The sequence below is a fragment of the Humulus lupulus genome, chromosome 9 (genome assembly GCF_963169125.1).
Source record: "Humulus lupulus chromosome 9, drHumLupu1.1, whole genome shotgun sequence".
Taxonomy (NCBI): Eukaryota; Viridiplantae; Streptophyta; class Magnoliopsida; order Rosales; family Cannabaceae; genus Humulus; species Humulus lupulus.
This window is the reverse complement of record NC_084801.1, coordinates 18,333,499-18,405,587: the sequence shown is the minus strand read 5'-3', so window position 1 is coordinate 18,405,587 and position 72,089 is coordinate 18,333,499. Positions and strand designations below refer to the sequence as shown.

The 72,089-nt window shown below is 37.3% G+C and overlaps 2 protein-coding genes across 3 annotated transcripts; both read left to right on the top strand.

The window, feature by feature from the left end:
* Nucleotides 1-19,675: 19,675 nt before the first annotated feature.
* Nucleotides 19,676-45,217, top strand: LOC133802357 (ABC transporter C family member 12-like). 2 transcript variants are annotated; one of them, XM_062240658.1, is made up of 26 exons: nt 19,676-20,447; nt 20,882-21,060; nt 21,612-21,651; nt 22,197-22,353; nt 22,876-22,990; nt 23,071-23,151; nt 28,221-28,245; nt 28,803-28,838; nt 29,567-29,632; nt 30,543-30,617; nt 30,718-30,825; nt 31,836-31,970; nt 32,451-32,557; nt 32,672-32,765; nt 33,309-33,476; nt 33,730-33,870; nt 34,172-34,372; nt 34,453-34,551; nt 34,653-34,805; nt 40,327-40,700; nt 41,585-41,765; nt 41,862-42,185; nt 42,842-43,598; nt 43,910-44,031; nt 44,372-44,617; nt 44,743-45,217. In XM_062240658.1, the coding sequence occupies exons 1-26, from the start codon at nt 20,112-20,114 to the stop codon at nt 44,872-44,874; spliced, it is 4,452 nt and encodes a 1,483-aa protein (XP_062096642.1). In that variant the 5' UTR covers nt 19,676-20,111; the 3' UTR covers nt 44,875-45,217. The 2 variants fall into 2 exon arrangements, with proteins under 2 accessions (XP_062096642.1, XP_062096641.1); XM_062240657.1 differs by having other exon boundaries at nt 19,677-20,447; nt 28,782-28,838.
* LOC133802358 (uncharacterized) lies at nt 23,443-28,211 on the top strand. Its single transcript, XM_062240659.1, has 2 exons — nt 23,443-27,187; nt 27,319-28,211. The coding sequence occupies exon 1, from the start codon at nt 23,807-23,809 to the stop codon at nt 24,539-24,541; it is 735 nt and encodes a 244-aa protein (XP_062096643.1). The 5' UTR covers nt 23,443-23,806; the 3' UTR covers nt 24,542-27,187; nt 27,319-28,211.
* Nucleotides 45,218-72,089: the final 26,872 nt, after the last annotated feature.

Here is a 72,089-nt window from a genome sequence, read left to right as displayed (position 1 = left end):
ATAGAAATAGCAAATAATCAAAATTGTAATGTAAAGAGTTGAAGGTTAAGAAATCGCAAACTCTCGAATTTTACAAGGTTCGGTAGAACTAAGCCACCTACGTCCTTGGTCTTCAAAGCTATGGACCTAGCTTTGAGTTCAACTATCGAGCCAAGTTAGCGGGCTTGACTAACCCTTACAACCGGGAATTTTTCACCAAGGTATTTCCAAACCTCTTACAATAGTTTTCCACCACCAAGGACTATCAACCTCTTTTTCGGATTGTTGAAGTGCCAATCTCACTCTAACCGGGTTGTTTACAAAACCGGTGCCAACCTCACCTCAATCTCAATATGGGAATGTGTTTGATATTACAAGCAAAAATCACTCTAGAAGTATGATAATACAATGAGAAACCTAGAGTGATTAGCAAGCACACTTAGAAGGAATAAATACAAATTTTGGCTCAAGTGTGTGAATATGTGTTTGGATGAGTTAAACTTTGAGAGCTCCTTGAAATCAATGGATTTGGTTTGGTATATGTAATAAATGCTCAGCCAACCACTAACTTTGAGTGAAAAACGAGTTTATATAGAGTTTGGGAAAAAACTAGCCGTTTATAGCCGTTAGGGATTAATTTTCGAAGCTGTCTGCCGCGAACCGGAAGTCCGGATGGGGAACCGGAATTCCGGTTTGTAAGCAACCGGAATTCCGGATGGCAAACAGAGAGCAAAATCCGAATTATGCCTATTTTCCCGTTTTTCAATTCTCTATAACTTTTAGCTCGTTTATCCGATTTCAAAAATTCCAATTGCGTTACGACCATATCAGGATGTATTTTCTTAAAAGTGAATTTAGGATATTTATTTCTCATTTTAAAAAATCACCATTTTTTAGTACGTGAGTGAGCCAAATTTTATACTTATGACTTAAAGTATACTTGCAATCACTTTACAAGACTAAGAAATGAAATTAAACCTTTATCTTGAGTTTCTTGAGTCTTGAAGTCCATTTCGGGTCATTTCCGGAAAATTTGGTAAAATGACCATTTTGCCCTTGGTCATAAGTTTGACTTTGAAGTGCTAATTCACTTTGGTTTTTGCTACAAAATCAACAAATCATTAGTAACAAATAATAATCAAATATTTGTTAATCATCAAAACAAGGAGACTTAAGAGTTTGGGTCAACAATAATGTTATGTTTTCTTGCTGGGCTTTGGCTCATGGGTGCTATGTGGTGCAGGTAAAGGAAAAAAAAAGCTCACCTAGCCTTGAGTGGAGAGCTTAGGTGGTGATGTGTAAATGTGCGGCCGCTTGACCACCACGGCCAAGGAGTTCTCAGAGGAACTAGGGGGTTTACCCTATTTTTGCCGCTTAGGTCGGCGGGGTTTGAAATTTTGGAACAGTAATGACCTTTTTGAGTTGTAAATGTTCTTGTGGGCCCATGAATAGTTTTATGTATCAATAAAACATATCCTTTCCTTTTTATTGGTTTTCACCTTAACATGTTAATAACACTTAGATCACGTTTTTAACCAAAGGACTTAGGCAATGAGCCAAATTTTCGGTTCACCGTTCACCGTAACTGTTCTGGGGTAACTAGGGCGTTACATTATTGTTTCTAACGGTCAGATCACTATTCACCAACGATCATAGCGGCTAGTTTTTTTCCTATAAATACTTGTTCCTTCAACCATTTACTTACACAACTTCTTCATCTCCTACCCTTCTAGATAAAATTCATCATCAAATCATGAATTTCTTTTGATTGTTCATAACTTTAGTGATTGTTTGCTTGTATTTTGCATCATTCTATGGGTATTCTACTAATGAAATGCCCATGAATATTATGGTTGCGTATTTATTAGTTATTCTTCCACTTTTAGCTCTAGCCTTCGATTCCTTGTAATGCACTCAAAAGTATGAATAAAATATCTTCTCTTATTTTTCATAATTGATATAATGCATTTGTAGAAAGAAATGGGAGTTACAAAGTCACAGCTTTACAGTCAGTTTTGACACCATTGGCGATTCTGACTAGTAAGTCAGTACCACACACAAGTAAGCAATGCTACCAGGCATGTATCATATGTCAAATATTCGAATGTAGGGCATTCAGCATGCTTACTTAACAATTGCTAGCATAATTAGGATCATGCACAAACAGAGAGACTCAACCTCTGATCAATATCATATTCAACATTCATGGCATTCCCTAACCACATGTTTCTTGTGCATCACATACTGGGTGTAGTTTTCTTATCTCTGATTCGAGCGAGAAATAACAAATGAACAACCCTTGAGAACGATCGATCCTTTAATCCCTTAGCGGTCACCTAGTCATAACCAAATACAATCTCCAATTAATGAAATCAACAATAATAGGGTCTTGACCTAAACCTCACTCCCGGGACCCCTAATTGTACCAAAACGGTGAGCAGATTCGATCCCAAGCCTTAGTGTAATGCCCTGAAATCCCGAATGCGGTTTAATGGCTGGATTAGTAGGCCGGGAGGGCCATAATTGTTTTATTATGCCATTAAATGATTATATGTATGTTTATGTGAATTATATTATAATATGATGTTAAATGCATGCATGTGGGTCCACATTTCATTACAGGGGTGTTTTGGTAATTTGGCCCGTTGAGGGCGTAATTGTATATTTGTATGCATGTCGGTGATCTATTGTTGAGGCCACATTATAATGTGGATTTGTTTGAGCTATTCGGCATGAGACGATCTTTGTGTGAAAATTAGCGGTTTAGTCATAACGAGATTAAGTTCGGGGCTCGGGGCGAGTCTTGGGGTAATTTGGAGATTTGAGCGTTGCCGGGAATTGAAGGGTAACGGGATATGAATTATTGGTAATTGAGAATATCGAGAATAACGGGAATTGGAGAGTGTTAATTATGATTAACGAAATAGGTGGGAAATGATAGTTCTGTCCTTGCGAGCCTTTAGAAACTTTTATTTGACCTAGGGGTATTTTAGTCTTTTCACCCCTAGGATTGGTTTAAGCCATTGAAGGCTGTAGAAACCTGAAGAAAATAGAGCATAGAAAACTTCCTCTCGTACCTATTTTCTTCTCTTTTTCTCTTTGGATTTTTGAGCTTAATTTGAGGATTCAAGCTTGGGAAGTAAGTCTTGAGGGCTTGGGATTGTGTTCCTCCATTGAAGAGCATCATAATCTGAGCTTGAGGTAAGATTCTAGCCAATAAATCTCTGGTTTGCTCTGTTTTTGTCTTGGTTTTCAGCTGGGATTCCTAAGTAGGTTGAATGGGTTTGATTGGAGTTTTTGGCTACGGTTCTTGGGGTTGTGGTGCCTAGTTCATGTGGGGGTGATTTTTGGGTTCATTTGGCACTTAATTTGATGTTTGGAAGCATTAGAATCAAGTTGGAAATGGAGGAGTAGAAGGGGAAAAGTTCAGGGGCACTTCTGGCTGGGTGTAGCGCCATAGGGCCCACAAGGGGGCGCTACAGCGCTACTCAGGGGTGCTTGGGCAGTTTTGGTTCTGGAAATGGCGTTGGGGCGCTACCCTGTTCCATCAGATTCCCATTTTGGGCATTATACTAATTCTCGCTCGAACCAGAGATAAGAACAATGCACCCCATATGTGACATGCATGGTTATTCATGAGGCATGTTGAATGTTTAAATGTGGACATGGATTGAATATTGAATGCTTAGCAGACCTTGATCACTTGTGTATGGCACTGACTAAATAGTCAGAATTGGCAATGGTGTCAGTATCAACTGTGAAGCTGTGACTCATTAGTCAAGTTCGGCAGTGGTACTGAGCACTGGTCACATGGTATTGACTCATAAGTCAAGAACGACCTTAGCGTGTCTAACGCAAGCCAATAAAGATTAGATCTAATCAACACTACATTGAATGACTCGAATGAGCATTGATGCTGGATCGACCTCAAGTTCGATGATTATTATAAGCGCTTGTCTAGCCAAAGGCTAGTCATTTAGAGCCAGGGCCAGCGAGCCTCGGTGACTGTTTAGTCGCATGGCTATGAGTGCCGAGCCCCGTAGTGACTTACCCATCAGTCACTCATCTGCTTAAGCTAGTGACTTACCCATCAACCACTCATCTGTTAAGCTAGAGACTTACCCATCAGTCTCTCATTTGTTTAAGCTAGTGACTTGCTTGTCAATCACTCAGTATGGTTTACCAGAACCTCAAGTGTTAAATCACTCATCTGATTAGAGCTATAAGCTCCTTCATGGTTAATGTAACCACAAAGTGATATTCACTCATCTATTCAGAGTTTTAAGCTCTGTGTGATTATAATGATAATCGTTTGATAATATTTATATGCATTATTGTGTTTTCTTGCTGGGCTTTGGCTCATGGGTGCTATGTGGTGCAGGTAATTAGATCCAGTAGCCACTTTTAGGTAAGCCATTTCTTTTTTATCTACAATTTTTAAGTTTTAGTATAATACCCCCTATTTCAATCAATATACCTATTATACCCTTATAATTTGTGGATACTGTTTTTAGAAGAGAACCATGTGGTCAAGGGTAATTTTGGAATTGTCTATGATAAAAATGGGTAGAACTAAACTAAAAATATTTAGGAGGTAATTTTAGTTAAGAACTCATTAAACTGGCTAATTTTCAACTTATCACAAAGAAAAGCTCACCCAGCCTTGAGTGGAGATCTTAGGTGGTGATGTGTACATATGCGGCCGCTTGACCACCACGGCCAAGGAGTTCTCAGGAGTGTTGGGGTTTTATGCCCTAATTAAAACCCGAATTCTTTGTAATCTCATTTTATTATCAATAAAAGAATAGAAATCATTTTTTGACTTGGTCAATCACTTTGCTCACATGTTTTATTTTCATGATTATTTGTTTAATATAAACTTCTATTAAATCCCGAGCTTATAGCTAATCTTATTTATAGTGAGGTAATCACAGTGGAATATAAATATGATTATATGTTCAAAATAAGTTAGTCCTAAGATTAGTCAGTGCCCAGGATTTACACTGACTTGCCAATCTATGATATGATCTACTTACACATTATAGTGTTATTTTCTTTCCAGAACATTAGCAAAGTAGATAAGATCGGATGTATTTGTTACATCGGACTGGACCGATATTGACAGTTGATAAGATAAGTAAACATACCGTTATTATCTATTCTAGTCATATCATATAGTTGACCATAGGTCAATTCAATCTCAATTATGAGTGGTTAGTATTCTAACTGATTGTATTATTTGAGTTCTTTGACTTGTTCGTTACCAGCTTACCCTACGGACTAGCCCATACTTACATCTTGGGAACTCGGTAGTATAATTGAGTGGGAGTATTAATCATAGATATGAACATTTATAGCTTCTGATGAAGAAGTGAAATGATGGTTTCCTTTTAGTTTGGTTCAAGGTGTTAAATGATAGAGATCTCATTTCAGTAATTAAATTAGTTTACTGAAATATCATTTACAAGGAACTAAGGGTTTTAAGGATAAAATACAATGAGGGGTAAAATGGTATTTTAGTCCTATCTCATTGTATACCGTCTATATAAGATTGAGTGACAATTATGGTTGTAACAATGGATAATTAATAGCGTATCTATATTTTTTATAGAGCGTTCTATGAATTCAAGAGTGCAATTCCAAGTCTATAGTGGAGTCACGAGGAATTAATAAGTTAGTAAATTTATTTGTTAGATTTATGATAACTTATTGGAGCTTGATTTCATAGGCCCATGGTCCCCATTGTACCTTGGATAAAATCATCTAGATAGTCTCAATTAATTTATTTAATTATCAATTAGAATTATCAAAGTTGACCAGGTCAATTTTGGATAGTTTCACAGAGTTGTGTAATTTTGAGAAGAAAAGAGAAATTATGGCAGATTTATTAATTAAGATAAATTTGTATCTAAATTAATAAATAAATTTAAATCAAGGTTCAAATTATAAATAATTAATTTGATAAAGGATTTAAATAATTAAATCAATAGAAAATAATACAAGCATTGATTTTAAGTCCAATGGGCTTATAATCAAATGGGAAATTTCACGGGCCTATAGCCCAGGATAATTTCGACCTAGGGCTTCAAAATGACTATTATTTTATTAATTTTTTAATTAAATTAAATGACCTAATTGAGTCTATAAAAGGAGTGCTTAGAGAGAAGTCAAAACATAAGTTTGATAAGTCACAAGTCAGATTTTCTGATAGTTTTAGATTCTCTCTAAACACAAGTCTTTTTCTAAGCCACTTTGTTATTTTCTCTTCTTCTCTCTATATCTATCTCATGTGTTGAGAATTGCCCACACTAGTCTAGGTGGTTCTAAGGATACATTGGAAGATTGTGAAGAAAATAGAAGATCGGTTCAGTTTCTTGATAATATTCTGCAACAGAGAAGATACAAGAGTTAGAGAAACTGAAGGAAGAACTCTTTAATTCCGCTGTGTATACTGTAAGTATTCTATTCTTTGTTTCTCTTTGAATTCAATTTTAGAAACATGTTTTAGGCTACCTCATATTAATTTATTTAATATTAGATATACATGAAAATAAATAAAGATCCTGTATAAGCTAATCCAACAAGGAGAACTAGGGGGTTTACCCTATTTTTGCCGCTTAGATCGGCGAGTTGTAAATTTTATACTGTAGTGACCATTTTGCTTTGTAAATAACTTGTAAACGTTTTTATGGGCCCATGAACGGTTTTATGTTTTAAATAAAATATATCCTTTCCTTTTGATTGGTTTTCCACCTTAACCTATTAATAACACCTAGAAGCATGTTTTTAACCAAAGAACTCGGTTAGCGAGTTAAATTGACGGTTCAACGTTCACCGTAACGGTCTTGGGGTAACCAGGGTGTTACACTTAGGAATTGAAATTCCGGGCCAAAAACCCTTAAAAACACCCAAAATACGCATTTGAGAAAATAGGGTAGCGCTACAGTGCTGCCCCCCTAGCGCCCCAGCGCTACAACTAGGGGAATCTTGCCCTGGCTAGCGCTACCCTTTGGGCGCTATAGCGCTAGCACCAGGCAGATTCACCCTGGTTTTAGCCTCCTTCAAATCCTCCATTTTCAACCTAAAAATCAAGCTTCCAAACTCCATTTAAACCCCCAAATGAACCCAAATACCATATACATATGTCCTAGGCATCACAACCCAAGTAACCCTAGCCAAAACTTCCATCAAATTCTCAATTTTCCAACCAAAAACCCAACTGAAACTCAACGAGAAAACAGAGCAAGAACTAATGTTGTAATGGTCAGAAACTCACCTCAATCTCAGCTTAGCACCCTCTTCAATGATGGAACACAACCCTAGCTTATCAAAGCTTGGTTCCTCAAAAGAAGCTTCAAAAATCGAAGAGAAAATGGAAGAAGAAGATGATCGGGAGAGGAAGATGAAGCTATGCTCTGTTTTGAAAATTGCACAGCCTTCTAATGGCTAAATATAACCTTAGGGTGAAAAGACCTAAATGCCCTCATGCTTAATTAAAACCCTTAACAACCACCAAGGGCAAAATCATCCTTTCCCACTTATCTCGTTAATTATAATTAACACCCTCCAATTCCCAATACTTCCAATATTCTCAAATGCCAATAAATCATATCCCATTACCCTTTAATTCCCGGCAATATTCTAATCACCAAATTACCCCGAGACTTGAAACTAATCCCGTTATGACCAGACCGAAAACTTGAATTCAAAGACCGTCTCACGCCGAATGGCTCGAACAAATTCACATATAATATGGTATTATTTGTAATTCACCCACATGCATGAAAATACACAATTACGCCCTCAACATGCCAAATTACCAAAATGCCCCTATACTTAAAAATGAACCCATATGCATGCATTTATCATCATATTATAATATAATTCACATAAACATGCATATAGTCATTTAATGGCATAATAAATCAATTATGGCCCTCCCGACCTCCTAATCAAGGTCCTAAACCTTATTAGGGATTTTGGGGCATTATAGTTCTCATTTTGTTTTTTTTTTATTTGCAATTTGTGATTTCAGGTATTCACATAGTTTATGCGATGACAGAGGTTTGAATCAAGGGTGCCTGTTGATCCTGAAATTGAGAAAACCTGCAAAAGAAATCGGAAACAAAAAAGGTTAGAAAGAATAGCTCAGAATAGAGGTAACAGAGGGGTTGACAACATTGCCCATGACAACGCTGAGAATATTAATGTTGGGATAGTAGCAGGTAATGTTGGAGGAGCAGGAGTTGCTAAACGAGTTGCACCAGTTCAATAACCAATGCAAAGAAGTTTGAGGGTAAATGGTAGGAACATTTGAGGAATTAGTGGGAACTGGGAAAAGACTATTTTACCCTTAGAATAAATTAGAGGGCTAAGTAATTAAAGGGGTAATTTGGTCTTTTTTAGTTAAGAGATTAACTCAGGGGTAAGTCTAGACTTAGCGAGAAACCACCCAAGTGTTCTGAATTCTCAGCCTACTCTCTCTCCCTCATACACGTACCCTCACTTCTTCTCTTTGTATCTTGAAGCTAAGGAAGAAATAACTGAAGGGAAACTCAAGACTAAGCTGGATTTGGGCTGGTTCAAGCTGGGGAAAATCAAAGTAAAGGTCTGATAAAGGTTCCTGAGGAATTTAGACTAGCAATTCAGGTAAAATTTAACCTCTGATTACTGAATTTTGTTGAAATAATATTGAGACTTAGAGCTTGCATGAACTTGGTTGTAGGGTGTGATTTCTAGGTGTTAGAGGGGAGTAAGAAATTGTTTGTGGATCGAATATGATGTTTAGGTTATAAGGATGAGTTTTTTGGGCTTGAATCTAAGTTTGGTATGGATTTGGGAGTGTGGCTAGAAGGATTTTTGAAGTTATGGCTGGGTATGATGCTGATAAAACCCAGAAAATTCTCGGTTCGCAGGGGTGCATCGCGACTCAGCTCATGGGCGCCACGACCCGCATGCCCAGAATGCCCTGGGAGGGCTTGTTGACTTGAGGGCGCGCCGCGACCTTAGGGGGTAAGTCGTGGCCCGCCTCCCCCCAGAAGTGTGAGGTTGCGCCTCTGACTTGAGGCGCACTGCGACCCTCAGGGCCAGGTCGCAGCCCGCCTAGGGAACTTTAGCCTAGGATAGTTTTTAGGTTTGGGGAGGCTCGGGGGTTCTAACCTAAGCACTCGGGATGAATTCTACTACCCGGTTAAGTAGAATTCCAGGCCCCGGGGGCTAGTTTTTATTTCCTAAACATTTATTTGGATTAGGAATTGATGGTTACCCATTGACATTGTGACTAGGTTTATCACTAAGGCTCAGGACTGAGGATCATGCTCGGGACCGTTCTTTATTCTCCGCTCAGGATTCGAGGTAAGAAAACTGCACCCTTGTGGTTGTGAACGGGACTTAGATTCCCAATATTTGAATATGTGTACTGTGTGATTGTATGATTATTATATAAAAGAGAATAAGCGGCCTAAGAGTGTCGGGGCTGATGATAAACGTACTGAACGCAGCTCGGCCTAAGCGAGCCAGGGTTAGCTAGATAAACAGGGGGCTCGGCCTGTAATGCCCCAAATTTTCTAATAAGGTTTAAGACCTTGATTAGGAGGCCGGGAGGGCCATAATTGATTTATTATAGTATTTAATGGTTATATGCATGTTTATGTGAATTATATTATTATATGATGGTGAATGCATGCATATAGGCTCATATGTTAACTATGAGGGTAATTTGGCCACTGTGGGCGTAATTGTATATTTTGGGTGCATGATTGAGATTAATTAATCTAGCCACATTATAAGGTGGATTGGTTCGGGCTATTCGACATGAGACGATCATGAGATGCAAGTGTTCGGTCTAGTCATAACGGGTTTAAGTTCGGGGCTCGGGGTGAGTCTCGGGGCGAATTTAATGATTAGAGCGTTACCGGGAATTAAAGGGTAACGGGATATGATTTATTGGTATTTGGGAATATTGAGAATAGTGGGAATTGGAGAGCGTTAATTATAATTAACGAGATAGGTGGTAAAGGACGATTTTACCCTTGGGAGTGCTTAGAAGCCTTTAAAAGACCTAGTGTAATGCCCCGGATTCCCTAATGTGGTTTAACGGCTGGATTTGTAGGCCGGGAGGGCCATAATTGTTTAATTATGCCATTAAACATGTTTATGTATGTTTATGAGAATTATATTATAATATAATGTTAATTGTATGCATGTCGGTGATATATGTTGAGACCACATTATGATGTGGGTTTGTTCGAGCTGTTCGACATGAGACGATCGTAGATTATTGATTAGCAGTTTAATCACAGCGGGTTTAAGTGTCGGGACTTGGTTTGAGTCTCGGGGTGATTTTGATGATTAGAGCGTTACCGGGAGATAAAGGGTAGCGGGATGTGAATTATTGGTGTTTGAGATTATTGAGAATAACGGGAATTTGAGAGCGTTAATTATGATTAACGAGTTAGGAGGAAAGTACCAAAAATGCCCTTGGGAGTCTTTAGAAACCATTAATTGACCTAGGGGTAAAATGGTCATTTCACCCCTAGGATAGATATAACCCTTGATAGCTGAGAAAATGAAGGAAAAACAGAGTATCTTTGAGAGTTCTCCCGTACCTTCTTTTTCTCTCTGTTCTTTGTGGTTTTTGAGCCAACTTTGAGGATTCTAGTGTGGGAAGCGAGCCTAGGGAGTTTGGGAGTGTGTTCCACTATTGAAGAGCTTCATAAGCCAAGCTTTGGGTAAGTTTCTAACCATAGTTTCTCTGGTTTGCTCTGTTTTGGTTTTGTTTTGCAGCTGAAATGTTTAGGGTGAATTCATGGGTTTTGTTGGGAGTTTTGGCTAGGGTTCCCATGCTTGTGATGTTTGGGATGTGTTGGGATGGTTTTTGGGTTCATTTGGCATCAAGAATAGGCTTTGGAAGCTTGGGAATCGAGTTAGAATCGAAGGAAATGAAGAAGGTCGGTTCAGGGAAGTTTTGGGCTGGAGGTAGCGCTACAGCGCCCACCCTAGGGCGCTATAGCGCTCCTCAGGAGGGTTTCTGGCACTTGGGCGGTTCTGTGTTTAGCGCTGTAGCGCTAGGGGTTGAGCGCTGTAGCGCTAGGGGTTGAGCGCTGTAGCGCTACCCTGTTCCTTCCAAACCCCGTTTTGAGTGTTTTTAAGGGTTTTTGACTTGGGGTTTCAATCCTTAAGGCCCGGGATCGATTCTACTCACCGTGTGGGCATGTTTCGAGGTCCCGAGGATGGTGCTTAGGTTAAGACCCTATTATTGTGGATTCTCATTAATGGAGGTTATAATTGGTTGTGATTAGGTAACCGCTAAGGAACTAAAAGGCCGATCGTTCTCAGGGGTTGTCTTTATCATACTTCTCGCTCGAACTTGAGGTAAGAAAACAGTGTATGGACACAGTTGCACCCTGTACAGGTATATGACATGCATGGTTTGATATTGAGGCATGTTGTTTGTTATATGCGAACGTGGATTGCATATCAAATGCTAATGATTGCTAATCACCTGTTTAAGACACTGACTAGTCAGGGACCGACTCTAAAGTCGATGATCACGCATTGAGTGGCTCTATGGCATTAATGCGGGACCGACCTAAGGTCGAAGAAACTTACAAGCGCTTGCCTGGTCTACGACCAGATGACTATAGCCAAGGTATATGACCCCGGTGACCGTTTGTCACGTGGCTAAGGGACGTTGTCCATAGTTTCGACTCTAGAGTCGTGAGGAAGGTTATGTTGGTGACCAATCACCATGCACCTGTCCTGAACAAACTTATGAATGAAACACTTATCGATTAAGCCCTGGTGACCCTATCGTCACATGGCTAGAGGGAGCGATGCTCATTACTGTGACTTTTGGCTATTGTCACCTATTTGTTGGACTGATAGTCCTGGATGATTATTATGATCGTTGTTGATATTATACCGTATCTTATTGTGTTTTCTTGTTGGGCCTTGGCTCATGGGTGCTACGTGGTGCAGGTAAAGGAAAGGAAAAGCTTGGCTAGCCTTAAGTGGAGAGCTTGGGCGATGTGATGTACATACAGGGCCGCTTGACCGCCACGGTCAAGGAGTTCTCAGAGGGACTAGGGGTTTACCCTATTTTTGCCGCTTAGGCCGGCGGAGTTTGTAAATCTGAAACTATAGCGACTCTTTTGTAATACGAACTACTTGTAAACATTTTAAAAGGCTCATGAGCAGTTTATTTACTTAATGAAATGTACCCTTTCCTTTTACTGGTTTTCCACCTTAACCTGATAATAACACTTAGATCACGTTTTTAGCCAAAGGACTCGGGTAGCGAGTCAAATTTCCGGTTCACCGTTCTCCGTAACTGTTCTGGGGTAGCCAGGGAGTTACACCTAGGGGCATTTAGGTCATTTGGCTTGGATATGCATGAGGTTTAGAAGACTGTAGAAGGCAGAGTAAAACAGAGTATATCTTCTCTTTCTTCCTTCCATCCCGTACAAGCTTTCTCTCTCACCTTTCTTTGAGTTTTGAGAGCCCAAATCAAGAAGTTAAGCTTGGAAATCAAAGGTGGAAGCTAGGGAACCCGTAACAACCATCAAATGGGATTCAAAGCTGTGTTTGAGGTGAGTTCTAGCCAATGAATTCAGGTGTGCTCTGTTTTTTTAAGCTTTGGTTTTTAGTTGTGAATCTATTGTAGAAAACTTGGATTTATGGAAGTTTAGTTGACGTTTAACTTGGGTTTTGATGTGGGTGAGTTGTTGATGATGTATGGAGGTTTAAATGGGTGTTTGGGAGAGGTTTTAGGTTGATTTGTAGGACTGGTTTGGGAGGAAAAACACAGGGGAAAAACTGAGTCGCGTGCTGGTTTTTGCCTGGACTGGGCTGGGTGCCGCGGCACAGCTTTTGCGTGCCGCGGCCCATGCGCGTCTGGCAGATGGGGTTTGGAGGCGTGCCGCGGCACAGCTTTTGGGGGCCGCGGCCCATAAGGCCAAATTTGCTAAAAAGTGGTTTTTAGCTTAGGGATTCTTACCATAGGCCTCGGGGTTGGGCCTAGTACCCGGTTGGGTAGTATTTGAGGTCTCGGGGGCTGGGATTTGGTTTGGGAACCCTCAGTTATCATTTTTATTAATGATACCTTATATTTGGTTATGACTAGGTGACCGCTAAAGGACTAAAAGTTGATCGTTCTCAAGGGTCGTACTTTTAATCGTTCTAGCTCGGCTTTGAGGTAAGAAAACTGCACCCTGTGTATATGTATGACATGCATGGCTGTTATTGATGCATGTTGGTTGATTATTATGTATGACATGCATGACTATTCTTGATGCATGTTGGTTGACTATTAAATGTGACATGCATGGCTGTTATTGGTGCATGTTGGATTGCTGGATATATGACGTATGATGCCTGAGAAACATGTGATTAGGACATGCTTTGTATACTGGGTATGATATTGTTCAGAGCTTGAGCCTCTGTGGTTGTGCATGGTCCTAACTGTACTGGTATCTGTTAGTAAGCATGCTAAATACCTTGTTTATGGATATTGAACATGTGATATATGATTGGTGGCATGTCTTACTTGTGATCGACACTGACTAGTCAGGGACCGACTCTAAAGTTGATGATCACGCATTGAATGGCTCTATGGCATTAATGCGGGACTGACCCTAAGGTCGAAGAACTATTAAGCGCTTGCCTGGTCTACGACCAGATGACTATAGCCAAGGTATATGACCCCGGTGACCGTTTGTCACATGGCTAAGGGACGTTGTCCATAGTTTCGACTCTAGAGTCGTGAGGAAGGTTATGTTGGTGACTAATCACCTTGCACCTGTCCTAATCAAGCTTAAGTCGAGAATCATGCATTGAATGGCTCTATGGCATTAATGCCAGACCGACCCTAAGGTCGAAGAACTATTAAGCGCTTGCCTGGTCTACGACCAGATGTTTATGGCCAAGGTATATGACCCCGGTGACTGTTTGTCACATGGCCAAGGGACGCTGTCCATTGCACGACTCTAGGGTCGGGAGGAAGGTTATGTTGGTGACCATTCACCATGCACCTGTCCTAATCAAACTTATGAAAGGATCACTTGTCAGTTAAGCCCTGGTGACCCTATCGTCACATGGCTAGAAGGAGCGATGCTCAGTATTGTGACTTTTGGCTATTGTCACCTATTTGTTTGGACTGATAGTCCTGAATGGTTATTATGATAGTCCTGAATGGTTATCATGCTTTATTGGGTTTTCTTGCTGGGCTTCGGCTCACGGGTGCTACGTGGTGCAGGTAAAGGCAAGAGGAAGCTGGACCTTCCTTGAGTTGGAGAGCTTAGGTGATGATGTGTACATATGCAGCTGCTCGTCCGCCACGGCCGAGGTTTAAAGTGGAACTAGGGTTGAACCCTGTTTTGCCGCTTAGAATGGCCTGTTGTAAATATTTTCTGTAATAGACTTTGAAATTATATTTTCGGGATCCCAATGTATAAATTAAACGTTCTAGTGAAACGTTACATCTTAACCAAAATGTTTAATCCTTAAACCGCTAATCATACTAAGTACACGATTTTGGTCAAATGACTCGATTAGCGAGTTTAGCACTGTTTACAAGGCACACCGTAACGGTCCCTGGAGTTTGGGGCGTTACACGGCCTAAGCGTGCCAACCCTGAATATTTGTGAAACTGGTTAAGATGTGAACTTGAGATTATATGTATACCATTGATTATTTTAATGCTTGTATCTTGTTATATAATTGAACTAGTTGTGTTAAGATTGATTGAATACTACTGTTGTTATGTGTGCTTGTTGTTTATGGTTTTCTTGCTGGGCCATGGCTCACAGGTGCTACGTGGTGCAGGTAAAGGCAAAGGGAAGCTGGACCAACCATGAGTTGGAGAACTCTGGGGGCGAAGTGTACATAGTCAGCTGCTCGTCCGCCACGACCGAGGGCAAGTATAGGGACAGAGCCCTAAAACTTGTATTTTGCCATTAGACTGGCTTTCGGTTGTGTTAACTTTTGGGGATTGTAAATTACCACTTATACCCTGTTTTTGGGATCTCATGTAACAAACATCTGTTTTAATGAAAATTAACCGTTTATGATAAAAACAAATTTTAACCCTAACCTAATGGTTGGCCTTAGGATCACATTTTTGTTCAAACGAGTTGATTAACAAGTCTTGCACAATTTCAAAATACACAGTGTAACGATCTTGATTATCCAGGGCGTTACATCTATATCCTCTTTGGTGAACATGGGAGCACTCTATGTTCTACGATCTTCACCTAAGTCCAATGGAGAACTCCATCTAAAACTTTCGTTGGTTCTACTTGGACCTAGACGACTACTGCTAGTCCCAGGTGTTTCCCGATTTTCTATTCCGCGCTCCTCAACTACCATAACATTTGAACTCTGTGTTGGCAAATCTTCCCTAATATTTGGCCCACCAAGATCTGCTGCATCAGCAACAGGATCGTCGTTGACATAAGGATCGTAGCCATAGGGATCGTACTCCGCTGTGTCATGAAATATGGCAAATCTCCAATAGGGATATCATCATGGACTATAATGTCTGGATTTGTCTTAGGAACAAATGTCCCAACCTCACTTTGAGTTCCTTTGAAACCATGACATGGGGGAGAAATGTTCTCTTCAAATTGAACTTCTTTATTAACGCTGGGAGAGACCGATGCATTTCTTATACCTCCCTTCTTAACTAATGTCATACATAGAGGAATCAGCTTCTCCACCGATTTCGATGCTAACCCAATGAATGCACGCACATGCCTATCATTTTTGATAACGATAGGTTTGATAGATTGTGAGAGGCATGTGTACGGGACCTCAATTTTCAAATCATACACACATTTATCCACTTCAAGCTCTTCTTACAGAATGTCAAGCAGTTGCTCATACGTCACACCCTAAACTCCAGGGACCGTTACGGTGCACATTGCAAACAGTGCTAAACTCGCTAATCGAGTCCTTTGGCCATACACGTGTAACTAAGTATGATTAGCGGTTTAGGGATTAAAAATTTTGGTTAAGATATAACGTTTCAGTATAACGTTTACTATATACATTGGGATACCAAAAATATAATTTAAAGGTCTATTACAAGAAAATATTTACAATGAGCCGATCTAAGCGGCAAAACAGGGTTTAGCCTTAGTTCCTCTCCTTTAAACCTCGGCCGTGGCGGTCAAGCAGCTGCATAAGTACACATCGTCACCTAAGCTATCCAACTCAAGGATGGTCCAACTTTCTTTTGCCTTTACCTGCACCACATATCACCCGTGAGCCGAAGCCCAGCAAGAAAACTCAATATGCTCAAGAACAATCATATCATGATATCAAATCATATCTGGCATGCCTAGCAAACATAGCTTTATTCAAGCATGCAAATAAATTCAAATAATGCTGGGTAAATTGAGGATAAGAAATCATTCCCTTCTGATTGGATGACTATAAAGTCAATCCTAATCAGATGAGTGATTTAATACTAGAGGTTCTGGTAAACCATATTAACCGACTGCAAAGCAGGTCACTACGGGGCTCAACACCCAAAGCCATGCAAATGATGATCATAATGATCATACAGAGCTTATAGCCCTGAACAGATGAGTGAATATCACTTTGAGGTTTTGTTAACCATACTGAATGACTGACAAGCAAGTCACTATGGGGCTCGGTGCCCATAGCCGTGTAACGAAACCGTTACCTGGGCTTTCCTGCAATGGCTCTATCAGATGAGTGACTGATGGGTAGTCACTAGCTTAAACAGATGAGTGACTGCTGGGTAAGTCACTAACTTAAACAGATGAGTGACTGTTGGGTAAGTCACTAGCTTAAACAGATGAGAGACTGATGGGTAAGTCTCTAACTTAACAGACGACTGACTGATGGGTAAATCACTAGCTTAATCAGATTAGTGACTGATGAGTAAGTCACTAGCTTAAATAGATGAGTGACTGATGGGTAAGTCACACATGCGCTTTTAGTTTTCATCGAACTTGAGGTCGGTCCGGCATTAATGATCTTGTTGAGTCATCTAATGCAGATGTCGATTAGATCTAATCTTTTATTGGCTCTGCGTTCATGACGCTTATGCCATTATTGGCTCCCAGGTCGGTAACACACGACCAATGCCAAATCTGAATGATCAGGGCCATGCACAAGTAAGCAATGCTACCAACATATATCATATGTCTAATATCCAAATACAGGGCATTCAGCATGCTTACTTAACAATTATTAGCGCAATCAAGATCATGCATAAACACAGAGGCTCAAGTTCTGATCAATCTCATAGTCAATATTCATGGCATGCCCTAATCACATGTTTCTCTTGCATCACATGCATAACACTTAATCATCCAGCATGCCTCAATAATAACCATATACAAATAATCAAGATTGCTAAGCATTCAATATGCTATCAATGTCCACATTTAAGCATCCAACATGTATCAAGAATAACCATGCATGTCACATATGGGGTGCAATTTTCTTACCTCGGGTTCGAGCAAGAATTAGTAAAAAAACGACCCTTGAGAATGATCAATCATTTGGTCCTTTAGCGGTCACCTAGTCATAACCAAATATGGATCCCATCAATAAAATAAATCATAAAAATGTTTATAATCTAAAACCTCACTCCCGGGATCCATCCCACACTCTCGGGACTCTCAATCACCCAAATGGGGTAGTAGAACCATCCCCCGAGCCCCCAAAATCATCCAAAATCCCAAAAATATGATTGCTGGAAATTACACTAGTGCTGGGGCGCTGCCCCAAAGTCAGAGAAGCCCAGAACCAGCCCTGCCTAGCGCTGGGGCGCCATCAGCAAACCAGAGAAAACTCTGGTCTTCTCCCCTGCGATCCCCCCTTGAAAACCAAGCATCCAAATCAATCCCAAACATCACCCAAACATCTAATTCAACCTCTAAACTTCATCTACAACACATCGTCTTCAAAACCCAAGCAACCAACCTCAAGAACTTCCATTAATTCCCAACTAACACATCAAAATCCTCAACTGAAAACTAACAGAGAAACATAGTATACACCAAAGATTTTCATGGCTGAATTTGTTACCTCAAGCTTGATTTGGATCCCCTTCAATGATTGAACCAAGGTCCTAAGCCCTCAAGCCTTGCTCTCCTAGCTTGGATCCTCAAATTGGCTCTCAAAAATTGAAAGGAAGAAGGAGGAGAAATGGTGTACGGGTGAGGGAGGGAGATGAGGATGATGATCTGTTTTCTCTAACATTCTACAACCCATGAGTTGATATATATCTTAGGGGTGAAAAGACCATTTTGCCCCTAGGTCAAATAAAGGATTCTAAAGACTCCCAAGGGTAAAATCGTCATTTCTCGTCTATCTCGTTAATTATAATTAACACCCTCCAATTCCCGCTATTCTCAATATTCTCAAACACCAATAATTCATATCCCGTTACCCTCTAATTCCCGGCAACGTTCTAATCACCAAATTACCTCGAGACTCACTCCGAGCCTCGAACTTAATCCCGTTATGACTATACCGAAAACTTGTATTCCATGATCATCTCATGCCGAATGGCTCGAATTGATCCACATATAATGTGGTATTATTTATAATTCACCCACATGCATGAAATATACACAATCACGCCCTCAACGGGCCAAATTACCAAAATGCCCTTATAATTAAAAATGAACCCATATGCATGCATTTATCATCATATAATAGTATATTTCACATAAACATGCATATAATCATTTAATAACATGATAAATCAATTATGGCCCTCCCGACCTCCTAATCAAGGTCCTAAACCTTATTAGGAAATTTGGGGCATTACACCCTTCTCCAAAGGCAGAATTTGATTTTCAGCATCCTTGAAAATCCAATCCATATTTTCCAATTCCCAAACATCATTGAATGCAACAAATACGAAAACAGTCGAATCTGTATAAAAAACAACAAAAAAATAGGTCAAAAATTAAAACTATAACATAAAACAACAAAAAATCGATTTCTATCAAGATATGCCGAGGCCTATCGAGGTCCTATAGAGGTCTATCGAGTACAATCGAGGCATAGTGCCCAAAAAAATTTCTTATGAACCCATTGAGGCACATACTACATACATTAAGTTCTATGCCTCTATCGAGGTAGCCAATTTCCCTAAACGTATGAGGGTTTTGTCGAGGATCATCGAGTCTCATCGAGGTATCTAATTGACATAAACATATGATGATTTTATCGAGGTCCATTGATGACCATCAAGTCTCATCGAGGCAGACAAAAAACCTAGAAAAAAACCAAAAAGGAACGAAATTCATTTCGATAGTGAAAAATTATAATAAAACACGAAGTCATACACATATCTGTTCGAAATAGCACAAGCAATGTAGATAAACAAGTTTCCTCGCTATATATAATAAATATATACTTATCCATACGATTTTTGCCCCTAGATCCGAAAGAGAAAATGATTTCTTGGCTTGAAAGGATTCACCACTTGCTCTTAGATCCGAAATACAAAATGATCTTGAAAATTAGTATAGATTAAGATAATTGTCTTTGTGTATGAGAGCTTAGAGAGAAATAAAGAGAGAAAATATGAGAGATAGAGAGGGAAAAACAATAGGAGAAAAAAAAAGAGAAATTTATGGCGGGAACAATTTGGGTATGAAAGGGGGCATTTTGAATATGAGATGGAATACTAACATAAAAATTTATTAATGTTTTAGCGAGGTACTATTTTGGCATATCACCCCATTATGCATCAAAAATCAAATTTCCCGTTAACAAATAAATCTCTATTCTCAAAATCATGGGCACATGCATCTTCCCGGTTCGCGTGTCTGGAATTCAAGTATAAACTATATTTTAAAGTTTTCCCGCTGACTGATGGGAAGTTGTCTACTTTTTTCCCTACCAAAGTCAACACCCTCATTTAAATCCAACAGTTCCTTTGCAGCCTAGTTAAGAGCACCACCTTTTTTTCCCCCTTAATCTTCTTACTATTTGGTTTCTCTCTTCCTTAAAATCTAAAAAGTGAACTGGGTCTGTGAGTTTAACTCCAAATTTATGTTGATCCTCTTGATTAAGACTTTGAATGCTAGAAAAATCTAACTAGTGTGTATTTTTAAGTTTTTTCTTTTGCAGTACCAAATATGAGTTTTAGGCTACTAAGTTGGTACTGTAAGCCTGCAGCTTATGGGCTTTGGGGAAAAGTAGTAAAGAATGCTTTTGGTTCTTACACACCTTGTGCAGTTGACTCCCTAGTGGTTTCTATTTCTCATTTGGTTCTTCTGGGCCTCTGTGTATATCGAATATGGCTAATCAAGAGCAAGAATTCGAAGGCACAGAGGTTTCTATTGAGCTCAAATTGCCACAATTATCTGTTGGGTTTTCTGGCTGCTTATTCTACTGCTGATCCATTACTGAGGTTGTTAAAGGGTATTTCACTCTTTAACCTGGCTGGCCACACTGGTTTTGCTCCCTTTGAGGTGGGTTTACTCTCATCTTGATTTTTCATGGGGTTTGTCTTTTCAAATGTGCTGTGTATGAATAAGAATGTACTTTGTTTGGACTAAGAATTGTTAGTTTTTAAGGAATTTTTGAAGTGTAAAACCATGTTATGATGCTACTTGTTCCAATTCCACCTAAGTAATTATATATACTGCATATGGAGATTGATGTGGTTTTCCAAACTTGAACTTTCATCTTGATTTGTCATGATTTTGTCTTTTCAAATGTGCTTCATATGAATAAGAATGTATTTTAAATTGACCAAGGGATGTTAGTCTTGCAATGACTTTTTGAAGTGTAATATAATCTTGTAATGCTGCTAGTTGTTCCAATTCTAGCTGAGTGAGAGTGATTATATACTGCATCGAGACTAATGGACTGCCAAAACTTGAAAATAAACTTTCTCTCACAGATAATATCTTTGATCGTTGAATTTCTTGCTTGGGGTTCCATTTTTGTAATGATTCGACTGGAAACTAAAGTTTACATCCGGGAATTTCGATGGTATGTGAGGTTTGGAGTCATTTACGTGTTGGTAGCAGATGCTGTGGTCCTCAATCTTGTCCTTTCAGTTAAGGACTACTACAGTGGGTTAGTCCATCTTTCATTCATGGAATAAATTAGTTTTTGCATCAGTAATTCTTATTTTATTTTTCATAAATGATATCTTAGCTTTTGTCTGAATAAAAAATCCTTTCTAGTTACAGCGAACAAAAAGGACAGTTTTTTCAGATTTTAATTTTCTTGATTTTCAGTAAGTTTATTGGGAAGGATGAACTTATAATTGGATAGAAATCATTCAAGATGAATTGATTGGTATGTTTTGTAGAAAATCTTTTGAAAGAGGAAGATTTATATATGTATATATATATATATATTTATATATTGTATTTACTGAATTGTCTACTGAGCTGTTCTTGCTCATTTTGCAAAGATTAGTTATGTAAATTTCACTATATGTGTGTTAGCAATAAGGCATCAAAATGACAATTTTTTTTCATATTATCTTGAAATCTTATGTGCTACCCAGATTGGAGCACCTCCTTTCTAATTACCTTGCTGTCTTATATAAGAAAAGACACATGCTTATAGTTGTTTTTTTTTGGTACTGTATGCTTACAGTTTAACCTTCACTCTTGCAGATATGCAATACATCTCTTCATAGGAAAGGTTGTTTTCCAGGTTTGTTACAACATCCCCAATATTTTCTTCTATAATGATCACGAACTTCGGCTGTTTCATGTAGATATTCATGTGTGGCTTCTTTACTTCTCAAAATGTTAATTGATCTTTGAACTGAATTGTCTTTTGTTGTGCTTTTGTGTTCTTTATATCTGATATCTGTCCGTGTCTAGGTAATCATATAGTAAATAAAGCAGTTTCTTAATCTAAGAGGTAAAATGTAAGTATGCCATAAGCTCACAATGATTTTTTTTTAAAGGACAGGCTTGTATGTTTCAAAATTACCGAGACAGTTATAAAAGTCATGAAAGTTGAATCTACTGTCTTTGGTTGCATGATTTTGTCTATCGAAACCATTAGTGTAAAATTTCTCATAAGACCTTTATAATGGATTATCATTGTCTTTAAATCTAGATCCTAACTTGACAGCCTTAACGGCGGTTAAAACCTATCCAATCTCAATTTAAAATTAAGGCTGTTACGAAACCTTGTTGTAATTTGAACTATGATCTAACAAGTATCTTTCCATTACCATTACCATATAGGTGCTATTTGGAGTTCTTCTGGCCATATATCTTCCCAACTTGGATCCTTATCCTGGTTATACTGTAATTCAACCCAAGTCTCTTGACAAAGAAGAATATGAAGAACTACCTGATGGAGAGCAAGTTTGTCCAGAGAGGCAGGTTAATGTAATTTCTAGTAAGTATTTTAAAGCTTGGCATCATTGGCACAACACAAGCTGTTTCGGGATCTTTACAAAATTATTAATTAAAAGAGATCATGCATACACTAGATATTGGCTATATGGAAAGGCTAGATATTGGCTGTACACAAAAATATTTGTGTGCTAGTTCATTACCAATTTTCTGCTCATGCAACATATCAGTAAAGTCTCACATAAAGCAGGGCAGAAATCAAATGAACAAACATTGAAGTAAGTCCAAAAAAAAAAGTCAATATCCAAATAGAATGAAATAGAATATTTTTGTTGATGATCAAATCATGTAATACTTTGTTGTTATCTAGTCCTTTCTCTTTTTAGATAATTAATATAACTGAACTTTACCTTGCACTTGGTCACTCATGTTCTGATTCCTTTTCTTTTTTTGGCTAGATGACTAAAGTCATAATTCAACAATAAATTTAAAGATTTTTTTTTCCAATATCAGGAAGATGATTTATTTAACATCCAATTTTACTAAAATTATGACACATTTTCAGACATATATTTTGGATGGTTGAGTCCACTCATGCAGAAAGGCTACAGAAAACCCCTCACTGAAAAGGATGTCTGGCAGTTAGACACATGGGATCAAACTGAGACTCTAATGAAAAAGTTGGCTTCATTTATCTCCTTATTTATTATGCCCCTACTTAATATATTCATACCGCTATATATGCTTGTGGCTTTTTCAGGTTCAATAGATGTTGGGCTGAAGAATCTCAGAGGTCCAAACCATGGCTTTTAAGAGCTCTTAATAATAGCATTGGAGGAAGGTATTTATTAAAGCCTAAGTTTGTTATGTTGATCGAGACTGTTAGTATTCTGTTTGTACATCTGTTAGATTCGTTACAAGATTAGTTATTCTGTTAGAGATTAGTTTACTTCTGTAATCAGCTATATATACTAGTCGTACCGTTCATTTATTCTAATGAGAATCAGTTTATTCATTCACACCTTTTTCACTTTCTTAAGATGGTATCAGTGCCATTCGATTCTCTCATCTGATTCTTGATCTTGTTTTCTCCTCAATCGTTCTGATTCTTCATCTTGTTTTCTTTTCAATCGTTTTCTTGATTGATTTTCCGTTCACCCAAACACTTTTCTCTACTGTGTTCTTCAATGGCGACTCAATCTTCGTCTTAGACCATTTCCGCAACAACTGCCACCGCTTCCGCCACTTCGTCGTTCGCTCCTGTTGTTTTCTCCCACAAGATTTCTGTGAAGCTTGATCATCACAATTTCCTTCTCTGGCGTCCTCAGATTCTTTTGGCAATCAAAGGTCACAAGCTTCAAAAGTTCATCTCCTCCGATTCCGTTCCTCCACCGAAGTACCTTATTGAAGCTGACTAAATCTCGAATACTCTTAGTGAGGCGTATATACAGTGGGAGCAGCAGGACCAACTTCTCTACTCTTGGCTCCTATCATCGATGACTGAGGGGATTCTCACCAAAGTTGTTGGATTTGAAACTTCTGCTCAGGTTTGGGCTGTTCTTGAGGTATACTTCACAACTCATACCTCGGCTAAAATTGATCAATTCACTACTCAGCTTCAAAATTTTAAGAAAGGATCTCTTGCTTTGACTAACTATCTGTTGAAAGTTAAATCCATTGTTGATAGACTTGGATCTATTGGTCTCAAAGTCTCTGCCAAAGAACACATTGCTGCTATTTTCAAAGGTTTACCACCTGAGTATGATACTTTTATCATCTTCGTGAACTCTCGTTCTCAGCCCTATACGGTTGCAGAGATTGAATCTCTTCTCTTCTCGCAAGAGCATAGAATGGAGCGCCAAACTCAAGAGCATAGAATGGAACGCCAAACTCAAGAGCTTGATTCTGTTAATCTTGCTCAGTATCGTGGTTACAAAGGAAGAGGTACTTACTCGAACAACTCTTCCAATTTCACTAATCGCTCTAATTCTTCTGCTTCAAATTTTTCTGGCAATAGCACTGTTGCTCCGAATCCTAGCACTGGTCGTGGCTTGTGGAATTCGTATGCTGCAAGTCCTTGTGGAGGCTTCTCCTCCAGTTCAACTACCACTAGCAGGGCAATAATACTCGGGGATATTCCTCATCTCGACCTATTTGTCAGCTTTGTTCAAGGCCAGGACATGTTTCTTCTTGCTGCTATCAACAATTTAATACGGAGTTTCCAGGAGTAGGTGCTGCCAATGTTGACAAACCATCTGCTAACATTGCTACTGCAGACTCTGTTAATGATATGGCTTGGTCTCCAGATTCGGGAGCTACTAGTCACTGTATAATAGATGAAAAGAATTTGATGCAGAAAGTTGACTACATTGGTTCAAACAAGATTCATATGGGTGATGGAGGTGGCTTGAACATTCAAAATGTTGGTAAGACAACTTTCTACACTCCCTTCACTTCTCTATCTCTAGTCTTAAATCGTTTATTGCATGTTCCCAAAATAACCAAAAACTTAATCAGTGTTTCTCAATTTTCTTGGGATAGCAATGTTTATTTCAAATTCTTTTTTGATTATTGTCTTGTGAAAGATTAGGATTCCAAGCAGGTGGTAATGCGAGGAACACTACATAAGGGGTTATATGTGTTTCATCCTTCCACTATGCATCTCGTTCCTCCTCCAGCTTCACATTCTTCTGTTTTTCTTTCTGAATTTGATTCTGTCAATAATACTCAGTTGAGTACTTGTAATAATACTTTATGTTCCACTTTTCGGTTATGGCATTATCGCCTTGGACACCCTTCCTCAAGGGTTGTCAAATCTATTCTCCCCAAGTGTAACATTGCTCATAGTAATAAAACTATTCATGATTTTTGTAATGCTTGCTGTAAAAGAAAGATTCATAAGTTTCCTTTTCCAAATTCTGATACACAATATCATTCCCCCTTACAGTTGATACACTTAGATTTATGGGGACCCTCACCCACACTCATTCAATGGCTACAAGTATTATATTCATTTTATTGATGCCTATTCTAGATACACTTGGGTATACCTTTTGAAAAACAAATCTGAAGCATTCCAAACATTCATCGACTTTAGGACTCAAGTGGAAAAACAATTTAGTTATCCTATTAAAGCCATTCAAGTTGTCCTATTAAAGCCATTCAATCCGATTTGGGGGGGGGGGAGTATCAAGCATTTAAAAATTATCTCATTCAAAATGGTATACAACATAGAGTTTCTTGCCCCATTGCACATGAACAAAATGGCTTGGCTGAGAGGAAACATAGACATCTTATTGAGACATCCTTGACCTTGTTAGCTAATGCTTCAATGCCTCTTAAGTTTTGGGATGAGGCTGTTAGAGCCTCTGCCTTTCTAATTAATAGAGTACCCTCTAAAACAATAGGTAATTCCACTCCTTTCCAAATACTTTTTCACAGATCCTGACTACTCACAAGTAAAAGATTTTGGCTGCTCTTGTTTTCCTAACACTCGCCCTTTTAATGCTAGCAAGCTTCAATTCAGATCTACCAAGTGCACCTTTCTTGGCTACATCTTAAATCACAAGGGCTACAAGTGCTTATCTTCCACGAGTAGAATATACATTTCTCGTGATGTTCTTTTTAATGAATTTTCTTTTCCTTATTCTACTATGTCATCATCTGTTCCAACTCCTATCTCCTCTCATTCCTCTTCTTCACATTGCACTACTTCTAATTTCATTCCCATTTTTTCCTCAACTCACGTCAACTAACATTTCTTCCCACCCTTCACTTCCATCTCCTATCACTTCTCCTCTGTTTCATCACCCATCTACTAATTCTGCACTCTCAGATTCTCTACCTTCTCATTCACCACCCATTATTCCTACACTCGCCCCCACTCCTTCTATATCTCAGCCATCCACTCCTCACGTTTCTTCACCTCTATCATGCCCTTCATCAACACAACCACCTATTTCTTTGATGGTCTTACCTGCATCATCTTTACCAAGTGCCTCTAACACTCATGCGATGACTACAAGGGCCAAAGCAGGTGTGTATAAACCTAAAGTCTTTATTGCTTCTAAGGAACCACTTACTGTGGCTGTGTGGCTGAAGCTCTTACTAATCAGGCTTGGAAAACTGCAATGCAAGAGGAATTTACTGTTCTTCAAAACAACCAGACCTGGACTTTAGTTTCTCTGTCTGGCAGAAAAGCAATAGGCTGCAAGTGGGTTTTTAAGTTGAAAGAAAATCGTGATGGGTCTTTCTGACTAGTTGCAAAGGGCTACAATCAAAGGTATGGTTTTTATTTTACTGAAACTTTTAGCTCGGTTACAAAGCCTACTACTATTCGCATCATTCTTACTATTGCCTTGTCTGAATAGTGGTTATTGAAGCAATTAGATGTGAATAATGCTTTCCTAAATGGTGAGCTGCAAGAAGAGGTTCACATGACTCAACCCTAGGGTTTGAAGATCCTAAGGCTACTGGTTTGGTTTGTAAACTTAATAAGGCTTTGTATGGCTTAAGACAAGCTCCAAGGACTTGGTTTGACAAGCTTAAGTCTACCCTTTTTGTATGTGGTTTCATTTGTTCTAAAGCTGATAACTCCTTGTTTATTAGACAAACTAATCTTCACACTACATATATCTTAGTATATGTAGATGATATTGTAATTATAGGGAGTTCTACCACTGCAATACAACTACTTATTTTAGATCTTAACAAGGCATTTGCGTTAAAAGATCTAGGGGAGCTTAATTACTTTCTTGGCATCCAAGTAGAACACGCTTCGGATGGGCTTAATCTATGCCAAAAGAAGTATATTACTGATGTCTTAACCAAGGCTAAACTCCAATTTTCTAATAGTCTTGGCACACCTATGACAGGGGGTGAGAAACTTTCAGCTTTTGGTAGTGATCCTATTCAAGATCCTCATCATTATCGCAACCTAGTTGTTGCCTTACAATATGCAACAATCACTAAACCAGAAATTTCTTATGTTGTCAACCGTGTATCTCAGTTCATGCATACTCCTCTTGCATCTCATTGGAAGACAGTGAAACGGATTCTCCGCTATCTCAAAGGGACTTGATTTTGGCCTTCACTTACAGACGTGTTCCGAGCTCTCTTTGACTGCGTTTTGTGATGCCGATTGGGCATCGAATCTTGATGACAGGAGGTCCACATCTGGTCTATGTGTTTATCTTGGTCCCAACCTTGTTTCTTGGTCCTCAAAGAAACAAAGAACAGTCTCAAGGTCTAGCACAGAAGCTGAATATTGGAGCCTTGCTCATGTCACTGCCGAGGTTACTTGGGTTCAGTCTTTGCTGTCTGAGTTGCATCTCCATCTTCCACAGGCTCCTACAATATGGTGTGATAACTTAAGTACATTTTTGATGTATGCAAATCCACTACTTCATGCTAGGACCAAGCACATCGAACTAGACCTCTATTTTGTGCGTGAAAAGGTGCTGAACAAGTCTATTGTTGTCAAGCACACTCCGGCTCATGACCAAGTAGCTGATATACTGACCAAAGCTCTGTCACCCTCTCGTTTTTTGCTTCTTAGAGACAAACTTCGAGTGCTTTCCTTGTCCACTCTCAGTTTGAGGGGGAGTACTAGAGCCTAAGTTTGTTATGTTGATTGAGACTGTTAGTATTTAGTTTGTACAGCTGTTAGATTAGTTGCAAGATTAGTTATTCTGTTAGAGGTTAGTTTACTTCTGTAATCAGCTATATATACTAGTTGTACAGTTCATTTATTCTAATGAGAATCAGTTTATTCATCCACACCTTTTTCACTTTCTTAAGAGTATTGACTTACAATTTTCATGATATCTTGCTTTTCATTACTCTGTTGGTGAAATGTCAATTCCTAGAAATAGTTAATTTCATTGGTTCTTTTCAAATTGTTGTATGCAGGTTTTGGATTGCAGGCCTTTTCAAGGTAAGAGCTTATTTTTTGTTTATTTTTTCCTTTTATTCTTGGGAGTTGGAAAAGAATGGCACCATATATGGAGCATTATATTGACACACCAAAATTTCATAAAGGCACCCCATATATCATTGAAGATGATGAAAGTGATGAAGATAGGTTGTGGGATAGTGTTAAACGAAAGAATCTTTGGGATTTTTTTTTATTATAAAGGCACCCTATATATAGTTTTTGGGTGCAATTAGTCTAGTTTTTCTAGGACACTAGGATGCCTATTTGAAGTATGAACGATTCCAAAGAGAAATCATAGAATTTGAGAGACAAGAGGTGTTGGATTTTCATTTATTCATTATTTTCAAATATTTTGCATTGGCAAAGTGTATGTAGATTGAACCACAATAGATGTTATGCTTTTTTTCTTTGTTTTGTTGGTTTACTCTTCCCTTTTTTTGTTACTTTCCTTAGTAAAATATTAGTGTTAATGGTAACACTTCTCCCATGTTTAATGACTGAAGAATCTTTCTAACTTGACACTAAACTCCTTGTAGATTGTGTATGATCTATTTCAGTTTGTGGGACCCATTATTTTGAGTCAGCTGCTTCAGGTCAGTTCCTTTACTTTCATAGGGTGTTTTTTTTTCTCCCCTTTTTTTTATTATTTTTATTCTCTTTGAGAATGTTTTTCCTTTTTTTTTTTTTAATTAAAAAGGTGTTTATTTTCTTATTAAAAACAAGTTTTTATTATTTTATTATCTTTTGTTTGCTTCCTTATCTGCTACACCATTTAGGTTTAGTTAATATACAAACATCAATATTTACTATTTGGTCAAATTTATTTTCAATCTGAGTAAAATACTTTTACTTATTTTTATTTTTTTGACAAAATAATACCTTTATTTTTAATATATGATATTATCTAATGCATTAAAAATATCAAATTTTCTAAAAAAATATATAATTTAAAAATAAAAAATAATTAAAATAAAGTAAAATTATTTTGGTCATACTAAAAATAAATTTTACCAAAATGGTGGTCAATAACCAAAGCAAAAAATTTGAAAAGTATGGTCATTAAGTTGATTTAAGCCCTAATAGCAGTTCTTATAAACCAAGTTTCTGTGAGCGCATAATATGGTTGGATTTTGAAGATAGTTGTTCTTGAGTTTACCACTAAGATAAGAAATATTTTCACATTCAATGTAGTTGCTACATAAGTTATATATAGAACCTTTCATAACTTGTTTTGTTTTGTTTTTTTTTTTACAGAATTTTCTTGCATTATACAATGTAGTTCTTGTGTTTCAATTCATAATTCTCTTGTTTTGAGCTGCAGTCAATGCAAAGAGGGGATCCATCATGGATTGGTTACATTTATGCCTTCCTAATTTTTGCTGGGGCGGTATGGCTTCTCCCTGATTTGCATCTACTCAATGTGATTTCTGTATAAGACTTGAAGCAATCTGCTATGGTAGTGAAAAGTCAAACTAAATATATTTGAAATAGTTTAGGGAGAAATGCATAACAAATTGGAGGAGATTATTGATTCTCTTATAAACTTAAATCTGAAGTTGGGTTGTATGAGCTCTAGATTTTAGTTTTATTTGTTAAGTAAATTCTTTAGTAAGCTATTATATAACTGTTTACCAAACAACTTTAATCCAGAACATTTTAAATAAGCAGATTTTAACTTTACTAGAAGCTTTACCAACCTGGGGCTTAATAGATGTAATTGTACCTATATAATCTAATAGACTCATGAATTAAAATTAGTTTAATTATTAACCATTTATTAATTTGATAAATCAAAATCTTGTAGGCCACATAAAAAATAAGGTAAATTTTACATCAAGTTGTACTTAAGGAATGTAAGGGCAGTTGAAAATTTTAAGTCCATTCATTATAGTAGCGAAACATGGGTGTATAGTTTGTTTGTATGTGATGAATTGAGCATAATTCTTCTGTCAAACAATACATTAGGAATAGAAAATTCTAAATTTTTCATAGTGAAGGATATGTGTTCTTTGAATTTACTATAAGAGTTCCTAGTCATATAGTGGAACTTGTACTGAATTTTACAATGGTCCAAATTATCATATTCTTTTTCTCTCTAATACAACGCTCTTCTGTTTCTTTGGCAGAAAGACAACTAGATTTTGCTTTTAATGTCTTTCTTTATCTTGACTTATTTAAAAGATTTAATAGAAATGAGTGCTCAAGTGTGTTTCACGTTTCTAGTTTTGATTTATAAGCATCTTTGACAAGAACGGAATAAAGGTGTATTGATCAACTCTTGATTCAACTTTGTTCAGTCAGTAGGGGTGCTGAACGAATCTCGATTTTACCAGAATGTTCAGCGTGTTGGTCTTTGGCTGAGATCAACTTTGGTAAAATTCTCTGGTTTATGTTAACAGCGTGAATGAAGTTTTGAGATTATGAATGAGTTTGTTGATTTTAGGATATTGTCTGATGCTTTCTAATTTCTAGGTTGCTAGTATTTTTAGGAAATCATTACGACTCACACATGAGGGCCGCAAAAATTTTCCAACCGGAAAAATTACAAATATGATTACTACAGATGCTGCTTCACTCCAAGTATGTTCTTATTTGATTTTCTACACTCTTTTGTTACACCTATTTGCCCTTCTCCATGTATAAATTTGTTCGATATTATTTGATCATGAGTTGCTTAAAACCATATGGAACATAGATTTTTTGCATTAATTTTTCCTTGATGCTTTTGTTGGAAATATACTAATCATATTAACTTTTTTCTTAAAATTATCAGCTGGTCCTAGATTTGTTAGAACAGATAACTTAATTTCCTCTAAAGATGTTTTCAATAAAGCACGGTACTAATTTCTGTGCTTTTGTATTGTGAAAGACTGAACAAAGTAATTTCATGATGAATCTATTAAAGCAATGATAGGCAAAAGCCTAAAAATAAATACATAACAGAACAAAAACTAATACAAAATTACAAAAAAATGCTGCCATTCTCTACATAAAGCAGAGAAAGGTACATTCTTAAGCTCCTCCTCATAAAACAGCCAAATGGCCTCCCAATGCCTAATTTTTTCCCATAGAGACGGCACACTCTTTATCTCCATTCAAATAATCTTTTACTTTTTTCCAGTCATATTGCACACCAAATAGTTACCACCCCAGTTCACCATAGCACTTTTGTTGCTTTATTCTCTTTAACATAATGGATGAAAAGTCCATCACTATTTTTTGGCATACACCACTGAAAGCCAAATTCAATCAGAAATTTAGATCATACTCTCATTGTGAAAAGAGCAATGCATAAAGAGCTGGCTAGCATCTTCCACATTTTTCTTGCACATTACACACCAGCCTGGTGAAAGCATGATTTAAGGTTTTCTCTGTTGCAACACTTAATGCACATTCAAATGATCTAATCTCAGCAACCAGCAACCAAGCAAACAAGCGAACCTTAGAAGGCAATGGAGTAGGATATATATAGTTACACTACATAGACTTTTTGAAGACATGGCTTGCATACATTATATGCATTGAATGGGTGAGTGGGATGGCAGTTGACAAATTTAAGTATAACTATAATAGTTTTTGACATTTTTCAGCAAATATGCCCACTACTTCATGAGTTATGGTCAGCTCCATTTCGTATTATCATATCTATGGTTCTCCTGTACCAGCAATTGGGAGTTGCATCTCTTTTCGGGGCTCTAGTACTAATTCTCATGGTACCCTTACAGGTAGGGTGTACTTTTTGTTAATTCATTCCTTACTTCTGTCATTTTTTTTTGTCTAGAGGTTCTCAAAGTACAATGTGTAATGTCTGCAATTAATGAAATTCTCATGTGGTAGCAGTTTTACTTTCCTTTTCTAATTTTTCTCACCTATTTATTTTCTTGTACATTCTGATTTACTGGAGAGCAAAATCAGCTTAGTTTCAAATTTAATATGTTCCTCCTTTTTGTTTGTAAAGTGATATACATTTGGAAAAAGTCCTAGTTGATCAGTGAATTGAGTTTATATTTCTTTATGCCAAAATATGTTTCATCCAGGAGAATTAACATTTTTTTTATATCTATGCTGTACCTTGCTATTCTTTTTTGTAAAATTCTTAGTTTATCATCTTCATAATAAAAATAAATAATTGAGTAAGGTTTCAAGATCATAGCATACTCCTGTTTAATTTTGTTTAATTTGAATTTCCTGAGTGAGGAAAATAGACAGTTGTGCTTTCCAAAATGCGAAAAGTAACAAAGGAAGGACTGCTATGTACTGACAAGAGAGTTGGCCTCATGAATGAAATTCTGGAAGCCATGGATATTGTGAAGTATGGTTGTTTCTGAAATAGGATATAGCTATTTTTTCATTTTTTAATTTATTTATTGTTATTTTTTAGCACATTAGGATTAATTGATTTGATTCTTTGCTTAATATGTTTCAGATTTTATGCATGGGAAGGTAGCTTCAAGTCTTGTATTGAAAACATACGGAATGAAGAGATATCGTGGTTCCGTAAAGCTCAATTACTATCCATTGTATGTTGGAAAATAGTATCTGTGCTTCCATCTTTCCTCAAATTTTTAAGGCATTTTCTATGATGTTGGCAGTTTTACTAGAAGTTATATATGCTGTTAACTTATTTACTTCACTTGTCTGAAGATTTAAGGTTGTTTTTTCTTGTTTTACAGTTTTTATAACTTAGCACCAACTATGAATTAAAAATTCAGTTACTCATAAAGGCAAAAGAGTTACCCAAGAGGGATAGCTCAAAGCCTCAAATGATCAGGCTCATCGTTTTATAAGGTCTTAGGTTCGAGTTCCTCTTGAGTACCTGCATAGCAATTGTTATAGTTTTCCGTTCTACAAATATTGTAGGGTTAGGAGAGAAATCCAATTTCAAAAAAAAAAAAAAGAAAGAAAGAAAAAGAGTTGATTGTATGTTGTTATTAAAAGGTATTGTAGGATAATTTTACTCTAATACTTGACTATTGATAGATGATCAACTGGCTCATACTAGTACCTAGTTTCACATGTTTCTTATCTTCACATTTTTCTGATTTAATTTTCTTTCGTTGCAGTTTAATAGTTTTATCTTAAACAGCGTCCCAGTATTTGTGTCCTTGATATCATTTGGAGTTTTCACATTGTGCGGAGGAGATTTGACACCTGCAAGGGCATTCACATCGCTTTCTCTATTTCAAGTGCTCCGATTGCCATTGATGATGCTTCCTAATCTATTAAGTCAGGTGCAATGTTTCTTCTATAATATATATGGCTGAATGATTGTATATGGAAAAATCACTTCAAGAGAAACTTATTTGTAAAGTAACTTTTCAAAAGGTTTTTGGTTGCTCTGACTGTCCCAATTTTACATTTCTTTGAGTAGCCAACTTTTACACAAATATTTTCATTTAGAAATTCCTCATTTTTATACGCTTTGTGTGAAAAAAAGTTTTCTATGTTGCATTTATAGTACCTGAAATCACTCTTCTTTGACAGATTGTGATTGCAAATATATCATTGCAACGCATGGAGGGGCTACTTCTAGCTGAAGAGATAATTTTACAACCAAACCCACCTCTTCAACAAGAGCTTCCAGTCATATCAATTAAGGACGGCTACTTTTCATGGGATGCTAAGGTTACCCTTGGACTAGCCTCTTATTTTCTTACTCCACTAATAAGATCTATATTTATGAGTCCATAATTTGATCCTCTTGTTTATATATGGTGAAAGTTTGCGTGTATATATATATATATATGTATATATTTATAAAATATGTAACTATAAAATGGTGAGAGCTATGATGAACTTAACAATGCTAGTGCAGCAACACTATTTCCATTAAATATTTTCATGTACTGAATTGCACAAAATTGTTGTCCCTCAAAGTATGTTTCTTTCCAACTAAAATGGCTCTAAAGATCCCTTTTCTTTTCAGGCAAATAAGCATACCTTATCAAACATTAATTTAGATATTCCAGTAGGCAGCCTGGTCGCAATAGTAGGTGGAACTGGAGAAGGGAAAACATCACTCTTATCAGCAATGCTAGGGGAGATACCATCTGTGACCAGTGGAAGTGTTGTGATAAGAGGGAGTGTTGCTTACGCTCCCCAAATTTCATGGATTTTCAATGCATCTGTGAGTTGATTTTCATACATTTTGAGTGGGAAACTTTTCTTTATTGCCATGCGTACTGATTTCTTGGACTAATCTTCTAGGTGCGTGATAATATATTATTTGGATCTAAATTTGAACCTGCAAGGTATTGGAAGGCTATTGACGTAGCTGAGTTACATCTTGATCTTGATTTGCTTCCAGTTGAGTGTTTTTTACAAAATTTTACATAAGCAGTTATTGCTGATTATTATGGAATGTTCTAATAGTTAACTAAAAAATACTTGTTTGTCGTTAATATCAGAGCCACGATCTAACAGAGATAGGTGAACGAGGAGTGAATATCAGTGGTGGACAAAAGCAAAGAATTTCAATAGCTAGAGCTGTATATTCCAATGCAGATGTATACATATTTGATGACCCTTTAAGTGCTCTAGATGCTCATGTTGCTAGACAGGTACTCACTTGTAGGAAATGTTGGTGTATATTAGCCTTTATTGCTTGGTATCCTCTTAATTAGGAAACCACTGTGCATAGATTGTATATTTCTATATTTAGATTATTTAATAGACTGTCTATAATATTTGTCATTACTAGAATATTCTGGTATTAATTTACCAAATATTTCTTTATTTTGTACAGTACCTATTTAAAGGTATGTTTGCTCTCAATGAAAAATTATCAGTGAATAATTTTTACATGGTACCAGAGCCACTACTGTCACCCTAAGAATCGTACTTTTTTTTTCTTTTTCTTTTTACTCTTAGAAATTGCAAGCAACCTATTTTTTCCCTAAAAAATCGTTGCCTTCTCTCATTGCTCATGGCCACCTTACCTGTTCCCACCATCACTGATGATACCTCAGCCGACTCCACCATCAACAAGAGTTCTCCTAATGTCTCTCCCACTCCATTTGACCACCAAAACTCTCTCCAAATCACCATCCATAAGGTGAACGGCCAAAACTTCTTGCAATGGTCTCATTATGTTAAGATGTACCTTCGGGGTCGTGGGTGCTTGAGGTATTTGATTGGTTCCACTGTTGCACCTGACACTACTGATTCTTCTTATGCTAAATGGGAATCTGAAAACTCTCATTATGGCTTGGCTTATCAATTCCATAGAGGTTGACATTGGTAAGGCATATTTGTTTCTTTCAACTGCTCAAGAGGTTTGGGAAACTGTTTAGGAAGCCTTCTCAGATTTGGAAAATTGTGCTCAAGATTTTGAACTCAAATCACGACTTTGGGATTAGTGACAAAACTCTCTCACGGCAACTCAATATTATGGTGTTCTTTATAATCTTTGGCAAGAGATTGATTTATTTTATGTCCCTGAATGGAAATGCTCTGCTGATGCCTCTTTTTGTCAAAAAATGCTTGATCGAGAGATTGTTTGATTTTCTTCATGTTCTTAACCGAGATTTGGATGAAGTACGTGGGTGTCTCTTGGGCAAAAATCCTCTTCCCACTATTCGTGAAGCTTTTTCGGAGGTTCATAGGGAGGAGAGCTGCAAAAGGGTCATGCTTGGAGCTCTAGATGTTGTTGAATCTAACCAATCTGCTCTTGCTGCCCGACGCTCCAATGATGGTGCTGGAACTCGCCGTGAATGACCTTGGTGTACTCACTGCAACAAAGTTGGCCATTTCAAGGAGAAATGTTGGGTTCTTTATGGGAAACCTGCTGATTGGAAGCCTCGTCCTTCTGCCCGGAATTATTATGACAGCAAGGCTTTCACTGCTCACAACCCGAGCCATTCTCATTCACTCCAGCGCAGATTACACAACTCCAGCAACTTCTAAACATGACTCCTACTGTACAATCTGCTGCACAATTTGATCCATCACCATCCTCTTCCAATCCAGGTATCTCTGCTGCCTTTACTGCTCAAAAATCTGCCTAGATTGTAGATTCAGAGGCTTATGATCACATGACTGGTCAATCCCATCAGTTTTCCACACACACCCATTGTCCAAGCACTCAACAAATTAAGATTGTTGATGGTTCTCTTTCTTTTGTGGCTGGTAAAGGGTCTATATCTTTGTCATTTAATATTATCCCTTATGATGTTTTTCATGTTCCAAATTTGTCATGTAATCTTCACTCTGTCAGTAAGATTACTCATGATCAACAGTGTTTTGCCTCCTCACCACTTGGTTGCATTTTTCAAGATATGTCCTCGGGGAAGATGATTGGGAATGCGAAGACATGTAGTGGGCTGTATTACCTTGCTCCTTTTTTTCCTGCTCAAGTGAATAAAGCATTTGTTTCTGGCTGTCTCCCTTCAAAATCTGGTTGTATTTCCTTCAATTCTGGTCATATTTCTTCAAAACACAGTGATATTATGAGGCCCACCCTAGTTTTTTGTATTTGAAATATTTATTTCCTAAGCTATTTCTGAATAAAAACTTGAGTTTATTTAAATGTGAAATCTGCCAATTTGCAAAACATACTCCTATTGTTTTTCGTCCTATACCCTACAAGTCAACTCAACATTTTTCTCTTATTCATAGTGATATATGAGGATCATCAAGAATAACAAACACTACAAGTACAAAATGGTTTATCACTTTTATCGATGATCATACATGGGTTAGCTGGGTTTTTCTTCTTGAAAATAATTCCAATGCTGCCATCACATTTAAAAAATTTCACTCTATGATAAAAAATCAATTCCATGCAAATCTCCAAGTATTTCACACTGATAATGGAATAGAATATTTTAACTCTATCTTAGATGATTATCTTCTCTCTCATGGCATCATTCATAAAAATTCATGTACACATACACCCCAACAAAATGGGATTGCTAAACGTAAAAATAGGCACCTATTGGAGGTTGCTAGAGCTCTTTTGTCCACAACTTCAGTCCCCAAACATTTATGGGGTGAGACTATTCTTATTGCCGTTTATCTTATAAATAGAATGCCATCTAGTGTTAAAATATCACACTCCACTTTCTAAGCTTTTTCAAGCATATCCTCATACACAACTTATCTCTAATCTCCCATTAAAAACGTTTAGTTGTATATCTTATGTCCATGCTCTTGGACCAAATCACTCTAAGTTTGATCCTAGAGCGCTCAAGTATGTTTTTTTGGGCTACTCTTCAACAAAAAAAGGATACAAGTATACAAGTGTCATCATCCTTCTACTCGTCATAAGTACGTCTCATTAGACGTTACATTCAATGAAGAACAACCATTTTATCCCAACTTTCCACTTCAAGGAGGGACTGTAATTGATGTCTCTAGTTGGGATATTTTTCTTCCTAAAGCTATTCCAGAACTTTAAGAGTTAAATACAATTCCAAGTTCATCTGAACAACAATCCCAGCCGCTGCCAAAAACTAAGGAAATCTTAGTTTACTCTCGGCGACAGAAAAACTCTCATGTAATACAGCCAACTGATGCTCCAACATCCCATGAGTCCGACTCACAGACTATTCATGCTGTAAGTAATCCTTCTTTGAACCCTATTTTATTTGATGATGTTCCTAATGTTGAGTCTTCTAGTATGGTGGAACCCGAATCTGAGTTACCTATTCCCAAAAGGAAGGGCATTCGGAGTTGTACTCAACACCCAATGTCCAGATATGTTTGCTATAGTCGACTAACTTCGCACTATAAAGCTTTCCTAAAGGTCGAACAACTGGTAGTTCCCAAAAATATTATTGAGGCTCTCTCACAGAAAGAATGGAAGAAAGCAGTGTTTGAAGAGATTGATGCACTAGAAGCGAATACTATATGGACAATAGTCAATTAACCTAAAAATAAACGTGTGATGGGATGTCAATGGGTGTTTATTGTGAAACACAAGGCTGATGGAACAATAGATAGATACAAAGCAAGACTAGTTGCGAAAAGGTTCACTCAAACATACGGCGTGGACTATAACGAGACGTTTGCTCCTGTTGCCAAGTTAAACATAGTAAGAGTTCTACTATCGATTGCTGCCAATCTTGATTGACCCCTACAACAACTAGATATAAAAATTGTCTTTCTCAATGGGCATTTGGAAGAAGAAGTTTTTATGAAAATACCTCCTGAGTTTGAAGAAAGGTATAGAGTGGAGAATGTATGTCATCTAAAGAAATCTCTTTATGGTCTAAACCAATCTTCAAGGGCATGGTTTGAAAGATTTAATCAGGTGATAAAAAAGGCATGGATACAAACAAGCTAAATCAGATCACACTTTGTTTTTTAAACATTCAGAGGCAAATGTGACTATTCTCATTGTATATGTTGATGACATGATAAAAACCGGTGATTATAAAGAGCAAGAAAAACTTTAAGGTGTGCTAGCTCAAGAATTTGAAGTAAAAGACCTTGGACCGATGAAATACTTTCTGGGAATGGACGTTGCAACAAGACAAGGTATTTCGGTGTCGCAAAGAAAATATATACTAGATCTCCTCAAAGAAACCAGAATGATTGGTTGTAAACTTGTGGCAACACCAGTCGAACCGAAGGGCAAGTACAAGAAGAAAGTCAAAGAGGAAACTATCGACAAAGGAATGTATCAACAATTAGTGGGCAAACTAATCTATTTGTCTCATACAAGGCTTGACATTGCGTTTTCTGTGAGTTTAGTTAGTCAGTACATGCACAATCCTCTAGAAGAGCACTTGGAAGCTGTAGAGAATGGTGAATAGAATTATATGTTTTATTCATGTGAATATCATATATTTATACAACCTAGGAGAAACTAAAATAGGAAAGTATGGGAGAAAATAGGAAACAAAATAATTACAATTGACCCTATCTTCTAGCTAATTTACAGCTAATTATTCTAACAGAAGCATTGTACAGAATCCTATGCTACCTAAAGAAATCTCCAGGGACTAGGTTATTATTCAAGAAAAAAGAGGAACGAGAAGTTGAGGCCTTCACAAATGCAGATTGGGCAGGATCTATTGGAGATAGAAGGTCAACAACAAGCTATCGTACTAAAGTTTGGAGGAACTTGGTTACTTGGTGGAGTAAAAAACAGCCAGTGGTAACTTGAAGTAGTGCTGAAGCAGAACTTAGAGCTCTTGCCCAAGGTGTATGCGAATTAATTTGGATTAAACGTATACTTGAAGAACTAAAGCTTCAAAGAATTGAGCCTCTAAAGCTGTACTGTGACAGCAAATCAGCCATCAACATAGCACATAATCAAGTTCATCACGACAGAACGAAGCATGTGAAGTGGACAGACACTTCATTAAAGAAAAAATTGATGGAAATGAATTATGTGTTGTTTATGTTCCCAGCAAACACAACAGACTGACATTTTGACTAAGGGTCTATCAAAAGAAGTTTTCGATGAGTTAGTGTGCAAACTGGGCATATGGAATCTCTATGCACCAGCTTGAGGGAGGGTGTAGGAAATATTGATATTTATTAGCCTTTATTACTCGGTATCCTCTTAATTAGGAAACCACTGTGTACAAATTGTATATTTCTATATTTAGATTATTTGATAGGCTGTCTATAGTATTTGTAATTACTAGAATATTCTGGTATTAAGTTACCAAATATTTCTTTATTCTGGATGGTACCTATTTAAAGGTATGTTTGCTCTCAATGAAAAATTATCAATTATCAGTGAATAATTTCTACATCACTCATTCAGCGTATAAATTTATCACTGTTGAAATCTTAGTCATATTTATACTGATTTTCAAACAGTAAAGCAATCAACCTTAGTAATAGGATATTTTTCGATAAGTTGTAAATTATATTATTTAATATTTTATACCACATCAATGTAGTTTCATGATTGTGAGGATACTTTACTTAAGGTAGCTCAGAAAACAAAAATATTAATATCGGACAAAATTGTTGTCTAGTTAGTATTTTTCTCAATTTCCTTTACTGAAGTAGTTTTCATTCACTTTCTTTAGGCTGTTAGTAATACTAGATTGGTTTGTTAAATTTTAGTCTGAAATATGTGCAATAAGTATTTGTATTTATGTAAGCCCCTTTCGTCTCCAGGTTTTTAACAAGTGTATCAAGCAAGAGTTGCAAGGGAAAACCAGGTTATTGGTCACAAACCAGCTACATTTTCTTCCACAGGTGGATAAAATCGTTCTAGTCTCCGACAGTACCATTACAGAGCAGGGAACCTATGAGGAGCTGACAAAAAATGGAAAGATGTTTCAGAAACTAATGGAAAATGCATGGAAAACTGGAAAAAATGTAAAAGAAAAAGTGGACAATGAAAGCTGTTTTCAGGATATACCAGTCCCAGCTCTTAATGGATTATTTTCCGATGCCAACAATTCAACAAAAGAAAATTTGGAGAAGGTTGTCCTAATCAAGCAAGAGGAACGGGAGACTGGTGTTGTCAGTTGGAATGTCTTGATGAGGTAACACGGTGCCTAATCTAAGATTCATGATTAAAAAATTTACAACTTTTTTTGGAAACAAACATTCCTAGAGAGAAATAAAAATCATCAAAATCATTTTAAAGGACACCTATATGTTGCAAAAACTACTATTTTAAAATTTTGAAACTCATGAAACTTTATGTCATTGGAACCCCTGATGAAACTTCATGATTATGCTCGTTTCAATCACATCCCATCTATTTTTGAAAACATAGCACCCCTTTCTAGTGTAGAATACCCACTTGACTATGTTGTATTCAGCTATTCTTCTATTCCTACATAAAAGGTTGCAGTTATCAATCTTTCTTTTTAAGTTTAAAGGCTCCAAACAAGAACAAACTTAATATAAACAAATAAATAATTCAGGTGATAAACTCAAAGATTCTTATTTGGCAATTAAATCAAAGGTATTTAGAATTATTACATAAATATTTTTGAAGATAAAAGAGGAGTCAGGTGAAGAGCTTTGGGAGAAGATAACGTTTTGGGTAGCAACTTGGGTTTATTGAGCTAAGGTTTTGAGGGTTTATCATTTCTTTATCTTAGTAGAGATTGGGAAAGTTTGTGTACTAGTTATGATTTAGTTTTGTAAGTTTATTTTTTTGCTTTAGCTTTTTTTTTCCTTGATTGTTACTATGGTTTTCCTTGGCCACAAGTGAGGGTTCTCGATAAAACTTGGGAGGAGGTCACTCATGGACATGTGACCTTTGACTCTTTTCAAAATATATATATTATTTCTTATGTGGGATGCACATATCAATTATATAAACCTTATCCAATTAATTCTAAATGGGGGCCATGCAATATGCTCTCGTTACCTAAATTTAATATTTTGCAAAACTTGATTTTGGCTCTATTTGCAGGTACAAAAATGCACTAGGAGGATTGTGGGTGGTCATGATTGTCTTAATTTTCTATTCATTGATGGAAGTTCTTCGAGTTTCAAGTAGCGCATGGCTAAGTTTATGGACAGATCAAAGCAGCTCAAGAAGATACAAACCTGAAATCTATATTTTCATCTACGCACTAATTTCATTTGGCCAGGTGCACCAATCATTGATGTTTATTTGGCAGAAATTTCATTTAGGCTATAATATAATCACATGGTTTAAATGTTGATTACTATAATGTTTGATTCAGGTGATTATGACGCTGGCAAACTCTTTTTGGCTGATCATATGTAGTCTTCGTGCAGCCAAAAAATTGCACAATACCCTGTTACATTCCATATTCAGAGCTCCAATGATTTTCTTCCACTCTAATCCAACTGGACGAATAATCAATAGGTTTTCAAAAGACGTAGGTAATATAGATCGGAATGTTGCAAGTCATATGAATTCATTTCTTGGTCAGTTGTGGCAGCTACTTTCAACTTTTGTGCTGATAGGAATTATGAGCACAATATCCCTCTGGGCCATCATGCCACTTATGATCTTGTTCTATATGGCCTATTTGTACTATCAGGTATGCTTGACATTATATCACTTCTACTTTCTTTTTCTTTTATCCCAATTCATAAACCACCAGAAGATTTTTTTATTCTTATTTTTTATCCAAATAACATCTTCTTTTAGACTTTGAATATTTGCTATAGTGTACCGAACATAATTGCTTACATGACTACTACTCAAAGTCCTCACTTGCTATATTGGGGTATTTTGGGAGTAAGAATTATTGCTTCTTATACTACAGAGGAATATTCTAAGAAGCTTTTTTGGTTTGTGATTAGTGCCTATGAGTAGTTATTATAAGTTTGTTTCACTGTTGTGGATTTTGATTTTGATATATCCTATTTCAATTTTAAAAAAAAGTTTGTTAAAGAAATGTTGATGTCAAAGAAAAGAATTACACAAATATCAAATCCTACAAGATTGAAACAAAGATATTTATGTAGACTCTGTAACAAGAGTCTACATAAATATCACTAAAAGCTTAAAGAAGTTGGATGAAAGAAAGGTGTCATTTACGGATAGTGACCACGAGTAAGTATAGCAATGTTTGTCATATGAACCAAATAGTCAGTAAAACAAATTATCATTATTATTTGCACATGTTAAACAAGTATAAAGCTTTATTAATTTTTTTCTGCTCATCATTACTATTGACCATTATTCATGTAGAGCACATCTCGTGAAGTGAAGCGCATGGATTCTATTACAAGATCTCCTGTTTATGCTCAATTTGGAGAAGCACAAAATGGCTTGCCAACTATTCGTGCATACAAAGCATATGATCGAATAGCCAATGTAAATGGAAAGTCGATGGACAACAATATAAGATTCGCTCTAGTAGGCATGTCTTCAACTAGCTGGCTCTACGTAAGATTGGAAACATTAGGAGGTATAATGATTTGGTTGACAGCAAGCTTTGCTGTTTTGCAGAATGGAAGAGCGGAAAACCAAGCAGAGTTTGCATCAGTAATGGGCCTACTTCTCAGCTATACTCTAAATATCACAAACCTTCTTAGTAATGTACTGAGAGTAGCGGGTAGAGCTGAAAATACTTTAAATGCCGTTGAGCGTGTTGGAACGTATGTTGATTTACATCAAGAGGCTCCAGATGTAATTGAAAACAACCGACCCCCACCAAGATGGCCCTCATTAGGATGTATTAGTTTTGAGAATGTTGTCCTACGTTATAGACCTGGACTTCCTCCAGTTCTCCATGGATTGTCTTTTACAATTTGTCCAAGTGAGAAGGTTGGAATAGTTGGTAGAACTGGTGCTGGGAAATCTAGCATGCTTAATGCACTATTTCGAATAGTTGAAATGGAAGAAGGAAGAATCTTGATAGATGGTTATGACATTTCTAAATTTGGACTTACAGATTTGCGAAAAGTCCTCAGCATTATACCACAATCAGCTGTCATTTTCTCAGGTATGCCATGTATATATGAATGTTTATTAGTTTAACATAAAGCCTGTGTACTGTTCGTCAAAATCCTATGTATATATACAAATAAATAAATGGAGAGACAGATAATAAATCCTAGAGAGAGAGAGCGAGAGAGAGAGAGAGTTGCAGTGGGTGTATGCATCCCCATGAAGAAACATCAATATGCCATTCTTTCAGCAATGTTTTTGTTAATTATTCTTTTGTATTATTATTATTTATTTAAGGGGAGGAAAGAACACAAGAAAACAACAGGTTTGAAATCTAGACTTTTGATTTTAATTTTTTCTTTGTAGGAACTGTACGGTTTAATCTTGATCCTTTCGGCGAGCATGCTGATAATGCTCTTTGGGCAGCATTAGAGAGAGCGCACCTTAAGAATGTTATCGAAAGGAAACCTTTTGGTTTGGAGGCAAAGGTATATTCGAGGAACACACAACACACACAAACTAACTTCATTAACTAACCACTTGTTGGTCAGTTAGTTGTGTTAGAGACAAGACTTCTCTTAGTGTAGCCTAAACAATCCATAATTACTGTGATATTGATTAGCAATGCTTTTCCACTTTCAAAATTCTAATTGCTTAAACTTGAGGTCTGCCATGTATTTTAAGTTATATATTTCACTGTAACTTGATGCCTATGAGAGTGAAAGTAAATAAAATGTACTGTTTTTTTCTTTCTAAAATAACTCATGTCAATTGAAGATAGATGAAAAGTTGATAAACAAAAGGTTACCTACATCTGCTTGTGTCTAGGTTCTTGAAGGAGGAGAGAATTTCAGTGTTGGACAAAGGCAATTACTAAGTCTTGCTAGAGTATTGTTACGAAGATCAAAGATACTTGTTCTTGATGAAGCGACATCAGCTGTTGATGTCGAAACTGATGCTCTTATCCAGAAAACCATTCGTGAAGAATTCAAGTCTTGTACAATGTTGATTGTTGCTCACAGGTTAAACACAATAATCGACAGTGATCGAATACTTGTACTTGACGCTGGTCAGGTAAATCAAACTCTGCAATTTTCTTTGTTGCAAGTAATGTGCATTATACATCATGAGATTTTCAAAGCAAGTCAAGTTTATACCAAATTTTATTAAGTTTCATTGGAGAATTGTTAATTTTTTAGGTTCTTGAGTACAATTCCCCAGAAGCATTGTTGTCAAATGAAGAAAGTGCATTCTCATGGATGGTTCAAAGCACGGGGCCTGCAAATGCTCAATACTTACATAGCTTAGCACCAAGAAACAAGCAAAACTAGATGGGAAGAGAGAAAAACAAGCAACTAAATAAACAAATGTTGCAGCTTAGTATGCGCAAGATGTTTCTCCCGCTACTTCACATAATGATCTTCAATAGTTACATATTAGATATTGAACACAAACAATGGTAATCTCTTGAAAACAAAAGATGTAATCATTACAGTAGCAAGAAGATGTGGAGGGAACCTTGAATAAGATTACAAAGTAGTATGAAGGTAATCACTAATTACGTCACATAAACATAATTCATGTGGTGGCATAAGATGTATGATGCACATAATTTGTGCTTTCAACTTTTAAAATTAGTGACAAAGGCTAATCAATCTGATTCTTTGCTAGTAATTTTTATTTGAGATGCTACCATTCTTAGGATTGGTTAAAATACAAAGCTCAAGTTGTTTTACACAAGCTATGTGTAAAATACTAAATTGTTTCAAATGTGACTTTTTGTTATAGGCATTTAAAAATTGTGCTTTTGAGTTCAAAGTGATACATTGAGGTATTTAAGGATGCTAAAAAGGTTTGGGAGCATTTGGTGGGGTTTAAGGTCAATTTTGAGAGGTTTGACTAGATCGTGTGACGTTGCGTCGCCTAAAGCCTAAGAGCTTTACAAAATCCAGTAGGCGACGCATCGCTTGGTAGGTAATGCATTGCCAATAGACAGGTGATGTGTCACCTGATGTGTCCATACGAATATGTGTTTTAAACTTCAAATGATGTGTTCTAAAGCTTTAATCCTATTGGTTAGACTTAATGACAGTGCCTAAACTATAAAATGGTTCTCTTAGAGTTAGAGTTTTGATAGACTTGATCACTCTTTCAAATTTCTTTCTAACCACCTCCCTCTCTATATAGCTTTCAAGATCATAAGTTTTCTCTAAGAAATTCATAAAGAAAATGCTTGTCTTTGTGAATTTTAAGGCTTGTTCAATCCCAAGACCTCAAATATCCATTAGTGGCTAGGAAATAAAGAATTTGAACATCGGTATGCCTCATGTATAAGCCTTAGTTTTGATTCCCATTGAAGAAGAAGAAGTTTCAAGTGGTATTCAACTTAGGGTTTGAAGCTTTTAAGAAGATTCAAGAGTTTTGGTCTACAACTAGGGTTTGCATTGTCTTTCTCAATCTTTTGTTGGTCTTTGTCAATGATAATTGTGTATAAATTCTTATTTTTGTGGTGGTGTAATCTCACTCTCCCCCAATAATTAAATTATCTATTTTCTGAGATACATCATCATGGAAGAATCATCTTCAATTTCAACTTTGAAATTCATGACACAAGACTTTGTTAGATTTGATAGATTTAATGGAACTAACTTTGTTCGTTGGCACGACAAAATTAGGTTTTTGCTAACTACTCTCAAGGTGCGACAAGGATCTAAAGGCCACAGATGTAACATCTTGTATTTTGAACACTGTTAGTAGCTGGTTGGAGCTGGTGAATAATTTTGTGAAATATTATTTCGATAAATAATATTATGTGAAATTATGTTATTTTGTGAATTTTATAGCCATTATGCTAATTTGATAAAGGGGTTATGCCTATGCAAAGAAAATTGGTCTTGGACCGAGAGGCAAACCCTAATAACGGAAAAATCTCAGATTAGGTAAAATGAGGAATACCATGGCATAAAAATATTTGGTAACTGGGACTGTATAGTCGAGCCAGTAAATTTAAGAAAAATTGATTGATGATTTAATTCCAATCTACTGGGTTTAAGAATGAAAATTCTTGTCCGAGCCTCTAAGAGCATTTTGGTCAATTTGAGTAAATTATCAAAATTATGTGTTATGTGGAAAATTTTATTTTTGGTCATATTTATTTTATTTTAGCTTGGAGATATTTAAAAACTATAGGGTAAAAATTTGGTTAAATTTGGATTAAGAAATTCCCAAAGGGCCCTTGAGTGCATTAGATTTGAGTTAAAAGGAGCAATGGCATTTTAGTCATTTCCAAAGGTGGAGAGAGGGTGAGATGGGCGGCTAGGCTATGCCCTAGTATACTCAAGTGTCTATGACACCTATCCTAGGAAGAGTAAGAGGCTACCTCACCCATTGGCCAAACGTCCAATCATTCCTCTTACACATCCAATCATTATTCTTTTAATTTCTTTATTTTTTCCTTAAGAAAACAAAAATGGATCTCTCCTTTCTCCTCCCAAAAACTGAGAGCTCTCTCTCTCTCTCTCCCCTCCATGGCTGCCATTTTTTCTCCTCAAGCTTAGGCACTCACTCTCCATTGAAGGAAGAGAAGCTTAAGGAAGACTAGTGTACAAGTAAGTCTGAAACCTTGTCACTTTGTTTCTCTTCTTCTTCAAATTCGAAACCCTAAGGGGTGGATATGCATGCATGTGATTCTAATGGCCATGCATGGCATGGATCTTGTATACTAGGGTTCAAGAGAGGTGGTTCTAGGAGGATCTCAAGATTTGAAGCTTGTTGATGATTAGTGAGAACAAAGGTAAGGATTTTAGAGTTTTGGTAATTTTCCACTCATCTCCATCTTCTACCCTAACACTCTTTTTAAAAAAATCTGCATGTGGAACCTTAGGGCTCAGTTTGAGTGTATAGAACACAAGGAGGAAGTTTGAAAGGCTAAGGGAACCTCATCTCCAAGCTAGAACCATCAAAGGTAGATTTTTTGTTGGTTTTTGAGTTGTTTTTGGTTATTGATGTTAGATCTGGTTGTATAGGTTGTTTTGTTGATTTTTGAAGTTTATTTTATGCTTGAGGGTTAGATTGGTTGATTTGCATGCATGCATGTGGCTAGGGTTTTGCTAATTGTGTTTATTTTTGCTAGAATGTGTAGAAATGCATGCTGTCAAGTTTTCGTGGTCTGACTCCAACGGGTCAGATCGTACCCTAATACCTCTGTTTGTAGAAATAATTTGTATGGTTGTATAGTTCTAGATGAGTACTTGAGTTTGGGCTTTGGAAAATAAAAAAAGGGTGTTTTCAAACTTAAGTTATGAACTTTTTGGCATCTTGATGCAATCTGGAAAATTTCTAGGCAGCATGCACTACCCAGATTGTTTTGAATATTGAACACGTTTTACTGAGCCAAAAAGCCATGAAATTTGGTAAAATGTTAGTTTAAATATGTATAAGGATCACATAAATTTTTTAGAAGAAAATGCAAAATGGTTAAAGAGTAGTGGTTTTTCAAAGTTTTCCCTAATAATCTGAAAATGAAATTTCTGGGCAGCAAACACTGCCCAGATTGTCTTACATTTTTGAATGGGTTTCCCTATCCTAAAATTTTTGAAATTTTGAGAGAAACTAAATTAGATATGATTAAAGATCCTGGTAAAATTTTAGGAAAAAATGGGCTACGGTGTAAGAGAAATAATTTTTCAAAGAACCCTAAAAATCTGAGAAAAACTCCTAGGCAGTAGGCACTGCCCATATTTCTTTATACGGTTTAATGGGTTTTTCCTTCCCAAAAATTATGAAACTTGGTGAGAAATTTTTTTAGATAGGTATTAAGGCCCTGGTAAAATTTTAGATTAAAATAGGTCACAATTTAAAAGTATTAATTTTTCTAAATTACCTAAAAACGAGAGAAAATAGTAATTTCGAACCTTAACAAAAAACGAATTTTGGGAGGTTAGTTCTCCTAACCTAAATTGAATTTTTGACGTGAGATTTCACCTAGTTCCTGCAGTAGGACGCATAATACGTGAACGATATTTTAAAGGGTTGTGGTTAGAGAACCTAATATTGATTATGATCTTAAAAGCAGGATTTTTATCACGTTAAAATGAATAGTGAAAAAGTTAGGTTCGAAATTGGAAATGAAGTTGTTTTAAATAATAGCTAAATTTTTGGATATCTAACAAATCCCAAATTAGTTTAAGGTTATTGAGAATTCATTTTTACCATTTTCTAAACATGGGGTCCAATTGCCTTTTTCTTTTCGAAAATGACGTAATAGAGATCCTAGGTTATGGATTAAAGATGGTAAAAATGGGAGTTAGGTTTTATAAAACCATAAATAAAAAAGTATTATCATTAACGGATAATAAATTGTAAAAGGTCGAAACGAAATATTTTTAGGTAAAGAATGAAAAACGGTAAACTCCGTACTTGAGTAGAAAGTGGGTGGTTTTCTAAGATTAAGAGTCGTTTAAAACTCCTTTTATAAGTAACCAAAATACGTGTAATACGATTGAGGGAGTCTCTAGAGATAGAATATTAAAATGCACAGCACGGAGAGCATGTTGCGGTAAGAAAGATTTTTCTCAGGAAACTATAAATTGATTTAAAAACGAATCTGGTCTTATACAATGTAAAGTGTAGAGTATAAGAGAAATGTCAGTGTAGAGTATCTAAGAGAACTTTATTGAATGTAGCTATCATAGAATATTAGCTATACGAGTATGCCATAGTTTAATCTGAGTACAATGTATTAATTACAGTAATCGCAAAAAGGGAAAACGAATAACAGTGTTAAAGATCGAGCTAGGAGCTAAGGACTCCAAGTAAGTTAGCCTTTCTCTTTCTTGGATATAACATGAATATACTAGTATGTGCTTGTAGTAGTAGATTACCCTAGTTTTGTTTGGGTCGTTAAGACCAGGGTACGCTTAATGCCTACCTTTGCAATGCTTATACATTTTGCAGCTTAATGGTAAGTGAGTTCGGGTTGAAGCCAGAACCTTATTATAATCATAGTCCGGGTTGGAGCATGGACATGGTAAAACTATAGTTCGGGTTGGATCCAAGACATGGTGAAATTATAGTTCGGGTTCGAGCCAGGACATGGTAAAATGTTAGTCCGGGTTGGAGCCAGGACATGGTGAGATTATAGTCCGAGTTGGAGCCTATCCATGGTGAAATTATAGTCCGGGCTAGAGCCAGGACATGGTAAAATTTTAGTCCGGGTTGGAGCTAGGACATGGTAAGATAAAGTCCAGGTTGGAGCCATGACATGGTAATACAGTCCAGGTTGGAGCCAGGACGCTAAGAGTGAATCCGGGTTGGAGCCAGGATCCTTTGTGTTTGTTTGAATTGATTTAAATTGTATAATTATATATCTTGAATGTTATGAGATTTTTCTGAGTGCAGGTTGATATGATTTGTATGAAATGGGTTGTTGAGCGCAACCAATGTGCTTGATTTATATATGGATATTATTAAGAATTGTATGATAGGGTTAGAATTTTATCCAATACCCTAGTGATCGGTAGTGATATCTACCTTAGGGCAACCCGTTACTGAGTTTAGTATATTTTTGTGCAAGACTATTCTTACTAAGTGTTTTCGCTTACCTAGTTGTTTCATGTTGTAGGTAAGTGCAAAAGCAAAGTGGAGCAATGAGCGCTAGAGTCTGCTTGTGGATATGTACATGTGGCCCGACCTGGGGAGGTTTTTAATGGAACACCATTTTGAAAAGAAACGTTGGAAGCAGGTTATTTCTTTTATGGAATTTATTTTGCTTTAACTATGAAAAAGAGAAGTTGTAATTCCGTTTGCTAAAACTAAAAGTGTGCGCACACGATCTTTTTAAAAGTTTTTTTTTATAAATATTTTCAGTACAATGAATTAAAGTAAAAGTTTAGATTTCCGAATGTTTTTGTAATGTCCCAAAAATGCTAATAAGGTTTAGTGTCTTGATTAGTATGTCAGGAGGGCATAATTGTATATATGTGTGATTAATTGATTAAATGTGTGACTATGTGACATACATGGTTTATATGATAATATGAATATATATACATATGCATGTTTAAGAGTATTAAATATGCATGTTGGCCCGTTCTTGTTTATAAGGGCATGTTTATAATATTGGCCCGTTGTGGGCATAAGTTTGATTATATGCGATAAATGATTGAGACCACATTATAATGTGGATATATTTGAAGTATACGGCTCGAGGCGATTCTAGTGAGCGGAATAGCGGGATAGTCACAACAGTGTTTAATAACCGGCTCGGGGTGAGCCTAATGGTATTTTGGGAAACTTAACATATATTTGGGATTTATCGAGTAAGGGGAAAGTATTTGGTAATTAGTTGGGTATGTCGAGATTAATTGGGAATTTGTAGGACGACTCAGGGAATTAGCGGGAAATGGGGCAAATGACTGTTTTGCCTTTATGGGAAACAAAGGGGCTAGGTTATCCTTAGGGGCATTTTGGTCTTTAAGTTAAGGGATATAGTTAGGAAAGTTTCAGGATTAAACCAGGACATATCAGAAAACACACACACTTTCTCGTTCGCTCTCTCTCTTTCTCTCTCACACGTTCTCTCTCTCTTTCTCCTTTTGGAGTGTTTGGAAGCTTAGGGAAATTCTTAAAGAAAAGCTTGGAATTGAGCTGAGAGTTTGGGACATTAAGCTTGGAGCAAGTAAAGGAATAGTTGAGGATCAAAGCCATTAACTGAGGTGAGTATTTTATCTTGATTCTTCTGGAAATTCAGACTGTTAGGATAAGTTTTGACTGGGTTTTTGGATGTTGATTGATTGTTGAATTAGGGTGGTAATTACAGTAGGTTTTTGGGTGATTATAGTGCCTAGGTTGCGTGGTTAAGAGTCCTAGACTCAATTCTGGGTTTGGTTCAGGGTTTCAAGGGACTTTTGATGAATTAGGTTAGGAGAAAATGCTGGAAAAGCCCCAGGATTTCTGGGTTCACGGGGGAGCGTCGTGACCTAGTTCATGGGCGTCGCGACCCGAGTGACCCTAGAAGCCCTGGGGGCTTGCTGTTTCGCAGGCGCGCCCCAGCCCTAAAGGGGCCAGTCGCGGCCCACCTACCCATGGGACTTGGGGCTGGCGCCTCTGGTTTGGGGGCCGCAATGACCCTTAGGGCCAGGTTGCGGCCTTTCTAGGCAGCCTTAGCCAAAATAGGTTTTTGGGCTCGGGGACTTAAGCCTAAGCACTCGGGATGAATTCTACTACCCAATTTAGTAGAATTCGAGGTCCCGGAGGCTAGTATTTTATTCCAAAGCATTTAATTGGATTATATTTTTTATAGTTATCCATTTTCGCTTGTGACTAGGGTTACCATTAAGGCTCAGAATTGAGGATTGAGCTCATGACCGCTATACATCTTCAACTCGAGATCTGAGGTAAGAAACTACACCTAAGTTAGGGTTGGGGCTGAGATCCCCTATAAATGGATATATGTGAAATAATAAATGTATTTGTGATTGGAAATATCTGGATAGGCAAGTTAGCTTGTGCTGCTTTCGATTGTGTGCTTCGAAACTTGTACGTCTACTATGTTTGATGTGAAAGTCCAGTCTAAGGGAGCTGGGGCTGATGTTAAGCGTACCGAATGCAGCTCGGCCTAAGCGAGCTGAGATTAGCTAAATAACTAGAGGGCTCAGCCTAAGGGCGTCGAAACTTAATTAATTGTATTAAGATTGAATTATATGATTGGATTAAACTGTTGCTGTTGATTGAACTGGTTGATCTAAGGTTTACTATGCTTACTCTGTTGTTATCTATGCATGTTGAATTTAGTTTTCTTGCTGAGCCTTGGCTCACGGGCGCTACGTGGTGCAGGTAAAGGAGAGGGAAAGTTGGACCAACCATGAGTTGGAGAGCTTTGAGGGCAATGTGTACATCGACAGCTGCTCGACTGCCACAACCGAGGGATTTACAGGGACTAGAGCCAAAATTTGTATTTTTCCATTTAGGCTGGCTACAATTGTATTTACTTTTGAGGGTTGTAATCGCCTTGTAAACATTATTTTTGGGATCCCGTGTATAAAACTCTTATTTTAATGAAAGTCAACTATTTTATGATCAAAATCTTTTAACTCTAACATGTCAATTGACTTTAGAAACACGTTTATGTTCAAACGACTTGATTAGCAAGTCTTGCACTATTTTAAACACACAGTGTAACGGTCTTGGTTACCAAGGGTATTACAACTTAGTATCAGAGCAGTCTAGGTTTAAGGGTTCCTGAAGACTGGTTGGGCATGTACACTCGCTGCTAAAAACAAGCTCGACTCATGGTTCGGTAACCATATATGTGATTATATGTTTGAGTTTTTAAATGAAATATAAATGCTTTATCTGCATGTGTTATTAGGAAGCATGAGAAACTGATAGGGCTTGGCCCTTGACTGCTATGTGAATATAATAAGGCGTGCTTATTAGCATTGCTATTGTATGTGAATGAATGTTTAAATGCCAGGTTGCATTATGATTGTGTGCTGTTGGTTGAGTTTTGACTTTGGACCGTGGGGTGATTATAAACCTGTTATCATTGCCTGACATGCCGAGTCGTTGATTGTAGATAAACTTGGAGAGTTATGCCTCCAAGGTGATCAATTCGACTAGTCGTCATCGGGGTTGAGGCTAGAGATGACGAGCAGGGTTAGAACTCTCTGCCAATCCCTGAGAACTTGCAGCAGTTGCTTGCTGACATGCAAGCTAGACTTTAGAGTCAGGAGGAAGAGATTTGCCTTTTGAGGCAGCAGGCTCCGACAGGGAGTGCTGCACCTAACTGGCCACCTGTCGTGCCACCAGTTGTACAACCGTCTGAGATTGGGAACAGGTGGGAGCCACTTTATGAAATATTTAGGAAGCAACATCCTCCCACCTTTGAGGGAGGACCAGATCCTTTGAAGGCTGAACAATGGATGAGTTTGATTACCTCCATCTTGGCCTTCATGAGGGTGGAAGGTAACAACAGGGTGGCCTGTGCCACCTATATGCTTCGAGATGGTGCCCGCATCTGGTTGGAGGTAACATCACAGACTTGAGATGTTTCTACCATGAGTTGGGATGGGTTTAGAGACTTGTTCAATAAGAAATACTACAGTATTGCCGTCAGGGTGGCAAAGGTGAATGAGTTCATTGGGTTGGTACAGGGTAGCATGACAGTTACTGAGTATGCCCTGAAGTTTGATAGGCTACCAAAATTTGCACCTGAACTAGTGCCTACAGATGTAGCTAGGCAAGATAGGTTTGTTAGAGGGCTTAATGCTATGATAGCCCAAGATGTGAGGATCACATCAGTACCTGGGGAGACAATTTATGCCCAGACGGTTGAGAAGGCCCTTATTGCTGTGGAGGTAGAGAACAAGATTTGGAGAGAGAATGCTACAAGATGGAATATTCGCAGGGAAGTGCCTCCACTTACAGGGTCTGGTAGGGGCGGAGGCCTCAGTGATCAGAAGAGGAAGACCCCTGACACCTCGACCACTGCTTGTCCTGATAGGAGGGGCTAGGGTGTCCAGGGTGGCCGCCAGGGAGGCGGTGAGACGTGGAGGAGCTACCCGGAGTGTAGTAGATGCAGGAAGCGCCATCTGGGCGAATGCAGGGCAAAGCCCTGTTACTTGTGCGGAGTGGTTGGATACCTCAAGAAAGATTGCCTGACTTTGAAGAAAGAGGAACCAGGGAAGGCGGACAGCTTGACTCCAACTCGAGTGTTCGCCTTGACACAGGCAGAGGCTGAGGCAAGTTCCTCTGTAGTGACAGGTCAACTTTCTAGCGCTGGCTCTTCATATACTGTATTGATTGACTCTGGTGCTATACATTCATTTGTTTCTATCAAAGTGATTGATAGGTTGTGTAGGCCTAGTGAGTATTATACTGCAGGGTTTAGGACTATACTGCCTAAATGGGAATTGGTAGTTTCTGGGAGATGGATTAGAGCACTTCCAGTGATGGTGGATAGTGGGGAACTATTAGTAGATTTGATTGATTTGGGTATGAATTATTTCGACATGATTTTGGGGAGGATTGGCTAGTCAGATATATGATGCCACTATAGATTGTAGGAAGAAGATGGTGACTTTCCAGCCAGAGGGTGAGGACCCCTTTGTTGTCGTGGGTACTATGCATGGACCCCACATTCCTATGATAAAAGCGTTGAGGGCTAGGGACCTATTACAAGGAGGTTGTATAGGTTTTCTAGCCAGTGTGGTGGATACCACTAGAGTTATGCCGGTGGGGCCAAGAGAAACTAGACTGGTTTGTGAGTTTTTGGACGTGTTTCCTGAGGACTTATCGAGACTGCCGCCACACAGGGAGATTCAGTTCATCATTGAGTTAGTGCCAGGTACAGAACCAGTGTCGAGGGTACCATACATGATGGCTTCTGACAGAGATAAAAGAGTTGAAGATACAGTTACAGGAGCTACTGGATTTGGGATTTATTAGACCGAGCTTCTCACCATGGGGTGCTCCGGTTTTATTTATGAAGAAGAAGGTGTTGGAAATGTGCCCTGAAAGCATATGTAGTAGACATTGTTTTATGAAATAAATAAATAAATTGAATTTGTTATGCATATATTTTATGGACTATATTATTCCGTGATAATATTATGTAAATATCAGGAAAATTCCTAAGTTCATATATGTGATCTCAAACACGTATTGGTACGGGAGGATTGTGTTTGAGATAAATGAACTTGAATAGTTCGCAGTAAAATAAAGTTATGGAACCTTTAGATTAGTTATTGCAAGTACGGTCCACTAGTATTATGAATACATGTGATCTAGATCCGGATCACTAGTGTGGTAGGACACTTTAGTGGAGGTGCTTTATATATTAGAGAATATATAGAACTGGACCAGATACGTTTATTAATACTTAGTTAAATACCATTTCGAAGTATTAATTAAATATATCAACTGATGATCATATACAAATAGCTCTTAATCCTGAAGTTACTAGGAACTCCTGTTTATGTTATATGAGTTCTTCGATTCACTTGTTAGGGTCTGTCAGAATGATCAGGCTAGAAACTTTTGTTTTGGGAACTCATTAATGTAGATGGCTGGGGACATAGTATACAGATATGGAATCTATGCCTTCTCGCAAGAGATTGAATGATGGTTCTCTTAGGGGTTGACTTTTGGGACTGAAAGGTTATTGAGCTCAAATTCATAATTTAGTTATGAATTAGCCTTTACTAGTAAAGTCAATGGTACTTAAGGAAACAAGAGATAATTAAAAGGGTAAAACGGTAATTTTATTCCCGATTAATTATGAACCATTATTAGAGGGTCAAGTTGTATGGAATGATTACATCAATGGACGCTTAATAATTATAAAGTACTCAGTAAATGAAATGTCTATAATTACAAGAGTGCAATCTCATATTTATAGTGGAATAATCATGAGATTATTTAATTAAAGAGTTTAATTAATAATCTCAAATTTATTGGAGCTTGGAATTATAGGTCCATAGGTCCCCATAGCGGCTGTATCAACACTATTCAAGGTAAGAGTTGATATGAAGGGAAAAATAGTTTAAAGACATATTTAAGAAGAAATTTGTTCTTCATGCCAAATATGCAATTATATGATAATAATGATTAATTAATTAATTACAAATTAGTTGTAGTTAACAAAATTAATTAATATTTAATTATTGTATAATTTTTGAAATCATATTAAATAATTAAATTAATTTCGAAATTTAATTAAATAATTAATTAATTATAATTTTCGAAATTATAATAAATTAAATATTTATTTTCGAAAATATTAGATTTAATTAATTGGTAGAATTAATTAAATATCTTTATTTGAGCGGGAGATAATAATCTAATAAGTTCAAATTTGATTTGAATTTAAAAGATTAATATTTATTCAAATAATTAATTATATTTGATAATTAGTTAAAAAAGATAATTACTTTAAATTTGAATTAGTTATCAGGTTGTTAGATCTTATCTGACAAAGTAGTTTGAATAAATAATTAAATAAAAATTGAAAAAACCAACATCCCTAAAAATAGGGATGCTACACGTGCACACACAGTCGCGTGTAGGGCTATTTTTCAAGGATAGGATTTTCATTTTTATTTAATTAATTAATTAATGGATAATTCAAAAATTGGTTTTTAGATTTTTTCATTAATAGAATAATTAATTAATTAAGTAAATTGTAAGTTGGTTACAGATTTATTTTTTTAAATTTGAATATTTTCTTATAAGGATGACTAATCAGAAAATATTCAGATATCTGAGACAACTCAGAACATTCGCTCTGTGAAAAATAGAACGATAGTTTTCTCTCCCTGAAAAATAAAGAACCAATTCTCAGGCCTATTCTCTTGATCTCATGTGTTGAGTACATCGAGTAGAATCACAAATAAACTATCCTTCATTCTCTAAGTGCCCACACACTTCTTGAGGTGTAGAGAACACTTTGGAAGATCTTGGTGTGAGTACCTGAGAGCGGCTTGGATATGAAGATCGTTCTAAATACGAAAAGATAGCAATGACACTTGATATGCTTCAACAGGTATGAATTCTATCCTTAACTTGTTTATGATTAATGTATGTATATTAATGGATCCGCATATTTAAAGGTAGTTTAAATATGTTACAAAAATTTTGTTGTACACTGAGTCAACCCCACCACCTTTCCGCTACGTATTAGGAAATTCGTTCCTAACAGAAGGATGAGACTCTGAGAATGTGTATAGACTACAAGGAGTTGAACAAGTTGACTATCAAGAATAAGTACCCACTACCAAGGATAGATGACCTGTTTGATCAGCTGCAGGGTAAGACAATATTCTCGAAGAATGATCTTCGATCTAGTTATCACAAGCTAAGGATCAAGGATGAGGATATTTCGAAGATGACCTTCTGCACGAGGTATGAGCATTATGAGTTCTTGGTCATGTTGTTTGGATTGACCAATCCCCCAGCAACATTTATGGATCTGATGAACATGGTGTTCAAGGATTTCTTAGATCAGTTTGTGATTGTCTTCATCGACGACATTCTGGTTTACTCTTGTTCAGAGGCAGAGCATGAGCAGCATCTCCGAATGGTATTACAGAGATTGAGGGAGCATCAGTTGTATGCTAAATTTAAAAAGTGTGAGTTCTGGCTACCGGAGGTAACATTTCTTGGACATATTGTCAATGGAGATGAGATTAAGGTAGATCCGACCAAGGTAGAAGTAGTTAGGGATTGGCCAAGGCCAAGGAACGCCTCAGCGGTTAGGAGTTTTCTTGGATTAGCTACAGACGTTTCGTGGAAGGGTTTTCGAAGATTGACACACCGCTGACTGAGTTGACGTGGAAGAATCTGAAGTTCATATGACCAGACAAATGTGAGGATAGTTTCCAGGAATTGAAGCGACAATTGATTACTGCTCTGGTGCTGAGTTTTCCTTCAGATGGGGACAAGTTTGTGGTGTAATGCGATACATCGAGACTGTGATTGGAATGTGTGTTGATGCAGAGTGGGAAAGTTATTGCCTACACGTCGCAACAGCTGAAGGAATATGAGAAGCAGTATCCTACTCATGATCTGGAACTAGCAGCGGTGGTATTCACACTAAAAATTATGGTGACATTATTTGTATGGAGACAAGTGTGAGATATACACCGATCATAAGAGTTTAAAGTATTTCTTCACCCAAAAGGACCTAAATATGAGACAGAGATGTTGGCTAGAGTTGGTGAAGGATTATGACTGTGACATCCTTTATCACCCAGGAAAAGCCAATGTAGTGGCAGATGCTTTGAGCCGGAGGGGCCCAGGACAGTTGTTTTGCTCGAAGCAGATATCGAAGGAATTGGCAGAGGAAATGACTAGAGCGAGGATAGAATTGGTAGTGGGCTCTACCCTCTTGGAGAGAATAAGAGAGGGCCAGATGGGTGATACACAGTTACAGGAGGTTAGGAGGGATGTCCTAGTTGGAGTGGCTAAGGATTATTCAATTTCAGAGATGGGTTTGCTGAAGTATAAGGATCGGATTCGTGTTCCGATGGATATGGGTATTAGACAAGAGATTCTTGATGAGTCCCATACTGCACCATACTCACTCCATCCAGGCACCACGAAGATGTATCAGGATCTACGAACTTTATATTGATGGCCTGGGATGAATAAGGATGTGGTTGAGTACGTAGCCAAGTGTTTAACTTGTCAGTAGGTAAAGGCTGAATATCAGCGACTAGAGGGGTTGTTACAACCTTTGGGTATTTCTGAGTGGAAATGGGAAGATATTACCATGGATTTTGTAGGAGGTTTACCCAGGACGGTGGGGCAATATGACTCGGTGTGGGTGATAGTGGACAGGTACACCAAGTCAGCTCACTTTCTGCCAGTGATGATGACCTATACTGTGGATCAGTATGTAGAGCTGTATGTGAGGGAGATTGTACGACTGCATGGGGTTCCTAAGTCTATAGTATCAGATCGGGATTCCATATTCACCTCTACATTTTGGGGTGGTTTGCAGAAGGCTATGGGAACTCAGTTGAAGTTCAGTACAACCTTTCATCCTCAGACATACGGGTAGTCTGAGAGAACAATTCAGATTTTGGAGGACATGCTTAGAGCATGTGTGCTAGACTTCAAGGGGTCTTGGAGTAAGTACCTCCCGTTGATTGAGTTCTCGTACAACAATAGTTATCAGTCAACGATTGGGGTAGCTCCATACGAGATGTTGTATGGAAGGAAGTGTAGATTGCCCATTCATTGGGATGAGATGGGGGAGAGGAAGTATTTGAGACCAGATATGGTTCAAAAGACTAATGAAGCTATTGAGAAGATCCTAGCTCGAATGCTCGCTTTGCAGAGTAGACAGAAAAGCTATGCTAATCCTAAGCATAGGGACATAGAGTTCCAGGTCGGGGACCACGTATTTTTGCAAGTTTTGCCATTGCGAGGGGTAAGGAGATTTGGGAAAAAGGGCAAGCTAAGCCCTAGATTCGTAGGACCTTTTGAGATCCTGGAGAGGATCGGGTAGGTAGCCTACAGATTGTGTAACGCCTTGGATAGCCAAGACCGTTACACTATGTGTTTATAAAGTGTCAAACTTGCTAACCAAGTCAGTTAAACAAAATCGTGTTACTGAGACTACAAAGGCACTAGGGTTTAAAATGTTTTGGTCTCAAAAGCCACATTTTCATTAAGAAACATTATTTGTTTACATGGGATCCCAAAAATACAAGTTTAAAGATCGTTTACAAAAGTTATAAGATTCAGATACAATAACCAGCCATACTAAAACAAGCGGTTAGGTAATTCCTGTCCTGATCCACTCCTCGACCATGATGATCGAACGACTGGCTATGTACATTCCACCTCGGAGCTCTCCATCTCAGGCTTGGTCCAGCTTGCCTTTGCCTTTATCTGCACCACGTAGCACCTGTGAGCCAAGGCCCAGCAAGAAAACACAACAACAGAGCATAAGCAATCAACAGACAAATCCATATCCCACATTGCATCACAAGTTCTCAAACATGTAATCATTCAGCATGACCAAGTATTCAACATACTAAGCATATCAATTCATATCACATATCACTGCACAAATGATAACCAGGGCTAGCGCTCTCAGGCTGCTCCCTCTGTTATCCCACTGGCTCCGGCCCGCTTAAGTCGAGCTCAGTGAACATTCTCGGCTACCAGTGGCCAAGCCGCGCCCTGTGCGCAAATACTATGTACGGCACTCTTAGGCCGCTTTGCATGTCCCATGGCGTAATACCGTCATTGACACGATACAATTCTCGGGAGCACTTAGTCCCATCACAAACATATAATCGGGTGCAGTTTTCTTACCTTTAAATTCACTAGCTTTGATCCCTTGACTCCTTGAGCATGATCCCCCCTCGAGCCTTAGCGCTCACCTAATCACAATCATGGGCCAAAGTCATTATCAATCCTCAAGTTCAAAACCTAGCCTCGGGACCAATCCCGAGCCCCCGGAAAGTCCTAGTTCCCCCAAACAAGGTGGTGGAAACAAACCCCAAACCTTAGGTCAAATACCCTTGCAAACAACCCTAAAATCCCCTTCAGGAGGCAGGGTAGCGCTACAGTGCTCATGGGAGGGCGCTACAGCACTACAAACAGAAGCCAAAATCCCCTCAGCATCATGGCCTAGCGCTACAACGCCCTAACGCTAGCGCTGTAGCGCTAGTCACAGACAGACCAGCACCAATTTTTCTCTTCTGCGATTTTCTCGAACCAACCTCAGCCAAAACTCTTCCAACTCCTTCCCAAACGCAAAAACAACCTTATGACCATACTCCACTCATCCCAAGCACCCCAAATACCTAGAACTCAAGCACATGCATCCCCAAACTCAAAATCCACCATAGCCACTCCTAAGCTCTAAAACTCAGTAAAAACCAGCTGAACAACAAAGTTGGAATTAAGGGTTTATACCTTTGGTGGAATTCGACCACAAGTTGCCTCAAAAATTCCTTGGCTTGCTCCTCCTCAGCCTTAGACCTGAATTTCCTAAAGTTCCATTCAATTCAACTTAAGCACCATAGCTCAAAAACCAGAAATAGAAACTGAAAAACTCTAAAGTCTTACCTTAAGTGTTGATGAACCCTTGCTAAACCTCTGCCAATTCCCCACACTTAGCTTAGAATCCTTGATGCTTAGTTTATCCCAGCTCTCCTCTGAGCTTTACTCCAGAAATTCTCAAGAAACAGGTGAAGGAGATTATAAACCGACCTAGAGAACTCTCTCTGTTTTCCTTCCTTTCTTTTCCCTTCCTTTTCCTTCTTTTTCAGACTTCTACATTTCTCTACACTTCCCACTAACATAAAGCCTTGGTAATACTTAACTCCTGTAAGCCAAATGACCATTATGCCTTCCATATTAAATCTAAACCCTTTAATCCACTTAAGGGCATTTTAGTAATTTTACCCAATTCCCGCTAACTCCTCGAGTGTCCCTAATATTTCCCATTTAATTCCCGATACCTCACTGATCACCAATAATATTCCTCAATGTCAAGATAGACTTCAGTATATTCCCTAAATTCCCATTTATACCCCTAAGCTCACCCCGAGCTGGGTATAAATCCCTGCCATGACTTTTTCGCTACTTTGCTCACTAGGATCGTCTCGAGTCACAGATCACAGATATATCCACATAATAATGTGGTCTCGAAAATTATCACATATATCAAAGCAGTTATGCCCATAATGGCCAAAATTACAATTATGCCCCTCTAACCTAATCAGGGCCTTCATGCATACTAATACACATAGTCATGCATCTCAAGTATTCAAATAGTCATATAACATGATTTAAATCATAATCATGCATCTTAATCATTAAATTCACACATAATTCCCATTATGCCCTCCAGGCACACTAATCAAGGCCCTTAAGCCTTATTAGCGAATTTGGGTCGTTACAGATTGGCTCTGCCACCGTCATTATCAGGAGTTCATGATGTGTTCCACATCTCAATGCTTCAGAAGTACGTCTCAGATACGACCCATGTATTGGGATATGAGAGTCTGGAGCTACAGATAGATTTTTCGTATGAGGAGCGACCAGTTCAAATCCCAGACATTAAGGATAAGGTTCTAAGGAACAAGACAATTCCTATAGTCAAAGTCTTATGGAGGAATAGCAAGGTCGAGGAAGTGACCTGGGAGCTAGATTCAGCTATGCGGGATCAATACGCCGAATTATTCAGGTAAATTTTGAGGACGAAATTTTCAGTAGGAGGGGATAGTTTTAACGTCCCAAAAATGCTAATAAGGTTTAGTGCATTGATTAGCGTGCTGGGAGGGCATAATTGGATATATGTGTGATTAATTGATTAAATGTATGACTATGTGGCATGCATGGTTTATATGATAATATGAATATAGATATATGCATGTTTATGAGTATTAAATATGCATGTGGGCTCGTTCTTATTTATGAGGACATGTTTGTAATATTGGCCCGTTGTGGGCATAAATGTGATTATATGCGATAAATGATTGAGACCACATTATAATGTGGATATATTTGAAGTATACGGCTCGAGGCGATTCTAGTGAGCGGAATAGCGGGATAGTCACAACAGTGTTTAATAACCGGCTCGGGGTGAGCCTAATGGTATTTTGGGAAACTTAACATATATTTGGGATTTATCGAGTAAGGGGAAAGTATTTGGTAATTAGTTGGGTATGTCGAGATTAATTGGGAATTTGTAGGACGACTCAGGGAATTAGCGGGAAATGGGGCAAATGACTGTTTTGCCTTTATGGGAAACAAAGGGGCTAGGTTATCCTTAGGGGCATTTTGGTCTTTAAGTTAAGGGATATAGTTAGGAAAGTTTCAGGATTAAACCAGAACATATCAGAAAACACACACACACACACACTCTCTCTCTTAGACATTCTCTCTCTCTCTCCCTTTGGAGTTTTTGGAAGCTTAGGGAAATTCTTGAAGAAAAGCTTGGAATTGAGCTGGGAGTTTGGGACATTAAGCTTGGAGCAATCAAAGGAATAGCTGAGGATCAAAGCCATTAATTGAGGTAAGAATTTTGTCTTGATTCTTCTGGAAATTCAGATTGTTAGGATAAGTTTTGAGTGGGTTTTTGGATGTTGATTGATTGCTGAATTAGGGTGGTCATTGCAATAGGTTTTTGGGTGATTGTAATGCCTAGGTTGTGTGGTTAAGAGTCCTAGACTCAATTCTGGGTTTGGTTTAGGGTTTCAAGGGACTAGTGATGAATTAGGTTAGGAGAAAACACTGGAAAAGCCCCAGGATTTCTTGGTTCATGGGGGCGCGCTGCGACCCAGTTCATGGGTGCTGCGGCTCGCATGACCCCAGAAGCCCTAGGGGATTGCTGTTTTGTAGGCGCGTCGTGGCCCTAAAGGGGCCAGTCGCAGCCTGCCTACCCATGGGACTTAGGACTGGTGCCTCTGACTTGGGGGTGCGCCATGATCCTTTGGGCCAGGTCGCGACCCTTCTAGGCATCCTTAGCCAAAATAGGTTTTTAGGCTTGGGGACTTAAGCTTAAGCGCTCGGGACGAATTCCACTACCTGATTTAGTAGAATTCAAGGTCCCGAAGGCTAGTATTTGATTCCGAAGCATTTAATTGGATTAGATTTTTTTATAGTTATCCATTTCTCTTGTGACTAGGGTTACCATTAAGGCTCAAAATTGAGGATCGTGCTCGAGACCGCTATACATCTTCAATTCAAGATCTGAGGTAAGAAATTGCACTCGAGTTATGGTTGGGGCTGAGATCCCCTGTAAATGGATATATGTGAAATTATAAATGTATTTGCGATTGGAAATATCTGGATAGGTAGGTTAGCTTGTGTTGCTTTTGATTGTGTGCTTTGCAACTTGTATGTCTGCTATGTTTGATGTGAAAGTCCGGCCTAAGGGAGCCGGAGCTGATGTTAAGCGTATCGAATGCAGCTCGGCCTAAGCGAGGTGAGATCACCTAAATAACTAGATGGCTCAGCCTAAGAGCGCCGACACTTAATTAATTGTATTAAGAATGAATTATATGTTTGGATTAAACTGTTACTGTTGCATAGCTTATTACTTGTACTTTGCTGTTGATTGAACTGGTTGATCTAAGGTTTACTATACACACTCTATTGTTATCTATGCATGTTGAATTTAGTTTTCTTGCTGAGTCTTGGCTCATAGGTGCTACATGGTGCAGGTTAAGGCAAGGGAAAGTTGGACTAGCCATGAGTTGGAGAGCTTTGTGGGCGTTGTGTACATCGATAGCTGCTCGACCGCCACGGCCGAGGGATTTACAGGGACTAGAGCCAAAATTTGTATTTTTTCCATTTAGGCTAGCTGCAATTCTATTTACTTTTGAGGGCCGTAACCGCCTTGTAAACATTATTTTTGGGATCCCGTGTATAAAACTCTTATTTTATGAAAGTCAACTATTTTATGATCAAAATCTTTTAACCCTAACCATTCAGTTGACTTTAGAAACATGTTTATATTCAAACGACTTGATTATCAAGTCTTGCACTATTTTAAACACACAGTGTAACGATCTTGGTTACCCAGGGTGTTACATTTTTGGTTTTGTATGTTTTGAAGGTCATAACAATAGAACCCGGAAAAGAAGATAACACTCAAGAAGTCATCAAAGAAAGGAAGAAACGTGAAGAAGATGAACTAATATGTAGGTGTTGCAAAATAATTAGCAATATAAATTTGCAAGTGTACACAGTCGGCAAACAAGTAATAAAGTGATAAGTGAATATCGTCTCCGCATGGATTGTGTTATCAATAAATTGTATAAAATCAACACTTAACAAATCGGAATAAAGCAAATGATAATGATTTGATTAAACTTAAAAACTAAACAAGAAAGTAAATAAAATAAAAAAATGAATGAGAGAGCAAGACAATGATGATGAGCAATGATGATGAGCTAGAATAATTAATTCTTCCTAAATCTAATGCTAATGTTGTAGTAATGCTATGGAAAATTGGGAATAATTAATCTAGAATTCTAAATTAGTTCACATGCTTCCATCGAAGTCACTATGGTATCAATTCTCTAATTAAACTAACTTATCTATGTCAATCTAATTACAAGAACACATTCCCAAGCACCAATTCCAAAAAATTATGCAAGGAAACAATATATGTCTATATCGATACAAAATTAAAATCAATATAAATTATTCTTATACCATTCAAGTCTTATGTCTATTAATTATAACCCTTTTCAGCAGCCTCAATTAATTCAATTAGTCACTAAAGGTGATCAAACAATAGCAAGCATTAAGCATGAAAAATACTTGAATGAATAAAACCCAATTAGCATTTAGCATCAATAACAAGTATCAAAATTGCATAGTAAAGTTCATTAATTATCCTAGCAATGAAAAGTTTAGCTCATAATCAATATCTCAAAAACACCCATTACAAAATAAATCATAGTTTAGAAAATACAAGAAAAAGAAAATAAAATATTAAGGAGAAATGTAAGAGAATCAAGCCAAAATGATGTTCCCAACATGGTCCTCCTCTCTTGAATCCTTTCTCTTCTTTCTTTTTCCTTTTCTCCTACTTCATTCTCTACTTTCTCTCAATGATGGCTGCCTCCTTTTCTCTCCTCTCTAGTATGTACGTGTCTATCCTCCCTTGGGGAAAGATGATGATGATAAGTTAGGTCAATCTCATTCCCAAAATTACCCACGTTGGGCTCATTTGCTTCTTTTCTTTTTCTTGCAAAGCTAATGGACCAAAGTCAATTAAGGGCCCAATACCACTTTAATTACTACCCAGCCCAAATCAAACAACGTGATACTGCTACGATGCTGTAGCATCCCAAAATCCTGATTTCACCCAAGCTTCAAATCCTTCTCAAAATGTCCACAACTCTACCATCCATCTGTCAAGACAAAATTCAACATTTTAAGATATATTTTTCTCGCATTAATCTAATATTTAATATTATCTATTTATAATTAATAGTTGACAAAACCACAATAAAAATACTACAAAACATCCTAAACCACTCTTTTCTTGATAAAAATATAAGTTCAAAAGCATTAAAATAACTATAATTCCTAGAGTTATCAGTAGGGGTTACATTCTCAATGTTCTTTCGAACTGGTATTATGATCTTTACACCAACACAAAAACTGCTAAGGAGATTTGGGAAGCATTGAAAAATAAATATTAACAATACATATAAGTTGTTAGGACGTGAGATCTACACCTTCACACCCACAATTGATACTCTTTGATAATTTGGGTTAAACATGATAACAAGACTCTAACCCACATCTTCCCAATGGGTATTATAATCAATATATATTATTATTAAATTGACATGAATTGGCATTATTAAAAAATTTAATAAAATAAATATTTATAATTTTTTTCTAAATGATTTTTATGTAAATAAGATAAAAAATAATTTATTTAGCTAATTTAGTTATTTTTTTGGGAAAAATGAATGATTTTATATATTAAGAGGGAAATCCACATCCATCCAATGATTATTACAATCACAAATTATCATCCATCAACATAGATGCTGACTCATCTAGAACAAAGGCATCTCAAAATCTAAGCTTTGTCAATGAAATGGGTTATTAAATTCCTCTTGTGAAAAATAAAATGACAAGGGTCATCTTGACAAGGCGACAAAACCACCAAACAATCTAGGATTGTAGGTACACAAACACCACCAATATAGTGGTTACAAACACTCACAAACAGGGGACCTTATTGAAAAATATAACATATAAAACAACAAAAAGTACCCAAAAAAAAAAAAAAAACAACAACAACAAAGGGTCAATCATAAAGTCCAACACTACCACAACACCTGATCCTAATCCACCACCAATCAAGCAACAAAACCCACTAGAGTTGAAGGGCAAAGGCCAACTAGACCGACCATAAACCGTCAGCCTTGAAGAAACCCCACAATGAGTTAATTAGTACCCATCCACTGGTACCAAAGAAGCAGGCCTCCAACCTTCAAGAATATGCTGAGCAATGCCAACAAGTGCTAGGCCAAAAAGTGAGTGCATCATAACCTACTAATGTCGACGAAGACTAGAGCCCGATTTCCTACCACCCTAAACCTTCGAGATCGATCCAAGTGTTGGGAATAGTGCCCTTAAAGCAATTGCAGTTGACAATGATTTTAATGAAATGAATAAATGAATTGAATTATTATGTATATGTAGCTTATGTACTATATTATTATTAATAATATTAAGTAAATATTAGAAAATTACCAACTTCATCTACGTGGTCTCAATCTCATATTGGTATGAGATGATCGACATTGAGATAATGGACTTAAATAGTTCACAGTAAAATAAAATTGTGGAATATTTAGACTAATTACTGCTAGTACGGTCCACTAATATTATGAATACATGTGACCTAGATCCGGGTAACTAGTGTAGTAGGACACTTTAGTGGAGGTACTTTGCATACCGAGAATATGTAGAACTAGACCGGATGTGATTTTATAATACTTGTTTAAATACCATTTCATATTATTATAAAACACATCAACTGATGATCATATACAAACTGATCATAATCCTAAAGTTACTATGAACTCCTATGTATGTCATTTGATCCTTTGATTCATGCGTTACGGTTTGCCAGAATGATCAGGCTAAGAACTATTGTTTTGGAGACTCAATGATGTATATGGCTAGAGACATAGCTTAACAGATATGAAATCTATACATTCTTATAAATCGAATGATGGTTCCCTATTGGGTTGGCTTTTGGAACTGAAAATGTTATTGACGTCAAATTCATAATCAGATTATGAATTAACCTTCACTAGTGAAGTCAATGGTACGCTAGGAAACAAGTTATAATTAAAAGGGTAAAATGATAAGTTTATTCCCACTTAATTATGAATAATCAATAAAAGATTAATTTGTATGTAATGATTATATCAATGGACACTTTATGGTTACAATAAAGTACTCAATAAATATATGTATTTAATACTCAAGAGTGCAGTCTCATATTTATAGTGGAGTAATCATGATATTAATACATATGATTATTGAATCAAAGAGTTTTGGTTAATAATTTATTATTTATTGGAGCTTGGAATTATTGGTCTATAGGTCCCCGGGGCGGCTCTATCAACACTATTCAAGGTAAGAGTTGATACAAGGGTCAAACTGTGAATGTGTTATTTGAGAGAATATTTATTCTTTGGGATAAATATACAATTATGTGATAATTAAAGTTGCACAATTTATTATTGCATTAATGCAATTTTCAAAATTATATGGAAATAAAAGAAATTGATTTTAATAAATTATGTTATTATAGTGAGAGAGGATACAATGCTTAGTCAAAATTAGTTTTGATTATTATATTTATTTAATTAATAATAAGATGATAATGAAATTTTGAATTTTGAAATTTGAGTTGTTATCTTTTCCTTAAAAGGATGATACCTTATTTGAATTTCCTTAAAAACAATATGTATGAAAAAATCAAATCCCTTTATTTTAGGAAGTGTTACACACATAAGGTATCCTGGACTGCTCTATGTGTGTACCACTACTGATGGCAATGAGTTATTGGTTCTTTATATTATTTAATTAATTAATAAAACATTTTTAAAAATGTTTTAAAATGGAATGTAAGACTTTGTCTTCAATTATCATTTATTTTTATTATTATTAAAAGGGTTTATACCTTTTTGGACCTTGTATTTTGTCTTATTACTTGTTTGGACCCTGTGTTTTGACAAATTATTTTTTAGACCTAATGTTTTGTAAAATGGTTAAAATAGAACCCTAAACTCGATTTTGGTCAATGTTTTCTTAACTAAAATCACAAATAATTTACCAAACTAACAATTCAAAACAAAAATAAAATCATTCTGCTAAAAAACTGTGTTGTTATATTCAATTTTTTCTTCATCAAAATTGAGTTTAGGGTTCTATTTTAACCATTTTACAAAACATAGGGTCCAAAAAATAATTTGTCAAAACACAGGGTCCAAACAGGTAATGGAACAAAACACAGGGTCCAAAAAGGTATAAACCCTTATTAAAATGATCACTATTTTATTATTATTATTTTATTACGACAATAATGCCTATATATTCTATATGATAGAAAATAGGTGAAGAAGTAGTTTTTGAAGTATCAGTAAAAGTGATCACCATTTTCTCACAAAAGAAAAACCTCACTTTCTCTCTAGCCTATAATGAAGAGTCTCATGTGTTGAGAATACTTTTGATTCACAAATTTGATTCTTGTTCTCTATGTGCCCACCCACATCTTGAGGTGTAGAGAGTGTCTTGGAAGATCTTGGTATGAGTACTCTAGCGAGGATAGGAATATCGAATTATATACGAAAAGATTCAAGGACTATTGATAGGCTACAAGAGGTAAATCATTTCGTATCAATTTACGTATACATATTTTTTTATTAACATATTGCATATTAAAGGATCCAAATGTAAATTTTTTGTATAAAATACTACCATTACTGCAATTTTCGCTGCACACTAGGAATAATTCCTTACAGATCAAAGGAGAGAACTCTCTCCCACTCTCTCTCTAGACTAGGGTTCAAGATCTAAGGAAGAAGAAGGATGAGGATCTCTTCATATACGTATGGATCACTAGGAACATCGTGTGGGGGCTCATTTAGGATGCTTTGGGAAAATATTTTCAAGGCTTAGGTTACTGTGGGGAAAAGCAACTGCAGTTGTGCTGTGGGGAAAAATTGCTGAGTGTTTGGTAAATTATAGATATTAAAGTGATGTGAGTTGGAAAAGTTGTAGTAGAGTGTTTGGTAAACTATATGATTGAAGTGTTGTTAAATATTAAAACACGAAAATAAATGTTATATTTTTTATTAAAATAAATTCACACATACTAAATAAATTTTAATATTAACATTGTATCTATATAAACATGTTAAAATTAAAATATATTTTTAATAAGGCACTAATAAAGTGATAATCAACAAAAATGTTATATTATATAATATACACGTATAATTATATATATATTATAATTAGTCACTCTAGCTAAAAATCTAATTATAATGATCATAGTATAATAATCTAGTCATGATATAATCCAGGTCAGTTCATTTCCTTATGCTATAGGATAAATACTTATTTGGTACCATGTGTTTTATAGAAATACACACTCAATACCTTATGTTTATAATAATGATCATTTGGTACCCTCCTCTGTGATTGTTACACCCAGATTTCGAGACTTGAGGTTGTGACCTCGAAAGCTGGATCCGTCAGGGGTGAGTTCGAGATGGTTGAAATACATGCTCGTAATCTAGTTACCGAACCTTCAAAGCAGGTGGCAACCTCGAAGATGGGCAGCCTCAAAGTTCTTGCAAGCTCGGAAGACAAAACATTAGAGTATGTCCATTGTCAGATGACCTCGGATCAAGTGACCCGAGCTTGGCATGAGTGTGAGCTCGGGGTAAGGCAGCATCGGTGGTACTTACCCTTTCCGAACTGATTTCGGGAAAACAAGACAACTTGTACTTCACTCAGAGACTTAGACGAGCATGATGCTGATTGCTGATCTCAAACGGCTTAATAGGTCACTTGAAGGGACACAGTCCATGCATTCAAGAGATATTATTGTTGTAACTTCCCTACAATAAAGGGATATTTATTAGTCGGTTACACGCCCCCTGGTCTTCAGGGGACGTTTCCTTGTATATAGGAGTTACAGGCTTTAAAGCCATTAAATTTATTAATATACATGATAACTTCCCAAAAACATGTGGGATAGTATTCTGAGACTTCCTCTATAAATAGAGGAGTCATGTACCTTTGTAAAGGACCGAAATTTTGTGATCTTGAGAGAAATTATGGAGAATTCATCCCTGAAGGATTTCCAGAAATTTCCTAAGTTCTAATAACAAAGACTCGTGGACTAGGCAGAGTTAACTGCTGAACCACGTAAAAAACTCTCATTGTTTTATTGTTTTATTCTGGCCATAATTCTTTACTATTTACGTGCTCTACATTTTAAGTTGACGAAAAGTGGTGTCAACAGTTTGGTGCTTTCATTGAGAGCCTTAAGCCGTACGATCCCCGAACAGTTATGGCTGCAAATGATCAAAACATTCCTGAAGAAAACTATCCAAGACGCCCTGGGAAGCAGCCAATGGTAAACCCAGATACTGAAGAGAGAAGCGAGTCCTCCGATTCTCGGGGACCTCTAGCACCTCCAGCCCCAAGGGATGAGGATATGTACTACAATCCTGAATGGTACGTCCCCATTGTGAAACTTGAAAACCGACAGCTGAAAAAACAATTGGTTGAAGCCAATAAGCGGAATGAGGAGTTGGCTAGGTTAGCTGCAGAGGCTCAGGCGGCTCAGCCCCCACCTCCACGTGAGAACCAAGCCCTTCCTTCGAGGGACGTGCATGTTCCTCCCCGCAGGCCTCGTGGATGTCCTCGAAAAAATGCTGCCACGAGGAGGCCAGAGCAACCTCCGGCACCAGCAGAGCAATCCGCTCCCTCGAGACCCCGAAGAAGCACTCGAGCTAGGGCTCCGGTTAATACAACTACGGAGGTATCAGCGGGAACTGGGAATAACCGAGCCCTTACAGAGGCCCGAACTCAAATCCCTGGTAACACGCAGAATGTCACTGGCACGTCTCGGGCGAACTCCGGACAGTCTAGGCCTCGAAATGGGTGGCAACCACCATTACCCATACAATTCCCTCCATTGCCTATAAGATACCCTTCACCGCCTCGCAGGAATGCTCAACCAGTTCGAGATGATGAGGAAAGACGTGCAGGAAGGAGGCAAGGCAACAGAGAAGCCTTTAGGGAGCGGAGAGGCGCCCAATCTACAAGAAGTCAAATGTCCCGGTCTCACACTGCAGAGACGAGGCAGCATGAAAGAGACCCATCTCGAAATAATCATGCGACGAGTCTTACCAATGACGACTCAGGAGATACTAGATCAGTTAGTATGTATGATCGAGGTCGAAAGAATACTGGGAACCACAGGAACCGCTCCGACCTGCGGGAACACTTGAAT

Excerpts from the sequence above, each read along its gene's own strand:
- LOC133802357 (XM_062240657.1), top strand. The coding sequence starts at position 20,112 with ATGAGTTTTAGGCTACTAAGTTGGTACTGTAAGCCTGCAGCTTATGGG. Across the intron at positions 31,971-32,450 it reads TTCTCATGGTACCCTTACAG|ACAGTTGTGCTTTCCAAAAT; the intron begins GTAGGGTGTACT and ends TGAGGAAAATAG. Across the intron at positions 44,032-44,371 it reads CTTTTGGTTTGGAGGCAAAG|GTTCTTGAAGGAGGAGAGAA; the intron begins GTATATTCGAGG and ends GCTTGTGTCTAG.
- LOC133802358 (XM_062240659.1), top strand. The coding sequence starts at position 23,807 with ATGACTGAGGGGATTCTCACCAAAGTTGTTGGATTTGAAACTTCTGCT.